General features: G+C 46.7%; 3 protein-coding genes, 1 non-coding gene and 3 pseudogenes across 5 annotated transcripts; 3 read left to right on the forward strand and 4 right to left on the reverse strand.

Annotated features, from left to right (window-relative positions):
• Positions 1-30,601: 30,601 nt before the first annotated feature.
• On the forward strand, positions 30,602-30,683 carry TRNAS-CGA (transfer RNA serine (anticodon CGA)). Its single transcript has one exon. It is a non-coding gene; the product is annotated as a tRNA-Ser (tRNA).
• A 969-nt stretch (positions 30,684-31,652) lies between these two features.
• On the reverse strand, positions 31,653-33,056 carry LOC136513845 (uncharacterized; annotated as a pseudogene).
• Positions 33,057-33,419: 363 nt separating this feature from the next.
• Positions 33,420-36,438, forward strand: LOC136537603 (MICOS complex subunit MIC10-like). Of its 2 annotated transcripts, XM_066529540.1 has the most exons (3): positions 33,420-33,725; positions 35,121-35,266; positions 36,173-36,438. In XM_066529540.1, exons 1-3 carry the CDS (start codon positions 33,521-33,523, stop codon positions 36,185-36,187), a joined length of 366 nt encoding a protein of 121 aa, XP_066385637.1. In that variant the 5' UTR covers positions 33,420-33,520; the 3' UTR covers positions 36,188-36,438. The 2 variants fall into 2 exon arrangements, with proteins under 2 accessions (XP_066385637.1, XP_066385636.1); XM_066529539.1 differs by lacking the exon at positions 36,173-36,438 and having other exon boundaries at positions 35,121-35,317.
• Positions 36,439-37,314: 876 nt separating this feature from the next.
• LOC136537604 (phospholipase D delta-like) lies at positions 37,315-41,891 on the forward strand (annotated as a pseudogene).
• Positions 41,892-41,901: 10 nt separating this feature from the next.
• On the reverse strand, positions 41,902-42,696 carry LOC136513852 (uncharacterized; annotated as a pseudogene).
• Positions 42,697-47,307: 4,611 nt separating this feature from the next.
• Positions 47,308-49,761, reverse strand: LOC136514670 (prohibitin-1, mitochondrial-like). Its single transcript, XM_066508455.1, has 5 exons — positions 49,493-49,761; positions 49,261-49,377; positions 48,369-48,539; positions 48,051-48,263; positions 47,308-47,764 (listed from the first exon to the last, which is right to left on the reverse strand). The coding sequence occupies exons 1-5, from the start codon at positions 49,664-49,666 to the stop codon at positions 47,570-47,572; spliced, it is 870 nt and encodes a 289-aa protein (XP_066364552.1). The 5' UTR covers positions 49,667-49,761; the 3' UTR covers positions 47,308-47,569.
• Positions 49,762-51,084: 1,323 nt separating this feature from the next.
• Positions 51,085-57,363, reverse strand: LOC136514654 (shaggy-related protein kinase kappa-like). The gene is made up of 13 exons (XM_066508454.1): positions 57,088-57,363; positions 56,412-56,671; positions 55,942-56,040; positions 55,785-55,844; positions 55,424-55,696; positions 53,796-53,870; positions 52,929-52,985; positions 52,599-52,739; positions 52,476-52,526; positions 52,291-52,386; positions 51,907-51,990; positions 51,701-51,803; positions 51,085-51,555 (listed from the first exon to the last, which is right to left on the reverse strand). The coding sequence occupies exons 2-13, from the start codon at positions 56,562-56,564 to the stop codon at positions 51,467-51,469; spliced, it is 1,281 nt and encodes a 426-aa protein (XP_066364551.1). The 5' UTR covers positions 56,565-56,671; positions 57,088-57,363; the 3' UTR covers positions 51,085-51,466.
• Between the last annotated feature and the right edge of the window lie 3,585 nt (positions 57,364-60,948).

The raw sequence follows: 60,948 nt of genomic DNA on the forward strand, positions 1-60,948 counted from the left end.
ACGAACGTAGTCCGCGCTCACCAAGCCAGTGCGCGCATGGCCCAGAACGCCCAGATCGAGCACCAAGCGCGCGCGCGGACCACTGGCTCGAGTGCCTGGTGACGAGTGTGTTCATGATGATGGCACCCTGGCGCGGCGTTCGGGAGGCGGGCGCCCTTGCTTGCACGGGGCATGGATTCTAGGGAATGGCGGCCGGCGCGCCATTCTAGAACCAACGGGAGGCCGGCACCCTATTTTCTTGTGATTGGTTTCAGTTCAGACTTAGAGAGGGAGTAAATGTTTGTTGGAAATCATGGGGAAAGATTCAAAATCGATCGATCAGAATGCACGAAATGAATCGAAATAGATGACGACAGGAGGCGATCGAGCGCCCTTGATTGGGGTTCGGGCACGGTCGTCAGAATGGCGGCGCGGTTCGGTTGGTTTCAGACTTTCAGTTTAGAGATGGAATAGGGATCGAAAACAACTCGACTACTTGTTTTTGTTGAAAAAAAATCACGGCAAAGGAACCAAAATCGATCCATCCATCCGGACAAGATTCTGCTTCCAACGTGTGCTTTATATATAGCGGAAGCGCCGCTCCCTCCCACCTCTGCCTCCAATGCGTGCTTTCTTCACGCGCACACACACGCACGCCTCCTCCGATCAGTCGATCATCGTCGATCCACCAATAGCTGCATCTCGGAGACATGGCTTCCAACGACGATTGCCACTCCACCGACAATAAGGCTTCCATCGCCCTCCTACGCCGCGTCCACGCCGGAGACCACATCCACTTCGTCCATCACGTCGACGTATGTGATGCCGTTCTCAAGGTTCTCATCACCGACCTAGAGCCGGTGCTAGGAACCGGTGTCGAAGACGACGGCTACAGCAGGATCTGGTACTTCTACCACGCCAAGAAGTTCATGAACACGCGAGGCAAGCTCAGTGGGCACAGGCATCGCACGGTCACCGGCGGTGACAGCACGAGCTAGCACTCGGAGATAGGGCGCAAGGACGTCGAGGGATCCGGTGGCGGCACGTTCTGCACCTTCTCCTACGGCCGCAAGACAGAGCCCTCTGCTCGATCGATCGATAGGATGGGGTGGTGCATGGCAGAATACGACTTCGTCGTCGCCGACAAGAAACTATTAATTTTCGTTTTAGTCATATTCATCAGATCGGGATACATAGTAGTAGAATAGGTGTTCGGGATTTACAGAGAGACAGAGAGAAAGGGGGTGATAGGTAGCAAACCATCAAAAGCCATAGTGGTCGAAGCACCAGCCGAGGTCTTGTTGGCAGACGCCATCTGCGCGCCGACAGCGACGTTCGGTGGAGAGGGAGGAGTTGGCGCTGTGGCATCCTCGGCGGCGGTGTGTGCGTCGGGGTGGCGTTGCCAGCGTCGGTGGTGCTTCCCGTCGCTGGCAGCGCCCCTTCTCAAGATCGAGTCTAGGGTTAGGATGTCGGTGGGGTGACTAGCGGCGTGGTGAACCTCGTACTACGAGCCCCGGCCCCCACCTTTCCTTTATAGCGCTGCACGACGGGGGCCCACCAACCATGTAGGATTGGGCGCCCTCGATCAGGGCGCGAGAACAAGGCCCAAAAGGCCATTGGGCCTAACTGGTGGGAGATCAAACCTAACATTCTCCCCCTTGATCTCTCATCTATTCTTCGTTCCTTAATTTCATACTCAAAACTTTCAATTCATATTTTTTCTTGCTTCCATCCTATTTCATCACATATTAGTGCATAGAACTGTCCCATCGTCACAGCAATTAGTGCCGTTAGACTAACAGCCACAATACACTTCTCTGTTTTGAAATATAAACTTTCTTTGGGCCCTTCGTATGTTCGGGAATCATAGGCTTTCCCTTAAACCCATGCCGGCTACGTGTTCTCTAAACACGTTGGGTGGTAAGCCCTTTGTGAGTGGATCCGCAAGCATTTTCTCTGTACTTATATGCTCAAGATTTATTATATGATCCCGAACTTTATCTTTCACAACATAGTACTTTATGTCAATGTGTTTGGCAGCACCACTTGACCTATTGTTGTGAGCATACTGTACCGCTGGATTGTTATCACAATACAATCTTAGTGGTTCATTTACATTATCAATCACTTTCAATCCAGGTATGAATTTCTTCAGCCAATTCACCTGCCCCGTTGCCTCATAGCATGCTACAAACTCGGCATACATTGTCGAGGATGTAGTCACGGTTTGTTTGGAGCTTTTCCACGATATAGCCCCTCCTGCGAGAGTAAATACATATCCTGACGTGGATTTTCTTTCATCTCTTGCATAATCAGAATCTGAATACCCCTCTATCTGCAGGGAATCAGATCTTCTATACGTAAGCATGAGGCCTTTCGTACCCTGTAAATAACACATGAATTTTTTCACTAATTTCCAATGTTCAATTCCTGGATTCTATTGATATCTGCCAAGTAACCTGGTAACAAAAGCTAAGTCAGGGCGTGTACACACTTGAGCATATTGTAGACTTCCAACAGCTGAAGCATACGGTACCACTTTCATTCGGTCAATTTTATATTGGTTCTTGGGACACTGATGTTCCCCAAACCTATCGCCCTTGACTATAGGAGCAGGTGAAGGACTACACGCATGCATACTAAATTTCTTTAGGACCTTTTCTATGTATGCCTTTTGTGATAATCCTAGAACCCCTTTTCTTCTGTCTTGGTGAATCTCTATTCCCAAAATGAACGAGGCCTCACCGAGATCTTTCATATCAAAGTTTGAGGACAAGAATTTCTTCGTTTCCATTAGTAGATTGATATCACTACTAGCAAGCAAGATATCATCCACATACAAAATTAGGAATATATACTTTCCATTCTTGAACTTTGCATAAACGCAATTGTTCTCAACATTTTCTTCAAACCCAAAACCTTTTATTGTTCTATCAAACTTCAAATACCACTGTCTTGAAGCTTGCTTCAATCCGTAGATTGATTTCTTCAGGTGGCATCTCATATTTTTCTTTCCTTTTACGACAAAACCTTTCGGTTGTGTCATATAAACATTTTCTTCCAAATCCCCGTTTAGGAAGGCCGTCTTTACATCCATTTGATGTAACTCCAAATCATAGTGGGCTACAAGTGCCATTATAATTCTGAAGGAATCTTTACATGAGACTGGAGAAAACGTCTCATTGTAATCAATCCCTTCTCTTTGCGTGAAGCCTTTCGCCACAAGTCACGCTTTAAATCTTTCTATATTCCCTTGGGAGTCATATTTCGTTTTATAGACCCATTTACAGCCTACTGTTTTGGCTCCTTTAGGAATATTTTCTAAGTCCCAAACTTTATTGGTACTCATTGATTTCAATTCATCTTCCATGACCTTAAGCCACTTTGATGAGTGGTCGCTTCTCATGGCTTCTTCAAATGAGGTGGGATCATCCCCCATCTGATATTCTTCTGTTTCATAAACTTCATAGTCATCAGTAATAGCTGATCTTCTTATTCTTTGAGACCTTCTAGGTGCCTCCGGCACTTGTTCCACATTGGGCTGTTGTTATTCTTCCTCATGTGCAACATTTGGTTCTATAGGTTCCTCAAGGATAGGTTCCTCAAGGACAGGTTCCTCATGTTCATTCATTGTTGCCATGGGATAACTTGCAACAGGTGTTGGCACTATAGTGTCCTGCACTGTCGGTGCAACAGCAGCAGGTAGCGTGAAGAATGGTTCTTCAACCATCGGAGTGGATACATGTACCCGTTTCTCCTGTAGGCTGATTTCTCGTGCTACCATGCTCCCCCTGATCATGTTATCCTCCAAGAACACAGCGTGTCTTGTTTCTACAATCTTCGTATGTCTGTCAGAACAATAGAAGCGATATCCTTTTAATCTTTCTGGATAGCCAATAAAATGACAGCTGACTGTCTTGGAGTCTAACTTTCCTATGTTTAGGTTAAACACTTTTGCCTCAGCTGGATAGCCCCACACACGTAAATGGTTAAGTGAGGGTTCCCTTCCTGTCCATAATTCATACGGTGTTTTAGGCACCGATTTACTTGGTACTCGATTAAGTATGTGAATAGTGGTTTTCAGTGCCTCCATCCATAAACTAATCGGTAATGTAGAGTAACTCATCATGCTTCTTACCATATCCATTAAGGTACGGTTACATCTTTCAGCCACTCCATTCTGCTGAGGCTCCCCCGGTGTGGAGTACTAAGCAACTATGCCATTTTCCTGTAGGAACCTTGCGAATGGTCTAGGAATTTGGCCATATGGGGTATGTCACCCATAGTACTCTCCCACCTCAGTCTGATCGTACTATCTTGATTTTCTTATTGTGCTGATTTTTAACTTCAGCTTTAAATATTTTGAATTTATTCAATGCTTCCGATCTTTCTTTAATTGGATAAATATTGCCATAACGAGAGTAGTCGTCTGTGAATGTTATAAACGAGTCATAACCATCCACACTTTTCATAGGAAAAGGACCATATATGTCTATGTGGATTATTTCTAAAATTCCTGTGCTTCGTTTGACATCTTTCTTAATTTTCTTGACATACTTTCCTTTGATGCAATCAATACATTGTTCTAAATCTAAAAATTCTAAGTGCGGGAGAATTGATTCCTTAACCAATCACTCCATTCTCCCCCTCGAAATATGGCCCAAGCGACAATGCCATAATTTCAAAGAGACAGTATCAATTCTCTTTCGCTTCTTAGTTACATCCACAGATGGGGAATCATTCACATTCTCATCACATACATTGTTCGTATTCTCAGCAAGAGATAATAAATAAAGCTTGTCTTGTCGGAAGGCAAGACCAATATATTTATTATTAACCAGTATCTTACACTTGCCATCACCAAAATGGCAATCAATTCTATCATCATCAAGTTTTGAAACACTTATCAAATTTCTACACAAAGAGGGAACATAAAGTACTTCTTTAAGTCTAAGTACAAAACCATTATTCAATTCTAAAGAAAAATCTCCAATGGCTTCAACATTGGCTTGCACTCCATTTGCAACTTTAAATCGTTCTTTCTCCTCTTTGCAAGGTTTCTCGTCCCACTTAACCCCTGTAAGGAATTTGCAACATGAGTAGTTGCTCCTGAATCAACCCACTAAGTGGATTTATCATAACATAAATACAGGGATTCATCTACAAATGTAATAAATTCATCACCTTTCTTTAGCAGAGATTTCAGAAAGTCTGGACAATCCCTTTTGTAGTGTCCCCTTCTTGAAGCAGTGCTGCACCTGATCTTTTCAGCTCCACCATACTGCTGATTCTCAGAATCCTGGGGTTTCTTTCCCTGTGAATTGGAGGAAGATGATCTTATCCCACTTAGGGTTTCCCTTATGGTTTAGAATTCTTGCCATTAAAGTTTTTTCTTTTGTTATCCTTCACAAAATGAGCAAGATTCACCTGGTGAGGACTTTAATCCTCTCCTCTTCTTGAGCACATTTGAGATGAGTCTTTCTATGCCCATCCTTTTAGGCTACATATTATAATTCACATAAAGGTGTCATATTCTTTTGGCAAAGAAGGCAAAAATCAAAATGAATCAGGAAATCCTCCTCCTTCAAATTCATTTCTTTTAGCTTAGATGCCATAGTGTTCATCTTCAAAATGTGCCTCTCTTATGCTACCACCAATGAATTTCTCTTCACAAGCTTCTTAATCAGTGAATTTGTTGTGGCCTTGTAGAACCTAGTAAACTGACTCTTAATTTTCTCATGATATTCTTTGGCAGTAGCACATTCAGGGATTGAGCCCCTTATCTGTTCGTCTATGGTGGCTTTGGCTACCAACAGGCACTTGTGGTTGGAGAGAGTCATTACCTATGTTCAAGGTCATATTCATTCTTATTTCAGCATGATCACGCTTTCGAGCAGCGAATCAACGTTAGATTCATTGTCCACCTCTTCACGCGGGGTCCCTCTGTCTCACTAGGACACGTGTAGGTGATGGCAAAATCGACCTCTCCCAACGCAAGTTCCAATTCATACTTCTCCCACCACACACGGTTATTGGTTCCGTTGAGTGTCGGGATGTTGGCAATGTTCACAATGCATTTGCCTCATAAAATCACACCAGAGTAAGTAAGAAACATTTATACATAAATTTCAATGCTTTAACTCAACGTTGGTCAAAATTAAAACTTATTATTCATCCATGCAAACATTTTACATCACCGTTGGGCAGAAGTAAAATTAATGCACACTCAAAGCAAACCGTCACTACATCGTCCACAATGTATGCCGAGTTTGTAGCGTGTTATGAGGCAACGGGGCAGGTGAACTGGCTGAAGAAGTTCATACCCCGGTTTGAAGGTGGTTGACGACATCAATAGACCACTGAAATTATACTGCGATAATAATCCAGCAGTACAGTATGCTCACAACAATAGGTCAAGTGGTGCTGCCAAACACATTGACATAAAGTATTATGTTGTGAAGGATAAAGTCCGGGATCAAATGATAAGTCTTGAGCATATAAGTACCAGAAAAGATGCTCGCGGATCGCTTATAAAAGGCTTACCACCCAACGGTGTTCAGAGAACATGTAGCCGGCATGGGTTTAAGGGAAAGCCTATCATTTCTGGACTATAAAGGGCCCAAAAGTTAAAGTAAACTATTTCAGATCAGAGACGTGCATTGTAGCTGTTAAATCTATCGGCGATTGACCGTGACGATGAGACATGCTCTATGCATCATCTGTGAAAGAAATGAGTAAGGATAAAAGGATTGAAGTTTAAAGTTTTAAAGATAAAAGTAATAGTGAGATCAAGGGGGAGAATGTTAGATTGATCTCCTGACCAATAAGCCCAACGGTCTATTGGGCCTTGAGTCTCGCGCCCTGATCGGGGGCGCCCAACCCCTACATGGGTTGGTGGGCTCCGTCGCACTGCGCTATATAAAGAGGTGGGGGCCGGCGGCTCAAAGCACGAGGTTCGCCGTGAGCCGCAAACCCCACCGACAAACCCTAATTCCGATCTCGAAGAGGGCGCGCAGCCAGCGACGGGAAGCCGCCACCGTCATCCCATCGTCACTGCACTGCATCACCGTCTCCACTGCGTCGCCTCTCTTCACCGACCGTCGCTGCCCGTGCGCAGCCCACATCGACGAACCTGATGGAGACTACTGGATCCTCCACCCCTGCGGTCTCAGGTTCGGTACTCTTCCCTTTCTCTCCCTGTCTCTCTGTAGACCGTTCTACATGTCCTAGGATCTACCGTTTTTACATGTTATACCGAATAGAACAGTCAAAGTCTAGATCTATGATCCTGCAGTCTTAACACCTACACGTAACGATGGTGACCAGGCTAACTGAATAGGTGAACATGAACATCTAGGCGACAATTATACCTTGAATTCATCGCAACATGATCAGTTGATCAGTCAAATTAAGCTGTGTAATCATGCAATGTGACTGGTACAACCACTAGTACTACCTCCCTAGTCACTCACATCACAAACTTGTACCGTACTGTCGGCAGAAACAAACAGAAGGGAAAGGAAATGAAAGGGATGCATCTGTCTGACCTCGAGCACAGCAATGCCCGTGACACACCGGCCTGGCGAGCCACCGCATGGCGTCGGGCTCGAACATGAGCTCCACCGCCTCCTTGAACGCCTCCAAGTTGTCCACCCCATCCACCTCGACCCTCCTGCCCCCGCCGCCGCCCCCGCTCGCAGAGGGCGTCGGGCACCATGCCGGCGAAGAACGCGCTGCTCCCGCACAGCACGGCGGAGTCGAGGTCCATGGCGACGCACCGGCCGTCCCTGCCCCTGAGGCACAGCCTCAGATCCAGCGCGTTCCTTTCCACTTCCCGCTCCCCGTCCTCCCTCGTCCTCGTCCTCCCGCACCGCCACGAAAGGCGCGGACTGTTCCCTCGGCAGGCGCGTCCGCCTCCGCGTCCGCGACGGCCGGCGACCCCTCGGAGTCGATCGGGGACACGCGGCCCGGCGAGAGGATCCTGCGCGGGTCAATGCGCCCCGCCAGCTTCGACGACGGCGAGCTGTGGTGCGACGACGGCGCCAGAGGGGACTTGGGCGGCGGCGGAGGAGGCGGGAGCTGCTTCGGGACGGCGGCGCCTACCGCGGACGACGCCGGGAGCGCGCGGCGGTGCTCGGGACTCTCCGGGACGCCCGCGAACGAGCAGCACCAGCCGCGCGGGCGCGCCGCGGCGCGGCGGATGGTGTGGTGGCGTCGAGTCCGCCATGTGAGTGGTGGGGCGGGGCAACCGGAGGGCGCTGAGGCAGGCGAGGATCTCTGGCGCTCCTCCTCTGCTGGGCTGGCGCTAGTAGGGGTTTGGCTCAGCATGGGGCGGAGGCGGCCGTGGCCATTGATGGGAGGGAGCAGGGAAAGGGTGGCTTCCACGAGCAGCTGAGCGAGAGTGCGAGCAGCGTAGCGAGGTGCACGGCGGGGCGGAGGGAAAAATAATTGCCGCGGCGTGAAGCGAGGCGGGCCCACGTGGCCCGCGCGGTGGAGGGCAGGGCCCCACGTGTAAGTGAGTGCGTTCCTGCTGCAGAGGCATCGGATGCGGGATGCCCATTCAGGCCGGGTTTGATACGAAAATGTTTAGCTTTGAGCTACTATAGCACTTTCGTTTGTATTTAGCAAAAAATATCTAATTATAGACTATTTAGGCTTAAAAGATTCATCTCGCTAATTACGAGCAAACTGTGCAATTAGTTATTCTTTTTAACTACATTTAATGTTCCATGCATGTGCCATAAGATTTGATGTGACGAAAAATCTTGAAAAATTTTAGATTTTGGGTGCGATGTAAACAGGGCCTCAGCTAGACAGCCGTGGGGGGATCCTGATCCTCTGCGGCCACCGACTGGACCAGTGCGTGTGCCTGCATTGTCTCATCTTGTTTCGAGGAAGTGCAGTATAAACCTGGGTTAGTTAGAAATTTATTGGAATCCAAATTTGGCACAAATTCAAATCTTCGGACAGGTGCGGGATGGATTATATATACAAATAAATAAAAGACTTCCTGTTCGTTGGACTTGTTGGCTAATAAAGGCATGACTGAAAGTAATGTTGACTGATTTGATGTTGAGAAAAATATTGTTCGTTGACTGAAAAAAGTACGGCTTATAAGCTAAATAAACCCAAGCGAACAGAACGTTTAAAAGCAGAAAAACAAGAATAGTTTATCCTAGAGTCTGCCGGAAAACAAAGAGGCAGGAGTAGTTTACTTCACCCAGCGAATTGAATGGGCCGCGTTTGTCGGCGGGCCTCAAATGCATTAGCACTACGCATACTCCTACGTGCGTGCAGGTCACACGCGAGGGACGAGACGAGAGCAGATTCGCAGTACCATCCCTGGTCCCTGGTTAAAGCTGGAAATGGATTAACATCCACGCCCGATGGAGCTGATCCAAATAAAACCCAACCCTGCGGAGGCATTTATCCAGTCCAATCCACTAAACTTCCTATGTATCCAATCCAATCCAATCCACTGCCTGTTTATCCAAATCCAGTCCAACATCCAGTAAACTAGCATCTATCAGAATGGTCACGCTGCACGCACGCACGAGAAGACGCGGAGAAGAAGGGAAGCCGCCCACGGCCATGCGCCCATGCGGAAGAAGGAACCCATGTGGTTCGTGCGCGGCGAGGAGCAGCAGCTCCTGCAGCCAGACGAGCTGATGCCTGATGCCGTAGTGAGGAGCAGACACTCAGATCAACACGCCCAATCTCGGCGTCGCTTTCAACATCTACATGCATGGCGCTGCCGTGAGGGCAGGGGGCAGCCGACAGGTGCTGATGCCTGCGGCCTCAACATCAACGGAAGCGGCGGCGTGTCATCGGCCGCGTTCAACGATGGCGGGGCCAGTGTGGGCGGCCTCAGCATCAACGGAAGCGGCAGCACGCCGTCGGCTACGGCGTCCAATGGTGGCCGGGAGCCAGGGACTCGACGCGGCGGCAGCGACGTTCGAGCGAGCTGGAGATATCGCCACCGCCGCGCGCTGTGAAGGCGCTGCCAGGGAGAGGCACCGGAGGAGACGGGAGAGGTCCAGTGGATTTTGGATATATACAAGTTGGCACCGGCAACGGCGTGGTGTACAGTGCTGCTAGGAGACAACCACAAAGCGATTTCCAAACTAGCTAACCCATGCATCAAAGTAAAAAAACTACTCTTACAGTTACAGTGAACAAGTAGGAACGAGAGCGAAGCATGGAGTATTAGAGCCTCTTGTTCACTGTTCAGATACATGGGCTCAATGAAGCATGGAGTATTAGAGCCTCTGGCAGGTGACAGCGCTGACCCTGCAATGCTTAGCGCTGCATCACATCACATGATTTCTTTATCCTAATCTAATCAGATAGTAGTACTATGTACCAGGAAAACTACTAAAAAATTAACACCTGCGAGAGTGAACAAGAACAACAGAGCGCGCGAGACGACGATCGACGAGCAAAAAATAAAAACTTTGGCTTCGCCCGGGTTCGAACCGGAGACCTAGACTGACGTGATGACCAACTACACCACGAAACCTGCGTAATACCTGACTCACGTATGTTATTTAAATCATCTAGAAATATTATTATTATTATTATTATTATTTAAAAAATCATGCACGCATTAGCCGGCAAAACGCCGTTCCCGCACCCCCGCCCTCCTCCTGTTCCTCCACATCCGAGACCCCGTCACGCGACGCTAGGACGCCCAGAAACAGCGCCGTTCGTCGGTCCGCACGGCTGCCCGTCGCCGTCGGCGTGGTTCGCACGCGGCACGGCAGGCGTCGCCAGCCCTGGGCCGGGCTCTGCCCCGCTCGAAACGGCCCTTGCCTCGCTTCCGGTTACAGAAGCTTCTCGAAACCGAATCTTGGTGCACGCTTTCTGTCTGCAGCTCCCTCTTGCGAGCCTGCGTCTTGGACCCACTCGCGACGCACTGCCATCGAGCCGCGCCGTTCCGCCGGGCAAACATACAGCCGCTGCCGTTGCATCCTCATAGTCACACACGAGGTACTGTAGCACCGTCCCTATGCCTCCAGTTTCAGTCTCTCGTCCCCCTCAGCGCAGTTGAGTTTTCTTCTCTACTCGAGGCGGCAGACGCGTGCAGGCTGCAGCCACCCAGCGGCCAAGCAGGGGCCGCTGCTGTACCTCCACAGTCCACACCAACCGGCAGCCAGGGACGGCGGCTGCGTGCCTCCAGTCAGTTCGCAGCGCCTCTTGCCCCAACCTCAGGTATCCTATCTCTGGATCCCCTTCAGTTTCCGATCTCCCGGTCTCCAGTAAATCTCCTCTTTACAGAAAAATGATCGGTGTTTAGTTGGGAGAGATGGCAGAGCATGCCGTGGTGAGTCCCTGAATGGATGCTTGCTTGCACTAACATGTTCATGTTGGGCACAATATTGGGCACCTTGGGCTTTGACACCTGGAGTTGGTTCATTCTTCAGGTCTCTTGTCTTTCAGCGTAAAATGACTGCATTATATTTTATTTTATTTCGTTATTATTATCATAGCTGCATCGATACGAAGCTCATTGTTGATGATAATATATTAGATTTAGACTATTTGTACATTCATTTATATTAGACAGTCGATTTGTTCATATGTTATACTCTTTTCATCAAATTTATCGGCTCGCACTTTATACTGATTATGTTCTATTTAGCCGATCTCATATCGCTTCTCTGCTGATTATTAACTCTGTAATCGATTGATAACATCAATCGACCATTTGATCATATATGATGAAATTTTAAGGAAAGATCTTCTGATTTTTGTATTTGAGTGTATTATACTTGTTTTTGTTTAGATTAATCAGTCACCATGAATCTGCTAGGATCCATGAGTATCAATTATTTTGATTGATATTATTATCATTTAATATTAGCCGATAATTCTTAATTTAAAGATCTTCATTTAATGGATGCACCGGATATCGACTATTTAGTCGATAGCCTTATTGAATCGGCTATTTAGCCGTACATTTAAACTGTCTAGAGCAACACCGACATGTTCTACCTTAAATTACTGATAAGATTTTCTCTCCTTGTCAATTGTAGGTCAAATTGACTGGCACGCCATTGAGTTTTCAAAATCAGCTGGCGGCGCTGGCTTGCTCGCCAGGTGTGCCAACGGCCGGGCGTGAGTTCAAACCCTGGGTTCGACACTCGCGTGCCTCACGGGTTTTCCCCCTTTGATAAATTTGTAAGTCCTGTGTATCTGTAGCCTCATGCGTGGATGTGCCACAATGGTCAGGGTGACATGCCCATCACGTGCGAAGCCACACTAATAGAGAACAGACCTTTGATTCTCGGCCAAAATGGGCTCTAGTCCCGATATTTTTTGTGCCCGGGACTAGAGATATCTTTAGTCCCGGTTGGTGGCTCCAACTGGGACTAAAGGTCTCTCCCAACGGCTACTGCGCCAAGCAGAGGTGGCAGGGACCTTTAGTCCCGGTTGGAGCCACCAACCGGGACTAAAGGTAGACTTTTACTCCCAGTTAGTGGCTTCAACCGGGACTAAAGGTCTCTGCCACCTCTGTCTGGCGCAGGAGCCGTTGGGAGGGACCTTTAATCCTGGTTAGAGCCACCAACCAGGACTAAAGGTCCCCCTTTATATATCGGTCGTCTCCTTCTTCCTCCCCGAGCCCGAGCTCAGCACATTTTGAAGCTAACTGCACTAGTGTTATTGCTTCCTCCCTCCATTGTTCCTCCATCCATTCTTCGATTTCTCCATCGATTTCTTCGATTCCTCCGTCGATTCTTTAGTTGTAAAGGTTACCAATCTCATACTCTCATTTTTTACCATTGTCTTATCTCATTTTGTTCACTATATATATATGTGGTTCTTTATTGTGGTTTTTTTTTCATTTGTAAGCAATTTGAGCTCAAAATCACTTCAAGCTTGCATATTTACATGAAGGTTAAAGTAGCTATTAAAAACTAGTATTCACCGTTCATTTGTAGCATGCATAGCACACTTCATTGTTTAGAGATATAGAGAATTTTTAGAGTTTTTTAATTTTATTTGCTTATAAAATGAGAAATTTATAGTGTATTAAAAAATAAGTATAGGGACTAGTGCCTCCGACTGGTATGACAGATGCAATGCAAGGCCGTGCAATAGAAAGCAAATCCGTTCTCTTTTGACGATACGCCCGAACAGCCGGGCCTAACAGATTTGGTGGTTGAACAGGCCCGTCGGCCGTCGCCGTGCGACTGTACGACAAAGAACGGCATCGATCGACCATAGTATTTTATTGTCCGGAGTCCGGTCCGGGGTGCAATGCAACGCAATGACAATTGACAATGCGTTACTAGGTCAAAATATGGTCATTTCTATGGACTCCGCGACTAAACATTTTATTTTAACTTTTTATGAAATGAAAAACTTAGAAAATAGTTAGAAAATTATATAAAAATACGTACTAGTTAAACTTGCGGACCGTGTTCAGCTCGGCGAGCATGTTCTCTGCCAAGCGGTAACGGACATCAAGGAGGAGCTTTGATTCTACGAGGGAGAGTGGCAATGGTCGTGGAAGACCGTGTTCCCTTCCTCGTAGAATCGGAGCTCTTCCTTGACCGAGTACGGTGCCATCCGGTGGAGAAATGCTCGCCGAGATGATCACGTAAGCAAGGTCAACTAGTACGGATGGTTATTTATTAAAACATGTTTTTGAGCTATAAATCCTGCTGGCCGTCTTCTTCCTCTCCGAGCCCGCCAGAGAGCTTAAGTTCAAATTTAAGCAGTGTTCTTGCTCTTTCTCCATCCATTCTTCGATTCCTTCACCGATTTCTTCGATTCCTCTGTCGATTCTTCGGTTCTAAAGGTTACCAACTTCATACTCTCATATTTCATCATTGTCTTATCCCATTTTGTTCACTATATATATATATATGGTTCTTTATTGTGTTTTTTTCATTTATAAGCAATTTGAGCTCAAAAATCACTTCAAGCTTGCATATTTACATGAAGGAAGGTTAAAGTAGCTAGTTGAACTAGCGGACCGTGTTCATTTCGACGAGCATGTTCTCTGCCGAGCGGTAACGGACGTCAAGGAAGAGCTTTGATTCTACGAGGGAGAGCGGCAACGGTCGTGGAAGACCGTGTTCCCTTCCTCATAGAATCAGAGCTCTTCCGTGGCCAAGTACGGTGCCGTCCTAAATCGGAGCAAATTTTTTATTAGGCAGTGTTTGGAAAACCTTTATTGAGAAGCAACACATGAGAAAATGCAAAGCGCCACTGAATGTAATCCCTTTGAAAGTAAGTCCCCTAAATCGCATCATCTTTATTAATTAAACATATAGCTTTCACCGGATCACCAGATTGGATAATAAATCTTTTTCTCGTAAAGTGGTGTCTGAGGCAGGAAACAGGGGAACAATTACTGTGGTTATTATGTTTGCAAGTTTATCAAGGTGGTCTCCCAAAGAACTCCTACAGAGAGACTCAAAGTACGTTAAAAATACACTATATATTCATTTAATTATTATTATTGATTGTGTTACTATGTCTTTATATATATATATATATATATATATATACATATATTAAGTTATTTTCCTTTAATTCAAACCTGTAGGCTCGATGGTTGGAGGAAAAGATCATACGGCAAGACCAAATCAAAGCAATTCAAGAGTCTATAGCCGGATTTTTTAATGAGCAGGTTATCGATTCCAAGGGCGAGTTCTACTTCGACCCAACACTGCCATGGAAGCCAAGCTAGAGGATGAGAGGAAACTTGTTATATCACAACAACTATAATACAATCTTTTGTAATATATGCACATGAAATAATATAATTACACATATGCATGCATGCATGTAAATATATATATGATGCATGCATGCATATATATATATATATATATATATATATATATATATATATATATATATATATATATATATATATATATATATATATATATATATTTCTATGCTTGAATTGTGTGATTTAATACGTTTATTGTGCTTGAACCAAAACATACTATACGCACGTATAAATGTATAATTAGCAGCGTACAATACGACTTCGAAAACCTATTTTGAAAAGAAAACAAAAAAATGAAAAGAAAAGAAAAAAGAAAAAAAACCTTTAGTCCCGGTTCGTATTACCAACCGGGACTAAAGGGTGCCGGCCATCGTGGCATGTCAGGAGGCACCTTTAGTCCCGGTTGATGTTACCCACCGGGACTAAAGGTCCCCCTTTAGTCTCGGTTCCTGACCCGGGACTAAAGGACCCCCCTTTAGTCCCGGATGCTTGCTCCCGGGTGGAAAACCGAGACTAGAGGGGGTTCCCCACCGGGAGTAAAGCTCTGTTCTCTACCAGTGCTAGGATGACTTCTCTCAGCCACGTGCAGTTTCTTTATGTAGGTGTAGATGTAGCGTACACACTAGACTGTGTGTGTGAATTTATGTGCATGTGGTGGTATGTACGTTCAGATACTACAACTTGTACTCGAAGATTTGAGGGGGGGACATGTAGGCTTGTTGTCGACAACACAGTTGAATAAGATAGATAGTCGCATTACAGCTAGCTGCAAACATCGTTCATGAATTAACAAGCATCAGGCAAAACTTAACATGTCTTGGAACATAGTTCTATATCATTGCAGATAAACTAGACATAGCAAAACTCCAAGCACATTCAGAGGATTTATGCGGACTTAGATTATCTTTTGTAGTCTCTGTCATCAGATTAGTTGGTTTGTGTACTTCACAGTTACAATCTTAGATTATCTTTTATAGTGCTATACTAAATCAAGTTGTCAGCGGACGTAACAATATGAAACATTACATGATATGTTTACTTCTTAGTCATGTGCTTGGGAGACATGGCTACTCACCCTGATAAAAACTATGTATAGATTCAATCCCATTGGGAATTCTGGAAAGATGGACAGAAATATTTTCATCCTATAACTGGCCTGACGTATGTACCTGATTATGTATGTAACCTAAAAAATAGGATGTCAGTGTTTGAGAGCGAGAAATTTTTCTATACCATTACAGTCTGATGAGTTCTGTTGGCTTCACAGACCCCTTAGGTTTAGATTTATGATTTCATGTATGAATACCTTTTACGTATCTTGTCTGATTCCACCTTTGTATTGCATAACTTGATTTTGGCTCTAGGTGTACATGGGTTTTGTTGCAGTTGTGATAAAAGGACCCTCTGTGCCACTAATTTATGGTTCCCAAATCTCTTCCATGCAGGCAAAGTATAGGACAATAATGTTGACATAATTCACGGCCGCTGCATCCTTTGGTCTCCAATCCCAGCCCCAAATCCAAATATTATTGCAGCTAGATTTTACTTACTATTTCTGTGTTTGGTTCTTGGTATTTTCTAAAATAATTTATAATTTTAAGACTAGACCTACATTTAAATTGCTCTGTGCTTTGCCATCTACTGGTAAAAAACAGGTCTAGTTGCAACAGTGATGCCCCTACAAAATAGTTAGGGTCAACCCGCGGCTTCCAATTAAAATTAATATAGTTGGATATGAGCAGCATTCCACTGCACTCCCATTTAAGATGTCCAACTGATTAAAGAAACTACTCGCATGTCTGCCTCTAAATTACATTAAAGAAAGATTAGTAACGAAGCTACAAAGGACGACCCTTGTCTATATCAAAGTAAGTTCCAATAAGTTCAATGAGATACAGTGAATCCTGCCTAATTTCAGCTCACGTTGTTTTGCCTCGCTGCTAAACCCTACAGGTCTCGAAACTTAGAAGCTTTGGCCCGGTTTAGTTTCTACTGCTCTCGGCTGTTGGTTTTGCATGCAGTTTAGCTTCTAAGTTTTGGACCAATTTAGTTTCTACTGCTCTCAGCTGTCGGTTTTGCGTACAGTTGTTTGTACTTTGTTATCGATGATATTATTATCACAGCGAACTCTTGTTTGGTATATTTGAGTCTGGTTGCTTGGACTGGCCAATTGCTTTGCCTCGCTGCTAAACCCTACAGGTCTCGCAACTTAGAGGCTTTGGCCCGGTTTAGTTTCTACTACTCTCGGCTGTTGGTTTTGCATGCAGTTACCTTCTAAGCTTTGGGCCAATTTAGTTTCTACTGCTCTCAGCTGTTGGTTTTGCGTACAGTTGTTTTGTACTTTGTTATCGATGATATTAGTATCACAACGAACTCTTGTTTGGTATATTTGAGTCTGGTTGCTTGGACTGCCCAATAATGTAGTACGTAGCTTTGGGCTAATTTAGTTTCTACTACTCTCAGCTGTCGGTTTTGCGTACAGTTTGTTTTGTACTTTGTTATCGATGATATTAGTATCACAACGAACTCTTGTTTGGTATATTTGAGTCTGGTTGCTTGGACTGCCCAATAATGTAGTACGTATAGATCTTTGGATGTGTCTATTTTATAATCTTTGATTCTATATACATGTATAGGTTAACTAATGATACACTTCTTATATTTGGATAAGGTGCACAGTTTAGATAAACGTTCAAGTCATTTGATCAAGCATCAGGGTGATCAGCTTTTATCAGTCAGCGGCGTTGATGTAAGAGGTAAATCTGCATTTCACGCCTCATCCATGCTGCAAGGTCCAAACGAGACGTTGGTTACGATGAAGGTAATGGACAATCTAAATAAATTCTGTCTTCTAGATTATCTCAGGAATCAGGATCTTTCTTAACTAACTATCTGACTATTGTGATCTTCCTTATGTTATCTGTAGGTTAAACATGGTGACTGCGCTCCTGTTAAGACAATGAAGATGCAGAGACGACTGGTTGTTACAACTACAGCTTTCTATGGTTTGCAGAAAAGAGAAAATGATGATTCATCTGTTGGATATATTCACATTAGAGTTCAATGCAGTGTCCAAAAATGATTTTGTTAGTGCTGTGTACCTGGTTTGTTGACCTTATCTTCTGCCTTTTTTTCCTTTTCCATATCCTGAATGCAGTAGTTGAGTTGGTCTGTGCCTGGTGCATTCTGTTTTTTTTGTCTACACTCCCACCTGCTTGCAGTATAGTTAGTACCTCCCTAAAGGGCATGGTCTTTACCTCTCTTAACAAAGGCAAGGGGAACTATTTCCTTATGGTTAGGTTTTCTAAGTGTCTAAACTGAGAGATCTATGTTTACATCTGGGATTGCATTTCCAAATGACTGCCGACGCGTGCGAGGGCGCGCGTGATGGACTAGTTTAGACTAACGTGATAACCAACTACACCACGAAACATTGCTGTTGTGGGACCTTCACATCATTAGTTAGATGTTTACCTTGGCACAACCAAAGTAATTTTCTTTACCTTGCAGGAGACTAGAGAGTATGGGAGCACCCTCTGGATGACATAGTCTTTAGATTATTGAATACACATACCAGCTAATGCAGCATGCTATATATTATAGGTTAGTGCAGTTGCAAGAAATATTCATGGTCTAAAACATAGATCTACGGCAACCGATTCTATGAAGATTCTGTTCTATCAATCACCTCCTGTTGGGATTGCTAATTTTGTATCTACAATTCCCGTACTCTCATCTCATCACCACATTGTTGTCGATCTCATTTGATTTTATGTAGGATGACTACGAAAATCCCTTGTAAATTGCCACAATTATTTCACAGGTAGGTAGGTAGGTGGAATGCAGCACATATGCAAGAAACAAGGTATGCAGTCCTAGTAATATATGCTGCTGCTCATCTGAAGATAAGGAAATAAAGGGCTTGCCCCATAGGACCAGTCCTCGATGGCTGTTGGTCTGCTGCAACTGCAAGCAACGAGAAACAAGAAATTCAACCTCATTTACCTCGAGAAAAAGAATGCAGACATGGTAGTCTCAAATTTCTTCTTTGCAGTCTTAAGACCCATACACCTATAAGGCTATAAGTACATCTCAATTCTCAACCCGCGAATTGCCACAAAGAGTAAATCTCATTCTAGAAGCCAAGTGTTTAGATCTAGTATTCTAGTTCTCATTTTGTTTCTTAACGTAACAGTGTATTGACACAGGCATTCATGGTGAATTGGTTTGTCTCCCTCCCAGACGAAGCTCCACGTGCACACCACCGATGCTGTGCCTGTAACCAATTAACCATAAATGTTAGGGGAAATTGGCTGGCGGACACTCAAAGTGGAGTTGTATGCTAGAAGACACTCTGGTTTCTTTTAATTATGCCAGAGGACACCGCGGGCCGGTTTCCACCGGTTGAGGAGAGAGAAACATTAAGTTTGGACATCCGGTGCCCCTGAGCCACGTTTGGATCCGGTTGGACTAGGTAATAACCGACCCGAGCTGTCTCAGTGTTGGACCGGCTCGTCTTCATCTGTCTCGGTCTCCCCCACGACAAAGGAAGCGGCGGCGGCGGCGGCTGAGGGCGGGCACGGCGCTGGCAGGCGGCTGTGGGCGGGCATGGCGTCGTCGATAAGAAAGGGCAAGCAAAGGCCGTTGCAAGATGGCGACAGGCTCGGGCGCTTCGTCCTCGACAGGTTCGCGTGGAGTGAGAGAGGCGCAACCATTGTGCCCTTTCTGCAGGACGATGACTGTTGTAGAGCAGACGTCGAGAACCCAAAACAACCCAGACAAGCAGTTCTATACTTGCAGGAATCGGGACTGGGTGAGTTATTTTCATTTCATTTATTTGTGGTCCATTTTGGCCTTTTGAAATCCTGATCTAGGTTCATCCCAATCTTGTGTTCTTCGGTGTGAACAGGGCAATAGCCAGTGCGGTTTCTTCGTGTGGAAGCCACCGAGCGCAGGAGACGGTGTGGATGCTGCAGCAGTGATGTCAGGCTTGAAGGCTTTGGAGAAGTCTCTATTGAACCTGACCAATGTTGTTTCTAGTCAGAGGGCTGCGATGAGTAGAATAGCTGGAGAGCAGAGAGTGAATAGGTGGATGAATGTGGCCAGTGTATTTGTAGGAGCTCTGAGCTTTGTTGCCATGTGCTTTGTTGCCATGTGGATGAACAATGCATGAACTTTGCTTTGTAATGTTTGTGAAATGAATGGAATGCAGTTATCTGACTGAACAATGCATGAACTTTACTTTGCTTTGTTGCCATGTGGATGAACAATGCATGAACTTTACTTTGCTTTGCAATGTTTGTGAATGTTACCATGTGCTTTGTAGGAGTTCTGAGCTTTGTTGCCAAGTTTAATACATTTTCATCATTACCAACTTGAATACAGCAAGCAACATTACCATTAAAAGGTAGGTGGCACAGCAACCATACTAAGTTGACTAAAATACAATACCAAGTTTAGTGCAATACAATACCAAGTTCACTACAATACCCAGTTCACTACAATACACAGTTCAATACAATACTAACTACAATACCCTCCAGCTGTTGCAGTTTGTTCTGGTAGTGTGCATATGCCACAAAAGCACATAATCTTTCTTCACTTTCTGTGTTGCTTGCAGTGCCTACAAGTCCTTCAGGGCCCTCTTGCTCCTAGTGCAAGTGCTTGAACTGCCTGGTAGGTAGTTGTGAGGAAGCCTGACTCCTAGTCAGGGGCCTTAGGCTATCTGCCACTTGGTGTTTGTCATGGGTCCTAGTGACTGGGGAGGTTGGAATCCTGCAAGATGAAACATGTGGTTAAGATGTAGTAAACTAACTGAAATGAAGGCAAGAGATGGATCACGTACTGTGTAGCTTGTTCAGGAGGTGTAGGCTCAACAAGGTTGCCTTCTTCTTCTTGGCTTCCTTTGTTGTGGGGCCTGACTCCTACCCGCAGTCGCCCGCTAGCGCCGCGCCTGCCCTCAGCCGCCGTCGCCGCTGCTTCCTTTTTCGTGGGGGAGACTGAGACAGATGAAGACGAGCCGGTCCAACACTGAGACAGCTCAGGTCGGTTATTACCTAGTCCAATCGGACCCAAACGTGGCTCAGGGGCACCGAATGTCCAAACTTAATATTTCTCTCTCCTCAACCGGTGGAAACCGGCCCGCGGTGTCCTCTGGCATAATTAAAAGAAACCAGAGTGTCTTCTAACATATAGCTCCACTTTGAGTGTCCGCCAACAAACGACCACCACTGTGGGTGTCCGCCAGCCAATTTGCCCTAAATGTTAATGCAAGAATCTCTTGCTTGGGAGTCCAAAGGAAGCATCTCAGGCTATCATTAACTAGCAGTGATTTTGAGTACAGACACGAATCAGTGCATAGCTCGTCGTCTGACTATAACATGGACATGGCTACCATTAACCAAGTATGTTGATCCATTCCTCTATTGTTTGCATACATCTTTTGAACTGGGTGCAAGACAGGAGCTCAGAGCAAGCCTTGACCGGTGCATTGGCCACGAACGTAGTCCGCGCTCACCAAGCCAGTGCGCGCATGGCCCAGAACGCCCAGATCGAGCACCAAGCGCGCGCGCGGACCACTGGCTCGAGTGCCTGGTGACGAGTGTGTTCATGATGATGGCACCCTGGCGCGGCGTTCGGGAGGCGGGCGCCCTTGCTTGCACGGGGCATGGATTCTAGGGAATGGCGGCCGGCGCGCCATTCTAGAACCAACGGGAGGCCGGCACCCTATTTTCTTGTGATTGGTTTCAGTTCAGACTTAGAGAGGGAGTAAATGTTTGTTGGAAATCATGGGGAAAGATTCAAAATCGATCGATCAGAATGCACGAAATGAATCGAAATAGATGACGACAGGAGGCGATCGAGCGCCCTTGATTGGGGTTCGGGCACGGTCGTCAGAATGGCGGCGCGGTTCGGTTGGTTTCAGACTTTCAGTTTAGAGATGGAATAGGGATCGAAAACAACTCGACTACTTGTTTTTGTTGAAAAAAAATCACGGCAAAGGAACCAAAATCGATCCATCCATCCGGACAAGATTCTGCTTCCAACGTGTGCTTTATATATAGCGGAAGCGCCGCTCCCTCCCACCTCTGCCTCCAATGCGTGCTTTCTTCACGCGCACACACACGCACGCCTCCTCCGATCAGTCGATCATCGTCGATCCACCAATAGCTGCATCTCGGAGACATGGCTTCCAACGACGATTGCCACTCCACCGACAATAAGGCTTCCATCGCCCTCCTACGCCGCGTCCACGCCGGAGACCACATCCACTTCGTCCATCACGTCGACGTATGTGATGCCGTTCTCAAGGTTCTCATCACCGACCTAGAGCCGGTGCTAGGAACCGGTGTCGAAGACGACGGCTACAGCAGGATCTGGTACTTCTACCACGCCAAGAAGTTCATGAACACGCGAGGCAAGCTCAGTGGGCACAGGCATCGCACGGTCACCGGCGGTGACAGCACGAGCTAGCACTCGGAGATAGGGCGCAAGGACGTCGAGGGATCCGGTGGCGGCACGTTCTGCACCTTCTCCTACGGCCGCAAGACAGAGCCCTCTGCTCGATCGATCGATAGGATGGGGTGGTGCATGGCAGAATACGACTTCGTCGTCGCCGACAAGAAACTATTAATTTTCGTTTTAGTCATATTCATCAGATCGGGATACATAGTAGTAGAATAGGTGTTCGGGATTTACAGAGAGACAGAGAGAAAGGGGGGTGATAGGTAGCAAACCATCAAAAGCCATAGTGGTCGAAGCACCAGCCGAGGTCTTGTTGGCAGACGCCATCTGCGCGCCGACAGCGACGTTCGGTGGAGAGGGAGGAGTTGGCGCTGTGGCATCCTCGGCGGCGGTGTGTGCGTCGGGGTGGCGTTGCCAGCGTCGGTGGTGCTTCCCGTCGCTGGCAGCGCCCCTTCTCAAGATCGAGTCTAGGGTTAGGATGTCGGTGGGGTGACTAGCGGCGTGGTGAACCTCGTACTACGAGCCCCGGCCCCCACCTTTCCTTTATAGCGCTGCACGACGGGGGCCCACCAACCATGTAGGATTGGGCGCCCTCGATCAGGGCGCGAGAACAAGGCCCAAAAGGCCATTGGGCCTAACTGGTGGGAGATCAAACCTAACATTCTCCCCCTTGATCTCTCATCTATTCTTCGTTCCTTAATTTCATACTCAAAACTTTCAATTCATATTTTTTCTTGCTTCCATCCTATTTCATCACATATTAGTGCATAGAACTGTCCCATCGTCACAGCAATTAGTGCCGTTAGACTAACAGCCACAATACACTTCTCTGTTTTGAAATATAAACTTTCTTTGGGCCCTTCGTATGTTCGGGAATCATAGGCTTTCCCTTAAACCCATGCCGGCTACGTGTTCTCTAAACACGTTGGGTGGTAAGCCCTTTGTGAGTGGATCCGCAAGCATTTTCTCTGTACTTATATGCTCAAGATTTATTATATGATCCCGAACTTTATCTTTCACAACATAGTACTTTATGTCAATGTGTTTGGCAGCACCACTTGACCTATTGTTGTGAGCATACTGTACCGCTGGATTGTTATCACAATACAATCTTAGTGGTTCATTTACATTATCAATCACTTTCAATCCAGGTATGAATTTCTTCAGCCAATTCACCTGCCCCGTTGCCTCATAGCATGCTACAAACTCGGCATACATTGTCGAGGATGTAGTCACGGTTTGTTTGGAGCTTTTCCACGATATAGCCCCTCCTGCGAGAGTAAATACATATCCTGACGTGGATTTTCTTTCATCTCTTGCATAATCAGAATCTGAATACCCCTCTATCTGCAGGGAATCAGATCTTCTATACGTAAGCATGAGGCCTTTCGTACCCTGTAAATAACACATGAATTTTTTCACTAATTTCCAATGTTCAATTCCTGGATTCTATTGATATCTGCCAAGTAACCTGGTAACAAAAGCTAAGTCAGGGCGTGTACACACTTGAGCATATTGTAGACTTCCAACAGCTGAAGCATACGGTACCACTTTCATTCGGTCAATTTTATATTGGTTCTTGGGACACTGATGTTCCCCAAACCTATCGCCCTTGACTATAGGAGCAGGTGAAGGACTACACGCATGCATACTAAATTTCTTTAGGACCTTTTCTATGTATGCCTTTTGTGATAATCCTAGAACCCCTTTTCTTCTGTCTTGGTGAATCTCTATTCCCAAAATGAACGAGGCCTCACCGAGATCTTTCATATCAAAGTTTGAGGACAAGAATTTCTTCGTTTCCATTAGTAGATTGATATCACTACTAGCAAGCAAGATATCATCCACATACAAAATTAGGAATATATACTTTCCATTCTTGAACTTTGCATAAACGCAATTGTTCTCAACATTTTCTTCAAACCCAAAACCTTTTATTGTTCTATCAAACTTCAAATACCACTGTCTTGAAGCTTGCTTCAATCCGTAGATTGATTTCTTCAGGTGGCATCTCATATTTTTCTTTCCTTTTACGACAAAACCTTTCGGTTGTGTCATATAAACATTTTCTTCCAAATCCCCGTTTAGGAAGGCCGTCTTTACATCCATTTGATGTAACTCCAAATCATAGTGGGCTACAAGTGCCATTATAATTCTGAAGGAATCTTTACATGAGACTGGAGAAAACGTCTCATTGTAATCAATCCCTTCTCTTTGCGTGAAGCCTTTCGCCACAAGTCACGCTTTAAATCTTTCTATATTCCCTTGGGAGTCATATTTCGTTTTATAGACCCATTTACAGCCTACTGTTTTGGCTCCTTTAGGAATATTTTCTAAGTCCCAAACTTTATTGGTACTCATTGATTTCAATTCATCTTCCATGACCTTAAGCCACTTTGATGAGTGGTCGCTTCTCATGGCTTCTTCAAATGAGGTGGGATCATCCCCCATCTGATATTCTTCTGTTTCATAAACTTCATAGTCATCAGTAATAGCTGATCTTCTTATTCTTTGAGACCTTCTAGGTGCCTCCGGCACTTGTTCCACATTGGGCTGTTGTTATTCTTCCTCATGTGCAACATTTGGTTCTATAGGTTCCTCAAGGATAGGTTCCTCAAGGACAGGTTCCTCATGTTCATTCATTGTTGCCATGGGATAACTTGCAACAGGTGTTGGCACTATAGTGTCCTGCACTGTCGGTGCAACAGCAGCAGGTAGCGTGAAGAATGGTTCTTCAACCATCGGAGTGGATACATGTACCCGTTTCTCCTGTAGGCTGATTTCTCGTGCTACCATGCTCCCCCTGATCATGTTATCCTCCAAGAACACAGCGTGTCTTGTTTCTACAATCTTCGTATGTCTGTCAGAACAATAGAAGCGATATCCTTTTAATCTTTCTGGATAGCCAATAAAATGACAGCTGACTGTCTTGGAGTCTAACTTTCCTATGTTTAGGTTAAACACTTTTGCCTCAGCTGGATAGCCCCACACACGTAAATGGTTAAGTGAGGGTTCCCTTCCTGTCCATAATTCATACGGTGTTTTAGGCACCGATTTACTTGGTACTCGATTAAGTATGTGAATAGTGGTTTTCAGTGCCTCCATCCATAAACTAATCGGTAATGTAGAGTAACTCATCATGCTTCTTACCATATCCATTAAGGTACGGTTACATCTTTCAGCCACTCCATTCTGCTGAGGCTCCCCCGGTGTGGAGTACTAAGCAACTATGCCATTTTCCTGTAGGAACCTTGCGAATGGTCTAGGAATTTGGCCATATGGGGTATGTCACCCATAGTACTCTCCACCTCAGTCTGATCGTACTATCTTGATTTTCTTATTGTGCTGATTTTTAACTTCAGCTTTAAATATTTTGAATTTATTCAATGCTTCCGATCTTTCTTTAATTGGATAAATATTGCCATAACGAGAGTAGTCGTCTGTGAATGTTATAAACGAGTCATAACCATCCACACTTTTCATAGGAAAAGGACCATATATGTCTATGTGGATTATTTCTAAAATTCCTGTGCTTCGTTTGACATCTTTCTTAATTTTCTTGACATACTTTCCTTTGATGCAATCAATACATTGTTCTAAATCTAAAAATTCTAAGTGCGGGAGAATTGATTCCTTAACCAATCACTCCATTCTCCCCCTCGAAATATGGCCCAAGCGACAATGCCATAATTTCAAAGAGACAGTATCAATTCTCTTTCGCTTCTTAGTTACATCCACAGATGGGGAATCATTCACATTCTCATCACATACATTGTTCGTATTCTCAGCAAGAGATAATAAATAAAGCTTGTCTTGTCGGAAGGCAAGACCAATATATTTATTATTAACCAGTATCTTACACTTGCCATCACCAAAATGGCAATCAATTCTATCATCATCAAGTTTTGAAACACTTATCAAATTTCTACACAAAGAGGGAACATAAAGTACTTCTTTAAGTCTAAGTACAAAACCATTATTCAATTCTAAAGAAAAATCTCCAATGGCTTCAACATTGGCTTGCACTCCATTTGCAACTTTAATCGTTCTTTCTCCTCTTTGCAAGGTTCTCGTCCCACTTAACCCCTGTAAGGAATTTGCAACATGAGTAGTTGCTCCTGAATCAACCCACTAAGTGGATTTATCATAACATAAATACAGGGATTCATCTACAAATGTAATAAATTCATCACCTTTCTTTAGCAGAGATTTCAGAAAGTCTGGACAATCCCTTTTGTAGTGTCCCTTCTTGAAGCAGTGCTTGCACTGATCTTTTTCAGCTCCACCATACTGCTGATTCTCAGAATCCTGGGGTTTCTTTCCCTGTGAATTGGAGGAAGATGACTTATCCCACTTAGGTTTCCCTTATGGTTTAGAATTCTTGCCATTAAAGTTTTTTCTTTTGTTATCCTTCACAAAATGAGCAGATTCACCTTGTGAGGACTTTATCCTCTCCTCTTCTTGAGCACATATTGAGATGAGTCTTTCTATGCCCCATCTTTTAGGCTACATATTATAATTCACAATAAAGGTGTCATATTCTTTTGGCAAAGAAGCAAAAATCAAATGAATCAGGAAATCCTCCTCCTTCAAATTCATTTCTTTTAGCTTAGATGCCATAGTGTTCATCTTCAAAATGTGCTCTCTTATGCTACCACCAATGAATTTCTCATTCACAAGCTTCTTAATCAGTGAATTTGTTGTGGCCTTGGTAGACCTAGTAAACTGACTCTTAATTTTCTCATGATATTCTTTGGCAGTAGCACATTCAGGGATTGAGCCCCTTATCTGTTCGTCTATGGTGGCTTTGGCTACCAACAGGCACTTGTGGTTGGAGAGAGTCCATTACCTATGTTCAAGGTCATATTTCATTCTTATTTCAGCATGATCACGCTTTCGAGCAGCGAAATCAACGTTAGATTCATTGTCACCTCTCACCGGGTCCTCTGGCTCACTAGGACACGGTGAGGTGATGGCAAAATCGACCTCTCCCAACGCAAGTTCCAATTCATACTTCTCCCACCACACACGGTGATTGGTTCCGTTGAGTGTCGGGATGTTGGCAATGTTCACAATGCATTTGCCTCATAAAATCACACCAGAGTAAGTAAGAAACATTTATACATAAAATTTCATGCTTTAACTCAACGTTGGTCAAATTAAAACTTATTATTCATCCATGCAAACATTTTACATCACCGTTGGGCCGAAGTAAAATTAATGCACAATTTCTCATGGATCAAAAATTATAATATTGTTATTAACAACGTTGGTCAGAAAATAACAATATCATAATCGCATCAAAATTATCAGAAATTTATTTCTCTTAAAATTAAATTATCCCGTTGGTTCAAATTTAATCAAAGAGAACAATAATTATCATGCACAGCGGAAACATTAATAATCTTTTCATATTATTATTTTCCAGAAGCACTAAAAAATTTACTGTTTTCTGAGCAAAATATCGTTGGATAAAATTTGCACAGAAAATTGTATCAAAATCATTCAAATTCATCAAAATATGCATTAAAATTGCTCCTGAAAAATAATAAGAAAATTTTCTTCTTCTTTCATTTCAGCCCAGCTCGCCCAGCAGCGCGCGCTGCAGCGGCCCAAGACGGCCCAGCGTCTGCGCACTCACGCTGTCCCGCGCCCCCCCCCCCCGCGCCCAGGCCGCAACCTGGGCCTGGGCCGGAAATTCGACCCTTGCGCGCTCTCCCGCCTGGGCCGGCGACGGCCCGAGCAGATCTGCGCCGTTGGTTCTGATCGGACGATCGCGCGTTCGTTTCGCTCGGATTAAAACCCGACGCCGCGCGGGGGGCCTGAAACCCTAGCTCATTCGGCTCCTGCCCTTTCTCTCTCTTCGCTCTTTCTTTCTTCTCAGCCGCAGCGATGACCGCAGCCACCGAGCAGCCGCGAGAGAGGAAGGCAGAGCGGGCAGCCATGGCGAGCCTTGGCGCCGTCGCCGGCCCCCTCGCCGGCGCGCGTGCTCCCCAACAGGTGAGCACGCTGCCGTCGAGCGGCCTGGCCACGGCGCTTCCTTGGCCGAGCCCGGCGAGCCCGCGCCCCCGGCTCGGCTTCTTCTCCTGTGCCGGCGAAAGGTTCATCCGACGCACCCTAACCCTAACCCCACTTTCTCCTTTCTGATTTGAGTTGTTCTTTTCGGGTTTATCCGAATGGGAAAAACTAGGGTTAGGGTTAGGGTTCGTTCTTGCCGATTCGGTTTTCTTTGCTTTCGATTTCTTTCTTTTCGTTCATCCGAATGGAAAACTAGGGTTAGGGTTAGGGTTTTGACCCTTCTTTCTTTCTTCTTCCCCTTCTTCCCTCTTTCGGATTTGAGTCTAGGGTTCTCGGAATCCGACCCTCCCTTTTTCCCTTCTCTGATTTGATTTGGGGAATTAGGTTTAGGTCTTAGGGTTTTCTTTCTATTTTCTTTTCCCGATCCGCATCAGATCGGTCGGTTTTATTTCCCCGATCTGATTTCTTGTCGAACCGTGGCTCCGGTACCATTGTCGATTTTCGTTTTAGTCATATTCATCAGATCGGGATACATAGTAGTAGAATAGGTGTTCGGGATTTACAGAGAGACAGAGAGAAAGGGGGTGATAGGTAGCAGACCATCAAAAGCCGTAGTGGTCGAAGCACCAGCTGAGGTCTCGTTGGCGGACGCCATCTGCGCGCCGGCAGCGACGTTCGGTGGAGAGGGAGGAGTCGGCGCTGTGGCGTCCTCGGCGGCGGCGTGTGCGTCGGGGTGACGTTGCCGGCGTCGGTGGTGCTTTCCATCGCTGGCAACGCCCCTTCTCAAGATCGGGTCTAGGATTAGGATGTCGGTGGGGTGACTGACGGCGCGGTGAACCTCGTACTGCGAGCCCCGGCCCTTACCTTTCCTTTATAGCGCTGCGCGACGGGGGCCCACCAACCATATAGGGTTGGACGCCCCCGATCAGAGCGCGAGAACAAGACCCAAAAGGCCGTTTGGCCTCACCGGTGGAGATCAAACCTAACCGAAACAAGACGAAGCCTCCGACGACAGCAGCAACTACGTGCTGTGCAAGGTCTATCGCTCTCCTCGCGCAAAAGGGAAGTCGGCGCCGGTATCGGCGTCCTCCATCAAGAACGCCTCGTCCAAGACTGCCAAGAGGAGGAAGGCCGGCGGTGACCACCCCGAGGCGCCGCCAGCCAAGTCGATCCAGCAGCAAGAACCGCAGGTGCACCAGGAAAACCGCCTACTGCTATCAGCCAGAAGACGTGCAGGAGGTTGGCGTGCAGCAGGCAGCAGTCCCAGGCGCGGAGTCGGAGCACTGGCACGGCGGCGTCAACTTCAACATCGAAGACTTCAACGTCGACGAGTACACGGACATCCTGGAGATGTTGCAAGACGAGCCGAAGCCAGATCCGGAGCCGGAGCATGACGGCCGATTCATCGAGCTACCATGTGGTCCGGTGTTGGCCGCCGAAGTCACCGCCGGAGATACGACGACGTACGGCCATTGCAGGCAGCTACGCTCCGAGTTGGTTGTACACATCTGCAACAGGATGCAGCAGCGGGCTTCTTCAAGTTCAGGGACATGATCCCCTTCAGGCTCCAGCTTTCCTATCTCATGTGTTAACTGGGGCGCAGGGCATCGGCTACTACTACTAGTTGCTGTATGTGTGCTTGCTGACTAAAGCTGCACGCAAGTTTTTGTAACTGACAAGTTTGCCTAACGATCTTCTCTGCTCTTGTAATTGATGATCTGTTCCTTTTTTTTTTTTTTGAAAAATGATGACCTGTTCTTGCAATTGCCTTCCTGAAGACTTGCACTGACGCATGTATCACGCATGTAATGATCGTTTCGATTGCTTTGTAACAAACTTTTATTCATCAGCTTTAGTTCAATCAGTAATTCAGCATGTGTTGCGGTCAACGGCAAGCCTTGCGTTTGCCACTGAGAACGACGGACCAGGTTGCTTGCGTTGTCTTCTTCAGAGAGTTCAGATTTTTCAGTCAACGTGTAATCCTATCATTAGCGCTGTGACGGCTGAAGATTATTCCTTCCCCTTCGTCCAGCTTGTGTCAGTCAGTTTGGCTCTGCTCCTGTGAAAATAGTCTTGCCGTGATTCACTAGCTTCATCGTGGAGATCATGCAATTATGCTATCCCTGGCAAACGGGAACGACCTGTTGAACTGACTGTGTTAAGCAACCGTGCAATAGTTAGCGTATAGTACAGCAAAAGCGAACACGCACAGCACGTCAGCACCGTGTTCGCTTCGATTGTTCATTCATGACTAGCAGGCAGTGTTACCCAATCTCATCGAGCCGTCAATATCAATTCACCCATGTCGCTAATACGAGCATCATAAAAAAAAAGCTAACAAATGAACTTCATTTATGTTCAAGACACAAATTACTATGAGGCGATCACAAAGTCGATATGTCCGAGTGGTTAAGGAGACAGACTCGAAATCTGTTGGGCTTTGCCTGCGCAGGTTCGAATCCTGCTGTCGACGATTTCTTTATTTTTATTTATTTTTGGTCTCCAGCGCAGGTTCGATCAACTGGAAAAAGCAGATACAAAAATTTTGATTTTCATCTTTGGTAGTGGTTATTTTCATGAGGAGAATCGTCTTTGATCAATAGAAATAGCTGCTCTTTATCATCTTATGTGCTCTCGTGCCTCTCAACCTGGTAGTGCCTTTCATTCAGACAGGACGAAGCTAGAAAAAAAATTAGGAGATACTAAACAACGGCAATTAGCAAGAAAAGAGGTTCAGCAAATCTTAGTCCCTCCTACCTATACATCTACAGCTGCAATTTCATACGATGGCTCAACGGGACTTCGCTTGTTCGCGAGCGGTAGGAGGGCTGGAGCCCTCCTAGCCCCACCGTTGGCTCCGTGCCTGCATTCAGGGATCATTTAGGTTCTTTCACGAGAAAGGGAGGAAAAACAACGGAGACCACAGCACTAAAAAACACATGAAACAGAATATGGAAGAAGCTTTATGCGGTAAATTTTCCTCTTTTTTTGAATTGACATAACCAAATCAATACTGGGTGTTGTGAAACACATGTTGAGACATTATTAGCATTACCGCATTCGTTGAAATAGGTTTCAGGCTAAACAGTTCCCGATCGAATCCCAGCACAAAAGCGGTATGTAGAGCCTCGTTTAGATTGCAAATTTTTGCAATCTGGACATTGTAGCACTCGTTTGTATTTGACAAACTTTGTCTGATCATGGACTAACTAGGCTCAAAAGATTCGTCTCGTGATTTACAACCAAACTGTGCAATTAGTTATTTTTTTACCTACATTTAATGCTCCATGCATGCGTCCAAAAATTGATGTGATGAAGAGAGAGTGAAAAAATTTGGAATTTTGAGACAATCTAAATAAGGCCTAGATCGAGTACACAAGCACAAATGCAGCGCAAGATTCACAGCACAACCAACCACTACATGAGGCTCCAGACCAGGAAGTCATATACCGGACCAAGTCACCTTCAACGAGATAGTAGCAACCTTAAGCCTCATCTGTCGCCTTGTACATCCATGTAGCTTAGGTTGAAACTTGATATGTCGACTGCTGGCAGATACATATCGAGCATGTTCCACAACGTTACCAACCTTAACCTTCAAAAGCATCATAGTATAGATCGGGACGGCAACCACGAACCTTCTTAGAGGCCCCGACTGAGTGTAGAGAATAGGAACAGGTGCCAACAACAAAGAATGCACTGATCACGCATGATCCAATCTGGATCGCGGGGCAGGGGTCGGTGGGGTAGTGAGGTGGCTGCTGAGGCCAAATTTGCCCACGAAGGCATCAAAGAAGCAACGCCACTCCGTGTAGTTGGATTCAGCGATGTCAAGCTCGAGAGGGACATGGGTTTTGATGTTGACGGTTTGGAGGACGGCCGGCGGCGGCGTGGTCACGGCGGGCGCGGTGTAGGAGTCACCGTCAATGGAGGGGGAGGAGGTGGAGAGAAGGACTCGGCGTTGGAAACGTCGGCGTTGAAGAGCAGGTTGGCGTTGACGTCCATGGCAGCGGATCGCGGCGAGCGCGTGGGAAGAGGAAGCAGCACAAGAGGAAGGCAGCCGCGGCGATCGCGGCGGTTGCGGTGCGGCGAGTACGAAGAGCGCGATGGATCGGATCAGGAGGAAACCCGCGTGGCTGATACCATGTAGAGAATAGGAATAGGAGCCAACAGAGATTCTATTGCCTCGTCTGTGAAATATATATGCGTTACAACATGACGCGCTAGGGGCGCGGACTCGTGGTCGTGGGCACGCCCCTATGACCAGCTAACTAACTTCACACAAAACTGTGGGTTACAACACTGAGCAACGATGCCATCGAAAAGCTGGATCTCTTCATAGACATCCATGACATCAACCAAGGAGCTTAGAGATAAACCTAAACCGCCACTCTGTACTTCTGACATAACAACAACAACTTCTATTGTGGCCTCCACCGCGTGTGCAAGAACCGCTAACGTCACATCGACCGCGCCAGAACTGCCGATAATCCGCTCTTTAATCGGTTTCCATGGTTCATACATGCGGCCTGAGAATGCTAGTGCTCCATCAATCAGCTGAAGATCATCGTCCTCCTGTGTTCCAATCTTAATCCTCATGTCAAACTCTATCAAAACAATAGAACACATCTCGATACCTCTCTTAGGGCCAGTCATTTCAATCAGAGAACCCTGCCGCGCAATGACAGGGTCATCCCTGCTGTAGTTTACAATGTAGTTAAGCATGCCATCCCTCTCATCCCGTGCTGCTCTTGTATCCATATACTTGTATCGAGACATCGCTGATCGGGCTTTTGGACAGCAGCACCGAGAAAAAATGGAGCATGTGTTGTGGGAAAATGATCATGTGTGTGGCCGTGTGGGCTTGGAGAACATCATTATTGGCTCCAATAGATCTGGATGTGCTGATGCTAACGGCGGCTTGAGTGGATCTCCATCTCCTGCAAGCGCTGTAGTAGGCCGCCACTGGCACAAGCGAGGCAGATCGTAGGAGGGCTTGCAACAAACAATTGGTTTGCTGGCGAGATTGGAAGTGGCCAATCACGGCGGCGGCTATTTGAAGTTGAAGCAGCAGCAGTGGCAAGCAGTAGAACAGGGCAACAGGCCCAACATGTTTCCGTGGCCCGGCCCGAATTGGCAGATCGGCTTGGCACCCGACCCGACCCGACCCAAAAAAGGCAGGGCACTCGCATCAAGCATCCCCGTCCAGAGCGCGAGCGACCCACAGCCACGCCGCCCGGCCCTCTGCCTCTACACCTCCCTCCCCCGAATCGCGTCGTCCCGTCTCCTCGTGTCGCGAAACCCTCGGCCATGGCGGAGGCGCCCGAGACCGCCGCCCCCACCCCGCCGCCGCCAGCGCCAGCTCCGGCGCCGGTGACTTCGTCCCCGCCTCCCAAGTCGGGGATCCCGCCGCGGTACGACCTGGACGCCAAGTGGGACGCGTGCCTCGACCTCTCCATCCGCCGCGTCGCCTACTCCTCCCTCGCCGGCGCCTTCGCGGGCCTCCTCCTCTTCCGTAAGGATACTCCCCCATTGCGCTCTGTCTCGTGAGATCTGGTTGCGCCTTGCTCGGTGTCCTGGCGCTGGATTGCTTGCTGGGTGCGCCTGCTGTTCTAGGGTTAGCGCGGATGCTCGTCTTCGATCCATCTTGACCAGCACGCCCCGATGCCGATGTGGATGCGGGACCAATTGAATCACGTTGCACATTGCTTTAGGATATCATAGAGCCCCAATGCCGTGCTGTCTCCATGATTAGCATGGTGCGTTTTACGTTGTTGACTTGTAGAGTCATTTGCTCAAGAGTGGTGATTATTGGCTGGCATGGAGGGAGCATTGGACCGATAGGCTGCACCTGAGAAAATTTAGACTCAACTTGGTGGATGGAGGATGTTGAAATGTGTGCCTCATCGCCTCAATGTTGCTTTCAGGGAGGGTGCTACCTGTGGCTAGGTTTGTGTGCCTATGGTTGCTAATGAAACTTGTGTGCTTAGGGTGTTTCATACCTGTTGATTGCCCTACTAATATGTCTAATGAAGTTGGATATAGCAACCTTCCTGCAGATTGCAGTTTCTCTTCTAGGGATGAATCACATTTTTTTTCTAGAGCTCTGCACTGCATATAAATTGTGGCAACTGATTGCACAGGACGTGGATATATATAATTGAGATTGTTAGTGTTCATTATATGTGATCTTTGTTTGAAGTGATATAAATGGAAATGAGACGAAAAATGAGCTGCTTGGCCATGAGGGTGACAATTATTTTGCTCATGCCTAATTGTAAACCTGTGTTATGGCTTCTTTTGGTGATTTAGTTTGCTACTTACAGAATTCTATAGTTTTGTTTGCCCAAAATGTTTGCCGCTAAAATTGCCAATCAACTATACTACCGTAGCATTAACAATTTGGCATATATATGTATTATTCTGGGTGATCGTTAAAAGCCATCTGAAAATCGTTATCTGATTATCAACTAGCTTCCTGCTTTTGTTTATGGTATAATGTGCAACCATTTTATCTTTTTTCTTTTTTTAAGGTGCAGTTTTTTTCCTGTCTACTGCTTTTTGTGAATTGCACTTCTTTCTTTTATGCTACGATGCCTCTTATGTTTCAAGTAGTTATATTCTGAATTGAGCTTGTTTCCTGTGTACTGTCTTTTATTTTTTGGTTTGGAAGTACTTTAGCTGTCTGTTTTTGTGGTTATGTCTATCAAGCAGTAAGCCAGTAAATATGCTATTCTAGTTCCACCAAACTTCCCAAATTAGTCTTAGACCTACAAATCTTAACTTTTTGAACCATTGATAGGTATACACAGAAATTACTAATTTCAAGAAACTTTTACTTGCTTGACTTGATACAGTGACTATTGAATTTATTTTTGTTTACATGCGGACATGTTATTTGTTTGTACAGGTAGCCCTACTACTCGTTGGGCATCCGTTGCCCTTGGAGCTGGTGTGGGGATAGGGGCTGCATACACTGAATGCTCATACTTATTCAGTGGTGCTCCTCCAAAGTGGTCACCCAAAGTCTCAACTATTCCTTCTGCTCACTCTGAAGTAATTGCTCTCTCATTCTCTCTAAATCCTGTTTGAACTCTCTGCTGACTGGTTTAAACATGATCATTGCATAACTAGTCTTCTACAAGATGGTTCCCTCTTTTTGCCTGATCAGTGTGTCTTTGCTAGAGTTACTCCCTCTCTTGATTATGAAAGTCAAGTTATACTGATTTTGGCTATTCATTAGGTATATTATTTCATAGATAATATGATCGTCTAAATTCTCAAATGAAATAGCCTGCCTAGTGCCTGCTGTATTTATCTTCCAGTTTTTGGTCTAAAATCTAATCAGCGGCATAGCTAGCAATTTCAGAAGAACTCTTGTGATCTTCTGAATTCAACTGGCTTAGTGTATTTTTGGATGATTTCTTATAAATACCTATTCGTGGAAATCTCAGAAGAGAAAATGGGTGCACGGGGAAAAAAAAGGATTGTAACCAAAAGCACAGAACTGGGGTATGGGAGTACTTCTGTAATTATGGATTCTTGTAGTAGTATATTCTGCTACTGCTTATGTTTCATTTGTTTTGCTTATCTCATCTCATCTGGAAGGCTAGTAGCGTGTTTAAAACTCAGTGTCTATTAGAAGTACTTTAGATGATCGCATACCAGCTCAGGTGCTCAGCTACATTTTTTGCAATCTGGTATAGTTTTGTTTTATAGCAAACATATGCTTCGGCAAAATCACTATGAGACAAAGCCAATGAAGTGATGATAATCAGTATAGCTTTGTATTGCTGTCATTGTAGAACCATATATCCACAAGTGGTTCTGATGATTATTAATTTGGTGCTGGTGGTAGAATGTAATGCTAGTGGTGAACTCATACTTGTATATTTTTCTTGAGCGGGAGCTCTCTGCACTGGGTACACCCTTTGATGTCTCTTTTTATTCCCTTTTTGGCAGGGAGAAGACAAGTAAACCCTTACCGATGGATTGGTCCATCTCGGTGGAGTTTTGGAGTGTGTGAAGTACTGGTTGTTTCATGCTGGATATTGCACTACCTGTGGCCATAGTATGTCATTAAAGTTAGATTCGCCTCACTTGAGAGTTTTGTTGCAAACCTATTCCAATTGTGGTCTGAATGTCCGATGACCCCTGGCAAAGAGCTTTTGCAAGCTGACGTTGAAACGGTGTCTTGGTGACCGGAAATAAATTTTTCATCATGTGAACTTGTTCTCAGAATGCTTTGCGCCTAATATACATTGCACGACCCGTTTCTGGGGCTATTGTTGCCTAAGCCTGTGAGTGTTGCACACTAGCACTTGTTTCACGTCGTTACCTGCATCTGCATACTTCTGAGTTTGTCTCCGTCTCTCTGAGTTAGGGATGCATTAAATTGCTACTCCATCCGTTATTTTTTAAGCAAATGCAATTCTTGTATTTTTTGCACTCAATCTGTCTCCAAAAGAATGCAATGCTTGTTGTATGAGAAGTCAGACAGTTCAAAGTTTATTAAACTTATATATATAAAAGACTCATATATGGTACCAAAATGAGTATGGTCAGATTAATCATGTACTCCCTTCATTCTAAATTACAAGTTGTTTGGCATTTTTAGGTCCATAGCTTTTGCTCTCGACAGAGCGTAAAAACTTATTTAGAGACATATATTAATATATTATTTTCCCAAAACTTGTTAAATTTAAGAAAAATGATTTCGAATCTAGAATTGCCTTTTTTTGTTTTTGAACGGCGGGCGTGTGCAGATAGGCATCATTGTCGAGGGCACTCTTTCATCGGTAGCCAATGCAAATCCAGCGTTATGTCAGGCACATCGATTAGCGAAAATAAGTGCAGGCAGCAGCAGTCCTGGCCGGTGGATCGGGCTGTAGCATCGCATCACATTCACATGGGAACGGGCGGTCACTGACGGGCACGCACGGTTCAAAACTGCAGAGGCCCCGGGGAATGGGGATCACATTGGCTTCGCGGGAAAAGAAAACAACCGCTCCGTCGGCCAACGTGCACCGGCACCGGCGCTGTGTCACCGCCATGGAACAAAGAAACCGCAGTCCGCAGTGACCCACCGGCGCACAAACACCTTGTCCGCCCACGCCACGCCTGCCTGACGCCTCCTCTCCTCGGGTAACCGCCCACCCGCACGCGCCATGCCGACATGCGAAAGTAAAACCGCCAACCAAAAATGGCAGCGGCAAGGGCGGCGCCAACTCCCCCTTCCGTTCGTCGTGCTCCTCTCTTCCCCCCGCATCTCGCGCGCGCGAGCGCCTGCGCTCTGCCACCCTGTGCTCCCCGCCCCGCCCCGACCCGACCCGCACGCCTCTCGTCGTCGGCCGGCCGGCCAGCGCCGTCATGGCGCGCTAGCCTAGCCACATTCTGAGATCGATTCGCCCGCCACGCCTCTGACCAGCGCATTTATTGCTTTGTCTCCGCGCCCGGCGGCCACCCTTAGTGGTCCGGTCCCTTGCCATGGGCAAGGGCTCGACGCCGGCGGAGCCCGCCTTGCTGCTGCACGGCGACCTGGACATCCGCATCGTGGAGGCCAAGTGCCTGCCCAACATGGACATCATGTCGGAGCGGGTGCGCCGCTGCTTCGCCTCCAGCTCCTGCGGCGGCGGGGGCGGGGGCGCCAGTGGCTGCAGCAGCGGCAGCGGCAGGCCCACGAAGAAGCGGATCATCACCAGCGACCCCTACGTCTCCGTGTGCCTCGCGGGCGCCACGGTGGCGCAGACCCGGGTGATCCCCAACACCGAGAACCCGCGCTGGGAGGAGCACTTCCGCGTGGAGGTCGCGCACGCCACCGCCCGCGTCGAGTTCCACGTCAAGGACAACGACGTCTTCGGCGCGCAGCTCATCGGCGTCGCCGCCGTGCCCGTCGCCACGCTCGCCGCCGGCGCACCCGTCGCCGGCTGGTTCCCCGTCGAGGCCGGGCAGTGCGGCGGCGGCGGCAGCCATTCCCCGAGGCGGCCCGCGCCCGAGCTGCACCTCTCCATTCGGTACGAGCCTATCGACGCCAACCCGTTGTACAGTGCCAGTGCCGGCGCCGGACCTCGCTACTCCGGCGTGCCCAATGCCTACTTCCCTCTCCGACGAGGCGGCGCCGTCACGCTCTACCAGGACGCCCACGTCGCCGGCGGCAATCTGCCTGCGATCGATATCGACGGCGGCAGGGTCTACGAGCACGGCAGGTGTTGGGAGGACATCTGCCACGCCATCGCCGAAGCGCACCATCTGGTTTACGTGGTCGGCTGGTCCATCTACCACCCCGTCAGGCTCGTGAGGGAGACGACCAGGCCGTTGCCAGGCGGGACGCCGCCGACGCTCGGGGAGCTTCTCAAGGGGAAGGTCCATGAGGGAGTCCGCGTCGTCATGCTGATTTGGGACGACAAGACGTCGCATGACAAGTTCCTTTTGAAAACGGTATGGTTTAAATTTCTTCTTCGGGAAGTTGTTCATTAATTTGTCGCCAACGAAAGAAGAACACCCTTTGCTTGGTTCAAGAATAGTCTGATAGAGATGTTTTAGGCTGAATGCAGGATGGAGTCATGCATACACATGATGAGGAAACTAGAAAGTTTTTCAGGCATTCCGGTGTACACTGTGTACTGGTTCCTCGTTATGCCAGTAATAAACTCAGCATTTTCAAGCAGCAGGTGAGGGTTCCTTTTCCTTCTCAATGTATATACTGCTAAAATGAACTGAACTGCATTTTAATTTATAGCATGTCCTGCCTACATTGTTCTCTCCATCTGTACGCCCCACGAATTTCTACATCAAAATTGTTACTTCATTCCATCAACATTCGAAATCATGCATGTAACTGATCATGTGATAGCTACTGGAAAATCCTTAAAGACACTGATTATGTGGGGAAGGCTTGTGTGGACACCTTCTGTTCTGTAGTCACAGAGCATTACTATCAGTCTATCATGCTACAAATTACCTACATTATCCCACCGCCCCTATACGTTTGCTAAAATTAAGTTTTTTCTTTTTCTGCAGGTTGTTGGAACTTTGTTTACACATCATCAGAAATGTCTGATTGTTGATTCACAAGCTGCTGGAAACAATCGCAAAATAACTGCTTTCATTGGTGGTCTTGACTTGTGTGACGGCAGATATGATACACCTGAACATAGGCTTTTCAAAGACCTTGATACTGTTTTCAAGAAGGACTTCCATAATCCCAACATTTCCAGTATGTTCATCTGTTCATAATTATTTTAGGTCATAGATGTCCTAGTTCCTTTGTTGATGCACTTACTGGGAAGAAAATTCTGATTTAAGAACGAAAAAACAGGCTTCAGTGTAATGACACAATATACACTACTACCAACTCTTCTTTTTTATTTTTTAAAAATATCAAGTGTTTAACACCAGTGCATTCTTTTCTAATTTGCAGGTTAATTCCTATGGACCAAGACAGCCATGGCATGATTTACATTGCAAAATTGAGGGTCCTGCTGCCTATGATATACTGACGAACTTTGAACAGCGATGGAGGAAAGCTACAAAATGGAAAGTTAACCTTAAGAAAGTAGCAAGTTGGCACTATGACACACTGATAAAACTCAACCGGATGTCATGGATTGTTTCACCAGCTACAGGCGAAGCGAATGCTCATGTTTGTGATGAACAGGACCCAGAAAATTGGCATGTACAGGTATAAGACTTAGTTTTGACATCAGAAACGTTTCAGTATCAACCACTGTAAATCCTACTATTTTTACTTATTTTGGTGTTTGTCTAGGTTTTCAGGTCAATTGATTCAGGATCCATAAAGGGATTTCCTAAACTTGTTCAAGAGGCAGAATCACAGGTTAGGCTCGCTGTCTTTTCAATTTTTCATAAGCGTGCAAATAATTAATGTAATGCAACCATACAAAATTCGGTTTCTTTGCCACTTTATTTACAGCTGATCAGTAGCTGTTACCATGTGCAGAATCTTGTTTGTGCAAAGAATTTAAAGATTGACAGGAGTATACATAGTGCTTATGTGAAAGCTATCAGGTCTGCTGCAGCGCTTTATATACATTGAGAACCAGTATTTCATTGGGTCTTCATTCTGCTGGCCTTCATGTAAAAATGCAGGTACAACTGGATCTGTCGGAACTCAGAACTGCCCCCATGTGTTTCAGTCTAGTTGCTTTTTTTTTTTTATTTTCTTTACTTCGAAACCAGTAGTTACCTACAAATTTTAGCTCCCTGTTCAGCAGAATTAGAATGTTATTTGCTCATACAGTCACATTATATATGAACATGCGTAGTTTGATCGAGGGTAATCTGTCATGAGATCAGGTGCGGATAATTTAATACCCATCGAACTGGCCTTGAAGATCGCAAGCAAGATCAAGGAAAAGGAGCGATTCGCAGTCTACATTGTCATACCAATGTGGCCTGAAGGCATCCCAACCACGGCTCCTATGCAGCAAATCCTCTTTTGGCAGGTTTGCTAGTTCTCGCTCCCCCATCATAGTTATCATTGCATTGAACTGAAATCGGACTCTGGATAGATATACAGCCCATAGTTAGCATAGTGGCACACCATTTCTCTTGTAATTATAAGTTGATGCATGATGTATTAACAATTTAACATGTATTCCTGTACTGTTCTGAAGGGGACAAACAATGTCTATGATGTACAAGATTGTGGCAGATGCTCTTGAGAGCCAGGGTCTCGTTGACACCCACCCTCAGGATTACCTCAACTTCTACTGCCTTGGCAAATGTGAGCTCGCCAGCAACGACGACTTGTCCCCTAGGACCCTATGCAATGACACATCTGCTCTGGTACCCATCCTGCCATCCATTTCAATTCAATGCGCAGAATTGTCTGATTTCTCTGTTGCTGAAAACCTGCACCTGTACCTCCAGCACGCGGCGCAGAAGCAGCGGAGGTTCATGATCTACGTGCACTCCAAAGGGATGGTCGTGGACGACGAGTACGTCATCATCGGATCGGCCAACATAAACCAAAGGTCCATGGAAGGCTCCTAGGGACACTGAGATCGCAATGGGCGCGTACCAGCCGCACTACACCAGCTGCCGGGCTACTGGAGACGCCGCAGGCCATCCTCCTCGCGGACAGGTTTGTTGCTTGCTGATCCACGCACCAGCATGCAGTGCGAGCTAGTCCCCATCTCTTCAATGCAATGCAATGCAAGCTCTTGATGTGCCATGCTGGATGGGCTGCAACTGCATGCAATGCAGGTGCACGGGTACCGGATGTCGCTGTGGGCGGAGCACCTGGGCACGGTGGAAGAGCAGTTCCGGCGGCCGGAGGCAGAGGAGTGCGTCCGGCGGGTGAACGAGATGGCGGAGGAGAACTGGCGAGCGTACGTGTCGCCGGACATGGAGGAGACGAGGGGCCACCTGCTGAGGTACCCGGTCCACGTGGGCAGGGACGGCCAAGGTGGGGCCGCTGCCGGGCCACGAAGTGCTTCCCTGACGTCGGCGGCAAGGTCCTCGGCACGCAGTCGTCGCTGCCCAATGCCCTCACCACGTAACACCGTGCATGAATAGCGATGAAGAAAACGTCCTTATATATATTCATTACTTAGGACTTAGGAGGAGGAAATACACTGCCTAGAACAGATATTGATGCAATGGCAACAACAGGTAGCAGAATAATCCATGCATTCGTGTATGTGTACGTAGTACTAGTATAGGTAGGTTTATTCGGCTTGGTCATGTGTAATGGCGGCGACTTGAACTTGATGGTGGTGGGTGTCTTTGTCCCCGCACAGCCACTCGATGAGGTCGCTGAGGCGGCGGTAGGTGACGGCGAAGGCGAGCGCGGCCATGACGGCGACCCAGACGAGGACGTTGATCCAGACGAAGGTGTGCGACTGGGACGTGATGAAGGTGAGCACGAGCGTGGAGTAGGCGACGACGAAGAGCCAGCGCACGAAACGCGACCCCGTGGCGACGCCGGTGAGCAGGCCCATGGTGAGCACTATGGAGCTGCCGAACCCGATCCAGCTCGACGACATGAAGAGCACGTACAGCCCGTAGTGCTCGTCCCGGAGGAATGGGGTCCCTCGCGCGGTGCCGGTGCGGCGGCGACTCGTCGTTGTCCTGCCAGTAGCCGCCGGGCACGTTGCTGCCCACCTGGTACGACAGCGTCGTGATGAGCGTGGCCACCAGCAGCAGCGTGGCCCGGTCGTTGCGCTCCAGCCCGCCGCGGTGGCTGGCGCTGAGACTAAGCGCCGCCGCAGCTGCCGTTGCTGCTGCTCGGGCCCCGCGTCTTTATGCCCCGCCATGGCCATGTCGACGCGGGTCTCGGCTGACGGGGGACCGCCGATATGCTGCTGCGATCCCATCCGGTCCATCACCTTCCAGACCACGATGGTTGGGCAGTGGTACGGTGGTGGTGCGCAATGCAAGCTCTGATGGGGCCGGCCGGCCGGCGATGGTTGTCGTACGTGGTGGTGGTGCTGACTGCTAGCGAGAGTCCGCAGCCGTGCCATGCGCTTAAATAGCCAACTAGGTAGACGTACGCTCCTCCAGTCCTCCGGCCGCCGCGACGGACTGACGATGCGTGCTGACTGCTGACTATGCATGGATGCAACAATGGGAGGAGGATCGGCGAAGGATCTAGCGAGGAAGGACCGGATGATAGATCTTAATGCCGGCCGGTCGGCTCCATATCCATCGCTATTTGATCTGACCCAAACGTTGGCAGCTTCGGTTAACGCACAGTACATTGGAATTGGAAACATGACGAGCAATCTTAAATGTATCGTAGGTAATTGACTCAATCATTTGGTTCAAAGAGACACTCCCGAATTTTGGGGTTGAGGTTGTGGATGTTGACAGCTTTGAGGTAGATAATGGTCGATTCATCCAATGTCGAGTTGGCTTTTCCATCGCCGCCAGAGGGGTAGAGGTGTTGTACAAATCTTGGAAGTGGGAGTAAAGGCATCCGATAAGGCTGTTGCACAAAAATATGTTGTCCTAGCACGTGTAAATAAGCTTGTGAATATTGGGTACACCCTGCCTACTTATTCCTCCGTGTCGATACGACGATACAAGCTATGGATGCAGACTCTTATCATGATATTGTGGGCTTCTGTGCAAGGATGATTCAAAACAACCGGAATGTGTGGTAAGTCAAAGTCGAACTTCTGGCTCCAGGTCAGGGACGAGAACCTCAGGAGAAGCGGCACAGACGTCGACGCGGTGGACGAAGTGGACGTCGTCGCCTCCGGCGCGAAGGTGGCGCAGGAGGGCGATGGACGCCTTATTGTCGGTGGTGCTGCGATCTTGGTTGGAAGCCATGTCGCCGATCGAGATGTAGCGCTGCCTATGGATCGACGACAATCAACTCTGGGTTGGGTGGATGTGGAGGCGTACGTGCTTGCGTGAAGCCGTGAAGGTGAAGAAGGCACACGTTGGCGGGCGGCAGAGGTGGGAGTATATAGGCCAGGCCGACCGACGCATGGATGCGATCTTGTTTTGCCGCTCTCCTATTTCGATTCATTTCATTTAGCTTGTTTTTGCCGCGATGAATGCTACACGGCTTCCGCGCCCGACTCCATGTCTCAAGTCTGAACTGAAACGAACCGGGCGCCCGCCTCCGATCCCGTTGGTCATGGCGCGCCGCCGCCACCGCCATTCCGTGCCCCCTCGCCCGCCTCCGATCCTGTTGAGTGTTGGGCTGTTGGGCGGGGCGCTGGCGGAGTGGCACTCCAGCCTGCCAGCCAGGGCTCCGCGCGCGCGCACGGCGGGCTGGCCATGGCGAACTCGCTTGAGCTTGCGCTTGCCTTGGTGATTCGATCGATCACATGCATGTACGCCAAACCAAGTGCGGGATGATAAATTCATGAGGTTCGGCTGGTGTTTGAATCTTGATCGAGCTGAGGAGCCGGACGAGAGGTGAGGCATGCTGGTTGATCCATTGAGTCGGGCCTCAGGCCAGGGTAGATTCCTCCCTCCTCTTCTGTACGTCCAGTGTTGCACTGACAGTGTGGTTGTGGTTGTGGTACGAACACTGCAAGCAGTCCGTACGTAGAAGGGGATTCAAACTCGATCAAACACGACGAGCTAGTTCGAAAACCACGGTGTGTCAGTGGTGATGCTCTAGTCTAGTCAGAGATGCATGCTTCCATATGAAATTGCAGCACCTGTGCACGATGAGCTATCAGACATGGTACTAGACTTGTTCAGAGAGCTTAATTCGTTATACCTATACCGGAAACGAGCCAGGCCAATTCACCATGTCAAGACGGTCAAGTGTGCGTGTGTGTGATGCATGGAACGCCTGTTAGCGGGTACGCTGCTATGAGTCAAATGAAATCTGGGATTATTCCATCGGGCAATTCGCAGACTGAGGTGTAGAGGTGATCTTAAGGCTGCAGACAAGATAATAATACCAAGTCATCTTTTCTTTCCCTTCCCTTCAGATTAAATTCGACAGCAATGTGGAGATAGGAACTGTAGATAGAAAATTAACAATTTCAACAGGTGATTAAACAAGATGAACATAAACCATGTCATCTTTCCCTTCAAACAGTTGACCATGTGTGCCCGTTTTCTCTTTCGTCTGAACTCTGAAGATTAATCTAGAAATGTGTGTTTGTACAGACAAACAAATCCGCCCAGTCCGTGCCTGTTGCTCCTCGTATGTCTGTCTGATCTGATTCCCCCTTTATGTGAGCGATTTTAAATGCTTCTCCAACTTTGTGAACACAAGGAAATGATTTTAAATGATTTTCAGTTTGCCTTAAGGGTTGATATGATATACTGGAGACGGGAAAAAACTGGAAAATTTTCAGTTAAATCTATGTACAATGCAATTACTCCAAATATAATTGGGACTTGTCACAAACACATTTGGAAAGGGAAAATTCCTCCCAAAGTCAAAATCTTTGTGTGGCTAATGGAAAACAATGCAATTCTCACAAAGGATATTCTTATCAGAAGAGGATGGGTTGCTGACCCTAAGTGCTCCTTCTGTGATAACAAAAATCAATCTCTCATCTGTTCTTTGAGTATCCTGTGGCCAAGGTTATTTGGGGGATCATCACTACTTGCACTGGCGCAAAGCAAACAACGTAACTCGATCATTGCAGCAGGCTTGGGAGCTGAGTGGGTCAAAGTGTGGATTCCTGATGGAAAAAAAATTGTCCATACATTTGGAGTGCCTGCTATATGTCGGGCAATTTGGAAATCTAGTCTAGAAACAAAGTGTGCTTTGAAAAATAAAACTGTACAAAGCCCAGTTTGACATTGTGCATTGCTTGTGCATTGATGAAATTCTAGGCAGGTTTATATACGGCGGACATGCAGAACATAATCGCTAGCTGAAGAGTTCGTGTGATGCTGGAAGCGACTTCACTTCAGACTTGGAAGTTCAGAAAACTTGGAGAAGACACCAAGAGGTTGGAAGAGGGACTAGAAAACCTGAAGGACGATTAAGACCATGAGAATTAACTAAACGTGTGATCGGTCATGGTTCTGTTGGAAGGTTTAAACCTGATACTGTTATGAGGTTGTAATAAGTAGTTTCCTATGACCCTGTCGGTATGTCTTTCAGAGTGATGATCTCTGAGGCAGGGTATCCACTATTCAAGCTGTTGGAAGCTTACCATGTTAACACTCTTTTAGGCTCGTTCTCTTTTGGGAAAGACCAGTGCCCGGACGTACAGATGGTGGCGTGCGTCCGGGTGCCCGCGCTTGCTCGGCCCTGGTCGCTCGGCCCGCACATGCAGTCCATTTTCCCGCGCCGTTTCGCGCGTCCACGCGGGGCCTGCGCCGCCCCGAACGTCACCAGCATCGACAAAGAGGGGAGGGGGCGGCGGATGCCCAGACAGCGCCGGGAGAAGGAGGAGACACCGAGGAGAGGCGACAGAATAGCGAGAAGGGAGATGCAACACCCGATCTACTTTTGAAATATCCAGATGTAACCCCTGCAACGTACGTCTGAAGACAGAAACACTTCCAAAACACCTGAAGAACACAAAACCATGTAAAACATATGCAACATCCAAATAAAACGCTTGCAACATGTGTGAAACATATGCAACATCCAAATAAACACACTTGCAACATGCGTCTAGAAAAATAGTTGAAACATTGGAAACAAAAGCTTGCAACGTACGTGTACAACCCCGATCTACTTTTGAAACATCCACATGAAACACTTGCAACGTCTATATGAAACATCTAAAGCAGTTGAAACATACTCTTGCAACATGCGTTTTCAGCGCGCAATATCACCTTGCTGCTTGGACGAATCGCGGAACTCGATGCTGGCACGGAGGTCGGTGGCGGTGCATGGAGCTCGCTGGTGCGCCCCTGGGCGAGGACCTGCTCGACGGCCTAGGTGAGCACTTGCATGAGGTGCGCGAGCTCCCTGAGCGAGCACTTGCTCGGCGGCCTAGGCCAACGCACTTGCTCGGCGGCTAAGCGGGCAGATGCCGCGGTGCAGGCGAGCGGCGCAGTAGAGTGGGGAAGGCGGGCGGCGCGGTGAATCATGCGCATAGGTCCGATGGTATGGTGAAGGGCGAGCGCGTGGCAGAGAACTTTTTTTTTAAAGGTGTACGGACGGATAAGGTAGCCCACGTCCGTCCGTCGTCGTACGCCCGAATGAGAGCATTAGCGTTCTCTTTTCCTAGACTAAATTTCTGATTCTGAACACATGTATTTCCGCTTGCTTAACGGAAATGGTTGATCTCGTGTCAAAAGAAAATGTCTGTCTGATTCCATGTTCAAATCGACGACTGTTAGTGCGAAAAGTTGGAGCAACTTGGAGCCCGTTTGGAGGAGCTTCTTCCGGCTCCGGCACTACTGTGGCGGAGCCGGGAAAAGCTCCGAACGTGCTGCTCCTCCGGCTCCTCTTCTTTTTAGTTTATTTTTAGAGGAGCCGGAGCCGTTTCTTTATCATACTACAGTAAAAAAACAGTGTTGCACAGTGCCTCAGGAGTAGGAGCCGGAGCACCTGGAGCCGCACCAAACGCGGCCTTAGTTGCGACATGATTAGCTTTCAGACCATGCCGATGAGCTTGATTGACTTCATCAGCCAGCTTTATGGATTCATGTCTCTGACCTGATGGAGAGTCCATATGTATATTATACTATTCATGCTTGCAGAAATAAACATAGGGTAATACACAGAAACTAACGCAGCAGCGCACAAGCAAATCATCGCATTGAACCTCCTTCCAGTGTTTTCCCACGAAAAATGCTAGATACAGCAAAAAAGTGGACTGTAACATGGGGCGACTTTGTTCATCCGGATTCTGTATCTGATAAAACCATCGACTGAAACTATATTGAAGACAGTGTTTCTCTTAAACTACTCTCGTCCACGGTGGCGTGGGACTGGACTGGACGATCACTTCACTTCTTTTGTTTGCCCCCCACGTTCAGTTGCTGGAGCCCAAGCAAAAGGTCCCTGGAATCAAGGAACACCTTGTTGCTTGAGGCCGCCATGGTGTGGGAGATCTCCCTGGCAGCTTCAATCTGTCTCAGAGCCAGGAAAGCGGGGTTGTTCGCAATGGCTTGACCAATCAGCTCAGCACTCTTAGCCTCACCCTGTTCAAACACAAGTCACAAACAGACAGCGATTCAGAATCATCAGTGTAAAAAGGGAATAATGCAATGGTACATACACAACTGCATATAGAGACATAAAGAACACTGTTTTCAGCGTGAGAAACTGAAACTACAGGCATATTTCAGCGTGAGAAACTGAAATTACAGGCATATACTTAACATCTCGAAGGAAGTAGATTAAAGTCATTGCATTTTTTTCTTTCTTGTAATTACTTGTTTCAAGCCAGACAAAGGACATGCTTATACAAGAAGGGTAGCTACTGACCTGTGCCCTGATGATTGCACTGCGCTTGTCCTGCTCAGCCTTCTCAACAATGAACTTGGCACGCTCAGCTTCTTGCGCAGCAACCTGTTTGGCTTCAATGGCATGAGTAAACTCTTTTCCAAAGCTGAGGCTTGTGATGGATACATCATCCAGAGCGATATTGAAGTTGTTGGCCCTCTCAGTCAGAATCTTCCTAATCTCCCTGCTCACAGCCTGCATTGGAATTGAATGCATGAATTGTTAGCATATCCTAATCTACTGCAATCCTAGCAAGACAGTTGTTATCTAGGGAACATGTCTCAACACATGAAGCAGCACCTCTCTCTGTGTGATCAGCTGACTGGCATTGTATTGAGCAACCACAGCTTTGAGTGTTTCATGAATGATTGAAGGCAGAACTCTCTCATTGAAGTTCTCCCCCAGGTTCCTGTAGATTTTAGGTAGCTGATCTGGCATGGGTCGAGTAAGAACACGAAGACCAATTCTCACCTGACCAAGTTACCAACTCAAAATCAAATACATACATAAAAGAAGAACAGTGTTGATGTGCTTTTTAGCAGAAGTGAATAACAAGAAAATTGCAAGTACGTACACATGAAGAAAGACCCACATGGACACAAACATAGCAAACCGTTTTAAAAGGTGATGACAATGAATATGATGAACCAAAACTTGATTCACTTGCAATATTAAATTTAAAGGGTATGAAGGGCTCTGAAAAGTTCAAGAAACTAGCACAAACTATCACGTGTTTTGTAATGGTTAAGTAAAGAGCCGAAACAACACCTTATATCACATTTATTCAATTGCTTCCTAAAATCAAAGACACCCTCAGAACAGATTAATGCACAACAATGTACAAGTTGAAATGAACAATTCAGTTACTGGCAGTCAATGGGCTACATCTTACTAGATCCACGACAAATAACAAGGGGTACGTTATAAGAGCTGCTATGAGTGCAGCAGAACAGGAGTTCAAAGTGACACCATCAAATTAGCCATTAAATCTATGCACATATCAAGGGGCAGCAATCAGTTCAGAAGCATAAAAGATCACTACAAGCCGCAGTCAACATCATCTCAACTATTGCAACCAGAAGTTGATCCTTCTGTTGGTCCCAAAAGTCAGTGCCTAGTCAAGCACGCACATCGAGCAGTACATTCACTACAAAATTAGTGACAGGGAATGGGAATCGAGAAGGAAACTTACCATCTGGAGGTCGCGGCTTCCGGAGGTGCTCTCGACGAGGTTGGGTCGGGCGCGGACGTCGTAGATAATCGGTCTCTCGATCCACGGGATCAGCAGGTGAGTTCCTTCTGGGTACACCTGGGCCGGAGAACGAAATGCAAATCGGTAACGCACCCAGTCAAAACCACGCTCACACACATCGCGCCGCCACTGCGCGGCTGCAACCGAGGGAGGCGCGCCGAGGTGGCCTCACCTTGTCCTTGATCCCCTCGAGGCGGTTGAAGACGATGGCGCGGTGGCCGCCCTCGACGTTGTAGAAGCTGTTGAGGACAGCGTAGAGCCCCGCGCTGCCGAGCACCGCCACCTTCACGAGCGCGCTCCCGCCCTTCGGCGCGCTCGGCAACTTGGCTCCCTTGAGGCTGTCCATCTCGCCGGCGGGGGGTTTAGCTAGGGTTTTGAGTAGTTGGGGCGGAGATGGCGGAGGCGTACAGGTGGAGACGGAGGTGGAAGACGAAGGGGATGGGAGGGCGCGTGGCTTAAGTGGAGCGGGCTGGGGGGGATCGTGGGCGTTGGATCTTTGATCGGACGATCGAGAAGAGGCCGGGGCCCGATTCTTTCCTCCGCTGCACGAAAGGATGCTGCTGGTTTGTCGTGCTGTGCAAGAAGATGGTTTCAGCGTTGCTTTCTTGAGTGCAAAGTTGATAATTTTTATTTTTCTCGTGAGGAAATTGACGGGGATTTTCTCTATATATTTATTTCTTCTCAGAGAGGTTGTGAGAAATTCATCTGATTTTAGCGGATTTTGAACCGTAATGACGGCATTGCATAATACTAAGAAGGCACTAAATTTGGCTGTAATTTGGGTAAACGAAACACTAGTAGCTGTCTAGTTGGCAGCCTCTTTCCTGAATGGCTGCATCATCATCCAATGAATCACTCACTCTCATGGAACAATGTGTCTCTCGTATGATCCGACTACTCTTTTTTTTCTCGAATACGCAAAAGGTTTGGGCTTCTGTTCGCTTGAACTTATCAGTCTGGCTTATCAGCCATGATATTTTTCTCTAACAATAAATCAGTTAACGGTACTTTTCAGCATGGCTTTCCAGCGAAACGAACAGGGCAACAATAACGTGCCACGAACATGGAGGCCCGGCGCTGAGCCTAGGCGGCCGGAGCTACAGCCAAGGGCCCAATCCATCGGGGGGCCCAAAAAATTTCATGTATATGTATATGAGCATATGTTATATATGTATATTATATTGTATATACTTTGTTTAGCAGCAGGAAATGCGGTGCCTCCTTGCAGAGAGCGGCGCGGCGACTTGTCGACAATCTCCCCGAATTGCCGCATACATGTAACACCTCACTACTACGTTTGACCATGATCTGAATTTTGAATTTTTGATCAATCTATCTCGAATTTCTCATCTACTTATATACCATTTGTAACATGTTAGTGATGTTTCTCTAAAATTCTATCATATTATTTACTTTCTGTCACAATTTTAGGTCTAAGCGCTATGTGTTGTACTGAGAAGGATGTCTTGGATAACATTGATCTCGAAATTGCTCTCAATGATTTTGCATCCAGAAATGCCACAAGATATTTTTTTCCAACAAGCCTTGAAGAATTATTTACTTATTTGAGGTAATCATAATAGTCATTTTATTTTTCTTTTAGTTTCTTCTATTGTATAAACATTGTGTTTTATGAACTATATATACATGCCCCTATCTACCTCATACTAGTACTAGTGTATGACTTCTCATGATCATAGAAGTGGGGGAAAAAATTTAGCCTTAAGGGCCCTTGCTTTCGTATTGCCCAAGGGCCATAAAATCTATAGAGCCGGCCCTGCGAACATGGCGCATATCCAACTACTTTTACTGCACACAGGCTTCACATAACCAAATCTTGAAGCCAGTTCAAAAGAATTTAAGGAACAATTCAAGCCAGAGATGCATGGAAAAAGTAGACAAAAAAGCTTCACAAGCCCCTCACAACACTGCATCCGAAACCTCCAACCTCAAAGCCAACTGCACAGCACACACTTGAACCTCACATCCTGGAACACAGCTCTAGTAGTGGATCTCATCCACACAAAACTCTGAAGAAAGAAAGGGGAGGAAGGGAAGGACGAAAGGAAAGGAGAAGCTACAGCTTTACAAGCTTCCCTGAGGGTGTCAAACAGTGGGGAAAAAGGGGCAAAACGACCAGCGAAAACTAGGTCCGTAGCGCCATGAACAAACTCTGCCTTCTTGAGTGCTCTGGGACAAGGCGTTCAACGACTTCTGGGGGAACACCTTTCAGCTCTGTCAGGATTTCAAACATCTGATCAGTTTAGCTGAGAACAGAATTTGAAGCAGCTAGGTTTAACTTCTGAAGTATGCGCATGCTAAGGGAACAGAAGATTAACTACTGACAGACAACACTGATGTTTCAGTACAATTACGCTACCTTGAGATCTGAAGTTGAAGAGAGAAGGCAGAGGCCGACCATTCGGTAGACGAGTGTTTGGGTCTCTCAGCTCATCAAAGAAAGGGTGCATACAGGCTTCCAACTGAAGAATCGCTCATCAGTTAGAAGAATGAAATTGCACAAGGAATCATCCAACGTAATTAGTGGCAAGAATGTAAAAAGCGTATGGAGCATTGGGGCCTTACAGCAGTGCACCGTAGATTTGGTGAGTACTGTAGAAACCTGCTAACAAGATCCACTGCTTCAGGTGGAAGCCTTCTTTGAAAAACCTGGATATAAGAGAACCTTGAGATGACAGTGGAATCAGGGGAGAAATATGCTCATTCAGTTTTGTGCCTGAGCATATGTGATGTGGACATTGCTTGCATGCCTGACTTTATTTGAATTCTAAACATAAAAAATTTCCAGTAAATTTGGCATTTAAAAGCACAACAGTCATATATAATGTACATATCTGAAATATCCATATTCCAAAGGTATGCACTAAGCTGTATAATTGTGTTTGTTGATTCCAGCTAAACATCACTGTGATGATACAGAGCTAAATAATCTCCGTGTATATTAATTACCTTGTGCCACGGATGAGCTTTAATTTGAGGGAACTTGAACTCCGTGTAATTTGGGTTCATGCACTTGATCTCTTCCCTTGTTGGAGTACCCAAAACCTGCAAGAAGCAGATGCTATGTCTCAATATGTCATGGTGCAAAAGAAGGTAGCAAAACAGTGGAGATATGGATACTGTAAGAAAATCACCTTGATGATCTCAACTAGTTGGTCGACTCCACTTTCTCCAGGAAACAGAGGCTACATGGATGAATGCTATCAGAAGAAGCAAAAAGGTAAGAATCAGAGGGAGGGAAACTAAACATGCCAGACCTGTCCTAGAAGCAGCTCTGCCATGACACAGCCTGCTGACCACAAATCAATAGCAGTAGTATATTCCGTTGCACCAAATATCAGCTCCGGTGCTCGGTAATACCTTGAGCATATGTAAGAGATGTTTGGCTCTCCTCTGACCTGCATATTTGCAAAAAATGCCATCATGGAGATTTATGTTTCAAATTGATAAAATGTACCATGTCTAGGTAGGTCACCTACATTTAGTGTGGAACTGTGCATTTGTTTACTCTTCCAAGTAATGTAGTGTGTGTTGATATATAACATTCTTGTGCATTTAACAGAGGCCAAAATTAGAAGATAACTTACCAATACTTTAGCACTTCCGAAATCGCAAATTTTGAGTTGGTGTGTATGTGGGTTAACCTACAGTAGAAATATTAGCAAAATGTATCAGTCATCATAAATATGTAATCTACTATTCCTGAGGTAAAGAAAAGGTCAAGTAGCAAAACAGTAGCTACCTCATCTTTAAAGAAGACAAAACTAATAAGCCCTTTAGGCATGCAGAAAAAGAAGGCGATTATATACTCTACAATTGTCAGCGTATGTATGATTATTTGAGTTTCAGTTTCTCCTGCTTCCTCAAACAATCTCTAATCTATGCGGTTATGGAGTCATGGTAGGTTAACAAGATAGCTAGTTGGATTGATCTTCCATGCTCCTTTCTGAGGCTCATAGTTTGCTCCAATAATTTTTCAATTAGTTTAGCACTTAGGCACTAGTGGAATGTACAGAAGCAATTGACATCTGTGGAACTGGGAGCATGGTTTTTTTTTTCAATCTTGCTATAAGAGAACAAATGATGACGAAATGTTCCAAAAGACAAGATACCATTGACAAGAAAAACATCATATACAGGGTATAAAATATGATTTGTGCAGCCTAGGAATAAAATGATGCACATGGGATAGCACCTATATATGAAACTAAATAATGCACAAGTGGATGAACGTTTCCAATTTCAAAATGCTAGGGCCATAGATGTCGGGTGGAACTGACCAATAATTGTGACATCGGGCTACACATGATCTAAAAATTCAGTCCCACTTGTACAAACCAAATGCCATTTTATGGTGTTACCATACCATCCCAACAACAAAATATCCAACAAATGTGAATGACAAATGCAAAGCAACATATTCATTACACAAAAGAAAGAGGTTCATATCTCACAAGAACATTCTGCGGTTTGATATCGCGGTGGCAGATGCCAATGCAGTTATGTATATAAGCAAGCGCTCGGCATATCTGCAAAGTGATTTAGGACAGATTAGATAAATTAATGCACAGCAGAAATCTGCGATCGGATATGACAATAAAAGGTAAGTAAAGGCAGCTGGAAATTGTTTGACTCCAACAACTGTATGGAGCAAACAAAATTATAAAGGGGGCGTACCCAGTGCAGAGAGCTCCCGCTCTGTGCGGGGTCTGGGGAAGGGTGTCAGTGGCAAGCCTTACCCTCGCCTATGCAATGCGAGGAGACCGCGACTCGAACCCGGGACCTTCCGGTCACAGGCGGTAAGACTCTACCGCTTGCACCAGGCCCGCCCTTCAGCAAACAAAATTATATTAAAGCAAATTAACATTCTCACTGTCATAGAAGACAGAATACAGCTGAATCAAAAGAAGATTTGAGCCATGCAAACAATCGTGCCTGCACTAATTGTAAGTCATACAATAAACGACCAGTACTAGTCCTTGAAGAGTGGATTAAAGTCACTCCGTCAACTAAACTCAGGCATTTAAATGCCCTGTGGACACGCAGCGTAAACCCAAGTGATCATTCAAATGGGTCACTCTAAACATATAGGAAGCAACTTGTATAACATAAATGATAAATCCAAAGACAGGATAATTGACAAGCTGTCCCCATTGGGGCTATAAATCAACAACAACAACAACAACAAAGCCTTTAAGTCCCAAACAAGTTGGGGTAGGCTAGAGTTGAAACCCAGCCGAAGCAATCAAGGTTCAGGCACGTGAATAGCTATCTTCCAAGCACTCCTATCTAAGGCTAAGTCTTTGGGTATATTCCATCCTTTCAAGTGTCCCATTGGGGCTATAAATGTCTCAATAATATTTATCTTAGATTCTTCATGGAAACAAACAATGTGAATCATTGATAGGCAACTTCAATAGAGGTTCCAGACTTCCAGTACAGTGCTACTGTTGAAGATAGACTTCAAGCAAACATGAGGCATATATATTTTTTAGATGAAGGATAAGGCATAAATATGGATGCCAAGAAGATAAGATACCGATGTCACCACACTTCTAGTTCTACAAGATAGCATGTACGTTAAAGTAGTAACATGTTTAGTTTCAGGGAACAGACACACTCATACATGTATATTATCTTGATTTGTGACCCTATATGACTATTTTAATATATAAGTCATGGGGACCCATGCTCTATTTTCTCCATTATTTTAAGTCTATTTCAAATGAATGAACATGACAAAATGATGTCCTACAGAATCCATGATCCATAAAGTTGATTGCAGAACATGTGATATGCACATGACCTGACAACACTACCAAACTAGTACCCCACATTTTCCGGAATCCATCCCCTTGCCTTATTTAAAATCAGCTAAATGATAATAAAAGAGTGTCAGGGCTTCTAAGATGTTTTTCCTACTATTTCGAAAAATGCATAGGGAAAACCTGTTTTTTAATCATGTGCAAAGGAAGTGCCATAACTAGAAGAAGATCAATGGTAAAACTGAGCAAAAAAAATTCTAAAGGAAAAACAGCATTTAACATGCATGATTAGTAAAAACCACCTAGTCAAGGCAGACCTGATACGTGTACAGTTTGACAAAAATGAGGGGCATCCGCTGATTCATTCGGTTGTACTGCCTTGCAATCCTGTTTACTGTCTCTGGAACAAACTCAAGAACAAGATTGAGATAAAGCTCGTCCCTTTCAGTTGTTGAAAAGAAGTAATGCTTAAGACCGATGATGTTAGGATGGTCAAGCATATGCATGATTTGCAGCTCTCTGTTCTTATAACGCTTATCTTGAAGAACCTTTTTTATGGCAACAATTTCTCCTGTTTCTCGGCATTTTGCCTAAAGAGTTAATAATGAAATGGTTATATGCTTTTCACAATCAATTAGGCATAGAACAGTTCAGAAAACAGAAAGGTGGGTTGTTTACCTGATATACAACCCCAAAAGAACCAGTTCCAACCACATGTTCAGCGATGTATGTGACAGACTGTTTCACAGCACATATCATTATTTGTCGGATAGTTTTTTTTTTTTTACCTCCAAACGATCATATATATCAAGAATCAAAGTAAAATTACCCTCACCTGTTTAGGCAGGCCGTTGCGCCCACGAATTGTAGTTGCTATTACATGACCAGCTTCATTACTAGAACTATCAGTCGCATCTGAACTTGACCCCATCTCCTGCAAAAAAAAAAGAAGAAAGAAAGAAATTAAGTCTCTTCATATAACAAAACAAAGTGCAGAATTTATTCACCAGTTTCTTCTGATCCTCTGGAATAGGTATGGCAGTATAAGTGATAACAGCATGAAGCAATAACATGTAACAGTGCCTTTCCAGGATATAGATTACATTGCCAGTGCCCAGTATGCAGTACAGGAGATTACATCTTTTGTATCCACTAATATGCAATGCTAGATGCCTACATTAAAGAACCGCACACAAGGGAAAAGATAGGGCTTGTACATGTATTTGACTGAAAGTGGTGATGAAGTGACCAAAACATTGACACTAATTTCAGCCATAGGCCAATCAAAGAGTAGTATAAACCTACCCTTTCATCATCTGTATCGGGCTTGGCATCCCTCAGTTGCATTCCCAGCATCTCCCTACCCAGAAACTCCACCGAGTTGGTTGCCCCCTTGAAACCATTCCCTGGCCTTGAGGAGCTCCCAACACCACCATACCTTTGTCCAGAATAGGCCATACCTTCAGGCTCGAGCAATGTGGTAACTGGTAGGGCTCAATCGAGATCACCAAGGTCAGTGTGCGGCTTCATCGCTTTGTAGAAGATCAGCTTGCCAATTCCAATGCCTGGTAAATTAAATGAATGACAACCGAATGATAAAAAAGCTCAGTCAGCATAATTTTGATGTAAAATCGCAGAAATAGATTGAGAAAAAAACACAACAAATCTTCTGCTGGTGGTTCAAGCAATTCAGAGAACACACTAGAAGCACTGCTACTGTTGAAATATCAGAGTGTCCAGCCCCACACAGAGATCAAGCAAAACCCTTGAGTAAAAGAATGAACAGCTGCAGCTTTCTCCAAAATAGTGACAGATCAAACACGAAATTGGGGCGAAGATCCTCTCGGATAAACGGGACAATCCGTCCCAAGTCCAATACCTCCCGTTAATTGAGCCAAAACCGCACCCAAAAAAGAGATAAAAAAGGAAGTTTTTTTTTTCTGAGGGTGGGGACTCGGATCAAAGAATCCATGGCCAGTACCTCAGACTGAAACCTAGCAGAGATCGACGGCGAGCTCTTGCAGCAGATCAAACAGCGGGCTCTTCACGGTCTGACGGTTCCTGCAGCAGCTCCGGCCTCGTCCTGGGTTTTCTTGCGTTGGTTGGGTGGGGGAGAGAGGAGAAGGCGACTAGGAGTCAGGACTCTGAAGCAAGCTGGTGGTGGGAGCGAGCGAGTGAGGCCATGACGGAGCAACTGAGCAAGTGAGCTAGTGGAGGGCAGCTGCTAGCTCTTGGTCTCGGGTTGGGTCCTTAAAAACTTTTCCATTTCCGGTAAAAAAGAATTGGCGTGGCATGGAAGGACCAGAGAAATTTATTGGGGGAGATCATGGAAGTTGCAGGGGAGAATGACTGTCTGAGGAGGTGGGGGAGATGCAGATGCCAACAAATCTGAGCCCGTGTCTAGAGGGTGAAAAGTTGAAAATTTAGCTACTGTAGTACTTTCGTTTTTATTTGATAATTAGCGTTCAATCATAGACTAATTAGTCTCAAAATGTTTGTCTCGCAATTTTCAATCAAACTGTGTAATTAGTTTTTTTTCTGTCTACATTTAATGCTCCATACACCTATCGCAAGATTTGATAGGATAGATATTGTAGTATTTTTTGGAAAAACTTTTCGCGAACTAAAAAAAGGGCCGAGGCTGGTGATGCTTGCTGCAGTCAATTTGGCAGTGAAAATACTGGGGCTGATGGATGGAGTTTGACTGGAAGCTGACCTACCTGTGCTGCTGCTGTGAAGGCTTTTGTTTTTAGTACTGGGGCCATGTTTAGATTGTAAAAAATTTCAACCCGATAAATAGTAGTATTTTCGTCTTATTTAGTAAATATTGTCCAATCGTGGACCAACTAAGCTCAAAAGATTCATCTCGTGATTTCCAACTAAACTGTGCAATTAGTTATTTTTTTTACCTACATTTAATGCTCTATGTAAATGGCTAAAAATTGATGTGATGAAAAGAGAGTAAAAAAACTTGGAATTTGGAGGTGATCTAAACAAGGTCTAGCAACTTGAGTTTATCCTGTGCTGGAATTTTACGCCAGATTTGCAGTCATATATAAAAATATAAACATTGACTTATTTTTCAGGAAAAAAATGGCACATGAAGTGGGAAAAGGATTTTTCTGGTGTATCTAAATGATGGATGTTTGGCCTTATTATTCTTTTAAATAATAAAAAAGAATGATTTAGTTTTTTGCACAGATAAGGTGCTTCCCTCCAATGAAAACACTGCATAGCTGGCATTTGTTGCTGTCGCTCGAGGACTTTAAGGGCGCGTTTAGCACTTTCATTTGTATTTGGTAATTAGTATCTAATTATGGACTAATTAGGTTTGAAAGTTTCGTCTCACGATTTTTCATCCAACTATGCAATTAGTTTTTTTCGTCTACATTTAATACTCTATGCATGTGTCGTAAGATTCGACGTGATACTTTGGGGTGAAAATTTTTGGAACTAAACATGCCCTTAACTGTGACTTCAGTTGTACTACAACGGCCTAGCACAATCAAGCACATGTTCTTTCTCCGTACCAGAAAAATGTCGACAAAAAGCCTGCATGTGCCACAGAGCTTTCGGTAGAACAATACAAGGAGTCAAGGAGCATGCAGGCGACCACTTTGTCAGAAGCAGCATCTCTCAACAATGTGGGGTACAGTAACACAAGCTTCGTGTAGTAGTAGTATAAAAATATGTGAATCGGAGGGCTCTAGTTAAAACTTGAATTTCGAAACGAAGCGGCGCCCTGACCCCGCCAAACCCTAGCGCCCCGACCGGCTGCCGGCGGCGGCGGCCGCCACCAGGCGCCGGCGCCCCCCCTACTCCTCCTCCTCCCCCGCTTCCCTCTCCCCCTCTCCTTCCCCTCCCCTGCCCTCCACTGTTGGCGTCGCGGTGTTGACCACGCCGCGCCAGCTGGGCCCTGCTGCTACCGCCCCCGGCCTCCAGCCCGTCAGATCTGACGGCCCGTCGGTGGCTGGCGCCGGATCTCGGGCCTCATCACTAGCTGGCACCGAGACCCCCCTAGCCATCAACGTCGCTCGCGGCTTCCTCCGGCGCCGAGCCGACTCACGCTGATGGCTCGGTCGCTCCACCGCCGCCTCCTCCCGTGGAGCCCGCGCCAACGCCGCCGGGGGATGAGGACGCCGCCACGGACGCCACCACGGTCGCACCGCTGAGGGCCGAGGGGGCCAGCTCTGGCGCTTCGTCCCCTCCAACGCTGGGGCTAGATGCCAGCAATGCCGCGGCCACGCCTGGGCCTTGGGGTTATCGGCACGGCGTCGCTGGACGACTCAAGCTCCTCCCTCTCGCCGGTCGTGGCATCGTTCTTCCCCGGATGCTCCTCGGGAGGGCATTCCAAGAGCCGGCGGTGGGCGGACGACGACGACGCGGAGACCGATGACGACCACCCCACGACATACCTAGAGGCCGCTCATCGCCCGACGAAGCCGGACTCAGCGTCCCCCAACTCGTTCAGCCGCAGTTTTGGGGCGCCGCGGAGCGGATGTTGGACAGGGGCCTTTGCAAGGCCGTGCTGGTGCTGAGCTTGGTCGACAGAGACATGGCCGTAGGCAGAGGAAGCGCAACCGGCCACGACCACAGCTGGTGAACGGCTTGCCTGTTCGGCCATTGGATGGCCGTGCCCCTGTCCGCCAACGTCTCGGCCGCCATGGACGGGCCTCCGCCCCCAACACCGATGGGTGGCATGTCACAGGATCTGTTGCTGCCTCGATGGAGCCTCGCCACAGCCAAAAGCAACTTCCGCGGGTCAAGAAGATCCCGGCAGAGCTTCATGGCAGATGCTTCAACTGCCTCTCCTACTCACACCGAGTAGCAACTTGTCGGTTGCCACGGAGTTGTCTGCGCTGTCGCGGATTCGGACACCTTGCTAGGGAATGCAGGCGAAGGACTGCTTCGACCTCGGAGGCGGTGGGTGCCAACCTGCCACGGTGCTCTGCTCGCGACGACCCTACGTCCGCCCAGCACGCGCCGCGCGGCGGGCGGAGGGTGCCGCACCGGGGGCCGTGGGGGGCGCCGGTGGGAGACGACGACGACATCGGCGGCGCATGACTAAGCCGAAGGACATCGGCATGGGTGCGCCTGCCGATCGCGTCGACGAGCCAGATCCGCTGGCGCTAGTGATGTGCATGAGTGAGGGGACCCCCGTATTGGTCGTCTCTTTCGACCCGATGCTGGAGGAGCTCGCCGCCTCGCTCGTCGTGAGGCGGCCAATGAGAGCGGCAACACCTGAGTGTCTGCCTGCTACGACAGCCCCTCAGGAGGTTGAAGCACCAGTGGTGGACACCTATTCCTCGGCGACGACTGCTCAGTGGACGACATACCTATCTCTGATGTCGCCAGTGCAAGGGCCGCCACAACTCACGCCACCACGAGCGGGAGCACCCGGCGTCGCAGATGGTTGCACCACCCCCAGCGACGCGACACCCACACCACGCGAAGCTGCCTGACGTCTCGCACGGTTCACTGAGGAGGTGTAGCTCGAGCGAATGTCGCCATTAATCGCCAGCCCACCCAGGCAGAAGGTGGCAACCAGAAGGCAACCTCTGCCAAAACGGAGCAGACGGATTGCCGCTCAGCCGCTGGCGCACATTCCGACCTCCAAGCGGGGCGAGGTGCTCCTCATGCGGAGGATGGGCTTTGCACCGCCGGCAGCTCCAATCTCATCCGTGTCCAAGCGAGCTTACGACGACTTTTTCGCAAGGAACCTGACGTCGAGCGAAGTGGAAGCACTGGACGTGCTATTCCTGACGATCAATGCTAGGACTGGTAGAAGACTCTTCTCGGATGACGGAGCAAGGTCGCGCGGCCAGTAGCGGAGACGCCTAGC

This window comes from Miscanthus floridulus, chromosome 2 (assembly GCF_019320115.1).
Source record: "Miscanthus floridulus cultivar M001 chromosome 2, ASM1932011v1, whole genome shotgun sequence".
NCBI lineage: Eukaryota > Viridiplantae > Streptophyta > Magnoliopsida > Poales > Poaceae > Miscanthus > Miscanthus floridulus.

Excerpts from the sequence above, each read along its gene's own strand:
- LOC136537603 (XM_066529539.1), top strand. The coding sequence starts at position 33,521 with ATGGCGGAGGCGCCCGAGACCGCCGCCCCCACCCCGCCGCCGCCAGCG. Across the intron at positions 33,726-35,120 it reads CGCGGGCCTCCTCCTCTTCC|GTAGCCCTACTACTCGTTGG; the intron begins GTAAGGATACTC and ends TTGTTTGTACAG.
- LOC136514670 (XM_066508455.1), bottom strand. The coding sequence starts at position 49,666 with ATGGACAGCCTCAAGGGAGCCAAGTTGCCGAGCGCGCCGAAGGGCGGG. Across the intron at positions 49,378-49,492 it reads TCGAGGGGATCAAGGACAAG|GTGTACCCAGAAGGAACTCA; the intron begins GTGAGGCCACCT and ends TCTCCGGCCCAG. Across the intron at positions 48,540-49,260 it reads GAAGCCGCGACCTCCAGATG|GTGAGAATTGGTCTTCGTGT; the intron begins GTAAGTTTCCTT and ends TAACTTGGTCAG.
- LOC136514654 (XM_066508454.1), bottom strand. The coding sequence starts at position 56,564 with ATGGCCTATTCTGGACAAAGGTATGGTGGTGTTGGGAGCTCCTCAAGG. Across the intron at positions 52,740-52,928 it reads TCGGAAGTGCTAAAGTATTG|GTCAGAGGAGAGCCAAACAT; the intron begins GTAAGTTATCTT and ends GCAAATATGCAG. Across the intron at positions 51,804-51,906 it reads CAAATCTACGGTGCACTGCT|TTGGAAGCCTGTATGCACCC; the intron begins GTAAGGCCCCAA and ends GCGATTCTTCAG.